Raw genomic sequence first — 71,146 nt, 5'->3', positions numbered from 1 at the left:
AGCCCTCAGGTGACCAACCGTGAACCCCACCCTTTAAATTCCTTGGGAATTTTGAATATCCCACTTCCCACAGAGACTGATTATGTTTACAGACCCCTCCTGAAATTAGAGCAGGATATTATAAAGCTTTATCTCATAGTACAGTAACACAATTCAGACCTGTCGGCACAGAGGAGAAAGCACTCCTTCAGTTCACATTTATTGCTACTGATCTCCCTGACAAACTTCCTTTTCTCGGGGCTGCTCCCAGCACTTTAGGGAGTTTTTCCTCTTCTCCCGTCCAGCTGTGGTTACGGGACTGCAGCAGCTCCCCGGATGGCCAGCTTAGCTCTTTCGCTTACATCAGGCCAGCACAACACGCGGCCCGGGTGGGCTCACTGTGCGGCCCGTGGGAGATGAGTAGGCAAGTGGCAGGTGGAGCGGGGCTGAAGAGGCGGGTGGGCAGTGGCAGGGGCTGAGGAGGCGAGTGGGCGGGCAGTGGTGGGGCAGGTGAGCCGGCGGCGGGGGCTGAGTCGGCGAGGCGGGAGGGTGGGGAGCTGAGGAGGCGAGTGGGGGCAGTGGCGGGGCTGAGGAGGCGAGCTGGGAGGGTGGGGGCTGAGGAGGCGAGTGGGGGCAGTGGCAGGCTGAGGAGGCGAGCTGGGAGTGGGGTGAGGAGGCGAGTGGGGGCAGTGGCAGGGGCTGAGGAGGCGAGCTGGGAGTGGGGGCTGAGGAGGCGAGCCGGGAGGGTGGGGGCTGAGGAGGCGAGTGGGGGCAGTGGCGGGGCTGAGGAGGCGAGCTGGGAGTGGGGGCTGAGGAGGCGAGCCGGGAGGGTGGGGGCTGAGGAGGCGAGTGGGGGCAGTGGCGGGGCTGAGGAGGCGAGCCGGGGGGGGGGGCTGAGGAGGCGAGCGAGGAGTCAGTGCCTGACCTGTTCTGCTGATCTGGTCTGGCTCCCCGCCCCTCTCCAAGGGTTGCAGCTGTCTGGAGGTGCTGCCTTCCTCAGTCCCACCTCATTCACTCCACAGGGCGACTGATTACCAAGGGGGAGGGGAGATCTTATTCTACTTCTAGCAAAAGACAGTTTTCTTTACCTTAATTATACTACCTTAGGGGCCCGCTATAACATATTAGCAAGGTTCAATGTTTTGGTGGGGCAGCGCTGGGGAAGGAGGGTTTGTTTCCGTGGAGCAGGCGGTGCTGGGGAGAATTTTGGGGGCTGGGCGGCGCTGGGGTGATGTGTTTTGGGGGCCTTGGCGGTGCTGGGGTCAGCAGGGCTGGGGGTTCGGCCTCAGCTGTTTTCTTTGGAGTAATATGGCCCTCGCCACTTTATGATTTGTGCAGGCCTGACTTACATCCTTCACTGCTTTGGACGAAGCTGCGTGTGCCACCAGTTTAATCCATAGCTGAGACCTCAGGTACCAGCAGCTAGTTACAAAGGCTCAATTCCCATTGCCAGCAGTGGGAGGTTATCCTGGGCTGTCAGAGCTGCAGGATTTTTTTAAACTTCTCTCCCTGCTCAAGCCTTTAATCATTCCTGTGGCTCTTCTCTGAACCCTCTGCAATTTACCAGGGAAAGCAGCCAACCCATGAACCAACCAAACCAAACCAGGCTGGTCTGATGGATGTAACAATCTATTGCCTTCCAAGGTTGAATACAAATCAGCTCATTCTATTCACCCAAGAGTTCCACTGTAAGGACTTTTTGTTTTCTAGTTCCAGTCAAATCCTGTGCAACAGCATCATTGTTAACTCACGACTTGGTCACTTCACATTCACAGGTTCCCAAAGTTGGCAGGTCCAAGTCTTTCCTCCCACATGCTCTCACTGGGGGAAGCCTCCTTGGCTTCAGCATCTCCTCAGACCAACCTTGGACCTTTCAGCCCCCCTGTTCCACCCCAAGACCTTCCAGTCATGAGTCCATCTGAATAGGACACCTGGGAAAGCCTTACACCCCCGCCCCCGAAGGGGAGTCCTGCACCCCCAACTTCCACAGTCCCCAGTGACTCTCAGCCAGCGCTGTACAACAGAAGGTTTGTTAGGGGTCTGGGATCCAGCCTGGGAAAGTTCTGTGTTCGCACAGGAAGCAGGAAGATTCAGCAACGTCCATCTTGGGGAGACCCCGAACTCAGAGCCTGGGCTCTCCCCTCGACTCCCCAACCCAGCAGACTCCTTGCTCCCAACAGCCCAACTCAGCCAGGCCCTTTGCCCCTCATCTGTCCTTTGTCCTGTTTCCCTGGCAACCTGCTCACCTGGCCTCCAGCTCGTTCTTTGTTCTCCGACTCCTCCCAGCCAGCTGGCCTCTTGCAGCAGGTGCGCCCCGGCCATCGGTTGCTAGGAGACAGAATTTGTGGCCATTGTCTGGGCCCAGGCAGCTCGACAGCAGCCACACCTGCCCTTTGGGGGTCTCTGCCAAGATTTAACCCCCTTGTCCCACCACCGAGATCCGTGGTCCCAAAACACTTCAGGGTCATGTCCACCCTTACCTTTTTCCATGTCCCCCATGGTCCACGGCTGGGAATGGTGCCACTGCTACAGGCAAAGGGACGCAGACAGGGGTGAGAGGACAGGCAGGGGCCAGAGCTGGGGGTGCCAGTGACAGCTTGCGAGGGGGCAGGTGCTGGCTTGAGTGACTGAGATGTAGGAAAACCCAGCCTGCCCCTCCGGGCCAAGTCCACTGCTTGTCTCCTGCGTTGTGACATCCAGGTTTAAATCTTCCCAGCATGTGCTGCGGCTCGTGTATTAAGCCCTCCTGGTTGGCCTGGTCATTGCCAAAGTAGCTCAGTTGGGATTGCATTAGATTGAAGATCTGAAGGTTTCTGGTTTGATACCAGGCTTTAGCACCCCCTTCACCCTGGGCGTGTCGTGCTGGGCTTTCTTCTGGGTGTGCAGCTGTGCCTTGAATTCACCAGTTTTCCTAATTTCAGAGGCAACACTTGCAGAGGGTGTGTGTGGGGTCCTGTGCCCCACCTGGGTTAGCTATGGCCTGCTACATCATGTGGTGCTGGCAGGCTCCCTCCCTACACAGCAGCTGCTGGAGGGGTGAGTGGAGAGGGGCTGCCTTTGCTGCTTCCTCTCCTTATGATCAACAGCTGGGAGGGGCTGTTGATCATAAGGGGGGTGGGGCTGAACCTTGACATTGTGCCCCCTCCCTTCAGGAGACACCAGTCATCTGTACCTGATTTCCAGCTCCTCAGCCAGAGGAAAAAGTGATTTTCTGCACCTGAGCTGCCAGCTCTTACTTTCTTTCTCATGAAGGGGAGGAAAAAAGAATCTCTTTTTCAAACCCCAGTCCTACCGTTGACCAAGGTCTGACTTTCTAAGTTCCTACTACAGTGGAGGATTTAGAGTTAGTGGGGCCCTGTGCGCATAAAGTCCATGCAACAATCCCCCTTCCTCCGAGCCCTGGTATGTCTCCAGTAGCTGCTGTCCCCTGGTTGCAGGGAAGGAAGTTTCCACCCATCCAGGAGACCCCAGCCTGGGACTAAAGTCAGCTTCGGGCTTCTCTCTCCCTTCTTGGAATCAAGTTCATGTTTTTACCAAGAGTTAAAGCAGCCTGAACCCCCAGAGTCTGGATCAATGTCACAAGTTCCCAGTGTCTCCGTGGAAGAGAATTTGTTAAATCCCAGATGAGTGGAGTTAAATCAGTTCTCAGCCTGAGTCCTTAGATCTTAATCCTGAGGATATTGTCCCACCATGAAGCCATTTCCCACCTCTCTTTCATACAGAAGCACAATTTTCTTTGTACAGACACAGGAACAGCAAGATCTTTCTCTGTCCCTTGTGCAAAGCAGGAGACCAAATTCCATGGAAACAATAGACAAGCTGGGGGCTCTGGGCACATCCAGCCCTGGCTGTGAGATGTTCCCTCCTCTTTCTTTATGCTGCTGCTGCTATTTCATGGATTGTCTGGGCTGGGGGAAAAGCTGAGTTCACTCTAGGTGGAGGGGAAAAGAACCCTGAAAATCTCAGGGTCACAGGGAAAACCCAACCCCTGCTACTGGGGTCACTGAGGTGCTGGGGAGTTGAGTAGGAAAGTGACTGTCTGAATTGTCAAGGTGGGGAATGAATAACAAATTACAAGATCCACATCATTAACCACCGACACAGGCTAATCCTGCTGCAGCTAAAAAGGAAATCGGGCGTGATTCTTTGCTGTGCAGCCATGGAAACAGTGACCCAATTGCACTGCAGTGAATGTGCTGGGGAAAGCTGGACTTTACAGGCAGGTGAAAATAGTGGATCCTAGAAATATCTGGACTCCCCCACACTGTGTCTGCCACCAGAGTTGGATGTTGAGCTGCTCACAGAATCCCCCACCACCATTACTTTCTAGCAGGGGATTGCAGCACCCCCCACCCACCCAGAGGTGAAAGTAAGCTGGTCTGGTCTGGTACGGCGTACCGGCAAGAGCCAGTATGCCGTGCTGGACCACACCGGCTTCCACGGCGGGGATTGAAAGGGCTCTGGACTGCCCACGGCCAGGGCTCTGGCAGCCGGGCTGGGGCCAGGATTGAAAGGGCTCAGAGCTCCCCATGATTGCGGGCAGCCCAGAGTCCTTTGAATCCCGGCCACGGCTCTGGCAGCTGGGCCGGGGGCCAGGATTTAAAGGGCTCAGGCTCCCCTCAGCGGCAGCAGACCATTAATGCAGAGAAGCAGCAAAATTCATCAAACACAGAACTGGTTCTCACTTATTTCCTTGGTCTTAAAAGAGACCAACAAGGACCTGAGTCTCCTCCTGTCAATAACCCCTGCTGAGCCAATCAGGGTAGAGACTGAGGATGGGAGGCTGATGGTTCTCACCAGAGAGCCCAAAGGATGGTCCAGGTCACTGATGGAATCACTGCCCGAGCACTATTTCAGCCCCACATTTTTGGGTGGACCTCCCACAGTGGGAGCTGCAGAGCAGTGCTCCACAACAAACACACACACACACCCTCCTGGTGTTGGGAGGAACAGGAGAAAGGACAAAAGAAGCAAGAGAAGAAGAGAAAAGAGGAGGGAGGAAAAAGTGAAACAAAAGGACAAACCCTAATGTCCCCAGTGATTCTAAGGGACAAAATCTCAGGTGTGGAATAAAATTCTGCCTCCTTAAGCTCCTGTTTTCCATGCCTAGAATTCAGCTGTCACCAGATGGATCAGACTGAACAGGTTTCAAACCTCCAGGAGGCTCTTACCTTCTAAACAGGGACGGCTGTTTTCTAGTAAAATCACCGAAAGGGAAGGAGAAAACTCGAAAGAGGTTCCTCCTGGCGCTCACGTCCGTGAACCCGAATACTCTCTCAGTCCTCAGAGAGAGACCTGGAGAAGGAGACTTGCTGCAGCAAAGCTACAGGGGTCTCTGAGGTTTCCCTGGCCCCTCGCCCCTGTCCTGCCTGGCTGATGTCAGCATCTCTCTGTGAGGTCACCACCTCCCCACCACCTTGGACCAATAGGCTGAGGTCCTGCCAAAGGCCTTTGTGATGTCACTGCCACACCCCTCCCTTGCTGGGCTAATGTCCTGCCCCTGGCCAGGCACTTTGGAGGTTTGAGCTACTCCCTGTGGATCACCCCACTCAAGGAGCGTTCGTTCTAGGCAGCAAGCCGGCTAGACAGGGAAACATCACACACTGCTCCCAATGCTACACTCAGTTTTTCAGAAATTAGTCGACTTTATGGCCAGAAGTGACCATTAGAGCATCTAATCTGACCCCCTGCATATCTCAGGCCTCCTGTATGACACTGTGACGATGCGGTTCTGGCGGGACCCAACTGAGAGTGCCAAATCAGGACCAATTGCTCAAACAGGGCAGTCACATCCCTAGGCTGGGGTTTTTCTACCTCTAAGGCAAACCAAACCAGCCAGACAAAAAGGACTTCGGTCTCACCCCACTGGCTAACCACAAGTCACACAAGCAATTTCCTTAGACACTCCAGTCTCCCAGTATCACCACCAGTGCACTCGTCCTGGGGATGAATGGTTATGAAAACCAACACTCCAATAAAAGAAAACGGTTCTCTCGATCCCAAAGGACCAAGCCCCAGACCCAGGTCAATATATACATCAGATCTTACCCACAAATCACGCCGTTGCCAATCCTTTAGAATCTAAAATCTAAAGGTTTATTTACAAAGGGAAAAAGGTAGAGATGAGAGCTAGAATTGGTTACATGGAATCAATTCCATACAGTAATGGCAAAGTTCTTAGTTCAGGCTTGCAGCAGCGATGGAGTAAACTGCAGGTTCAAATCAAGTCTCTGGAGTACATCCCCAGCTGGGATGGGTCTTCAGTCCTTTGTGCAAAGCTTCAGCTTGTAGCAAAGTCCCTCCAGAGGTAAGAAGCAGGGTTGAAGACCAGATGGAGATGATGCATCAGCCTTATATAGGCTTTTCCAGGTGTAAGAACCTCTTTGTAAGAACTGTGGAAAATTACAGCAAACTGGAGTCTGGAGTCACATGGGCCAGTCCCTGCATACCTTGCTGAGTCACAAGGTGTGTCTGCCTTCTCTCCATTGGTCAATTGTGTAGCTGATGGTCCGTAATGGGCCGTCAAGCAGGCTAAGCAGAGCTAACACCAGCTTGTCTGGGAGGCTTCCCCCCGAAGCACAGCACCAACTTGAAATACAGACAGCATAGAGCCAACATTCATAACTTCAACTAAAAATGATACAGACATACAGACAGCATAATTATAACCAGCAACCCATAATCTGGTTTTAGACACCTTAGATGACCCCCTTTATCTAAGATTTGGTGCCACTACAGGACCTTGGTTGCAACCCATGTTCTATATGGTCCCGATTTATATCAATAACATCACAGACACAAGAGCTACTTTTGGGCAAACACATTCCAGAAAGGCATCTAGTCTTCATTAAATTACATGAAGAGATGGCGAATCCACCACTTTCCTTGGAAGCTTGTTCTTGTGGTGAATTATCCTCGGTGTTGAATATTTGTGCCTTAGTTGTAATATGAATTTGTCTCTTTTCACCTTCCAGCCATTGGGTCTTGTTATTCCTTTCTCTGCTATTTTAAAGAGTCCTTTAATACCCAATCTTTTCTCTCCATTAAGGCACTTCAAGACTTCAATGAAGTCACCTTTCAATCTTCTTTTGATAAGCTAAGCAGGTTGAGCTCTTTCAATAGCTCACTAGAAGGCATTTTTCTCCAGCCCTTAGAACATTTGGTCGCTCTTTGCTGTCCCAGCTCCAATTTCACAACATCTTTTTCAAACAAGGACACCAAAACTGAAGGCAGTATTCCAGTATCAGTCTCACTGATGCCGTGTCACCTCCTGTGACGTTATTGACATAATCTGTAACCGTATAGATCACCATTGTGACCGCTGTTCTATTTGTAGCCAATATTGTAGAAAAGTTGTCGCGTAAAGGGTCTATGGAGAGGTTCTGATTGGCTGATTATAATTATACTATTTGTAGATGTGTATCATTTTTATAGTTGAGGTTATGAATTCCTGCCCATTTCCCCACTGGCTGGAGCATGGCTAGAGTGTGTCTGTGGTTAATGATGTTGCTGTAGATTGTTCATTTCCTGCCTTGGCAATTCAGATAGTGCCTTTTCCCAACATATCTCCAGCACATCATTAGTTCCAATAACAGGGGCAGCTTTTCTCTGGGGCACTGAGATTTTTTGGGGAGATGGTGGCTCCTTTCTTTCCTCACCCTGGAGTAAACTCAACTTTTTATTCCATGGTTCATGTTTTATGGAATAACAACATCAGCATGAAGAAAGAGGAGAGGGAATATCTCACTGCCAGGGCTGAAGGTGGCCACGTCTCCTCTGTTTGACTGTTACCGTTGCAGGAGAGAAGGTGTCAATGGAATCGAATGCCCTGGCTCAGTCAAGAGACACAGGGAGGTTTTGCTGTTCATGGATCCATGCAAAGGACATTGTGTCTCTGTGTGAAAATAGGGAGGGAAATGAAACACCCACCTGGTGGTGCCCAAGGCGGAAGGGACCCGTATCGGATTAGAACAGGACACGTTCTCAAGCAGCATGTTTCTCACTCTGCCCATCTGTCAGGTTTGATGATTATCAATGGAAATATTTTGCCATTGGGTCGTGTGTTTACACAGAAATTGACATTTACTAGCAAACACGTAATTCTCCCAGTCCTGCCTAGCCTGCCGGGGGGGGAGTGTAGAAGGACAGAGTCACTCTGCCCAGAGCCCATGCCAGGCCTGGGCTCTCCATGCTGCCCACTTCCCACAACGCTGGGATCCTTCCCTGACCTCCCCCCAGACCTCTGCCCCCCACACCCACTGCTGGGCTCCCCTCCCCACACTGTCCAACTCCCCTGCTTCCAGGATCCCTCCCCACTGCCCTCCTCCCCTCTGAGCAAAAACTCGACATTATTCCAGGGCCGCCCACAGGATTCAGGGGGCCTGGGGCAAAGCAATTTCGGGGGCCCCTTCCAGACAAAAAAGTTGCAATACTGTAGAATACTGGATTCCCGTGGGCAGCGGCGTAGCCAGGGTCTCACATGAGGGGAAGCGAACACATAAAAAAAGGCACCACCCAACATATCAAATTACTAATTACATCCACTCCCTCCCACTTCCTGCCCCCTTCAGAACCCCCAACACCCCCCCACTCCTTGTCCCCTGACTTCCCCCTCCTGGGAGCCCGGTCCCTGACTGCCCCCTAGAACCCTACCTGTCCCCTGACTGCCCCGACCCTTATCCACACCCCTGCCCCCAGACAGACTGCCAGGAGTCCCACACCTATCCAACCCCTCCCCGCCCCCTGACAGGACCCCCAATATACACCAAGACACATCCCGTAATCCAAAGTGGGGGGGGGGGGCGAGGGACCACGCACTGCTCCTGCCATTGAGGGTACCTGGGTAGCTGCTTCTGCCCTAGCACCTGGCTCTAGTGTGTAGCCAGAAGCCCTTGTGAGCAGGCGGAGGGATCCTGCTAGCAAAGGGAGCGTTTGATTTTAGAGTCTGATCCCAACAGACCCAGCAGAGAACACAACAATAGCTCTGCCTCTGCCATCCCAGCACAGGGCCCATGAACAAGAGAGGCAGAGACGTGCTCAATACAGTGCATGGGGTGGGGAGGGAGCACAGACCAGGGACGGGGCATGGAGAAAAACCACAGAGAGGGAGAGAAGGAGAAAGTGAGGAAGGAGGAGAAGCCCGGAGGCTGTGTCTCTGGAGGGAAGGCGCGTTCGGATGCAGCATGTTAATGAGCCCCTTGCAAACACAAGGGAAAGAAGCAGGGAAGGGATTGCAGAGGACAAGCCGGGCTACTCACTCAGTCTCCCCTGTGGGGCCCTGTGGCATTGGGTAGCAGGGCCCAGGAAATGAAAATCTCTTAACCACACAGAATTGTTAACTGCTCCCAAATCCTTTTGTGCCACGGCCGCAAGCTTAGAAGAGCTTAAGCTGTGAGCTGCATGGACGGCCTCAAGAAATCTCTCTTGTGCGGAGCCTCAAGCAGGTTTGCATTGTGTGACCCCGATGAAAAGCCCAGCAGCGAAAGCTTGCAACTGTCCCAGCTCTTTCAGCCGCGTTTAGGGCCTTTAAATCACTCAGGCTGCATCTTCCAAATAAAACGCATTAACAATACAGCTCAGGCAAGTGAGCCGGGGGCCGTGCAGGCTGCCCGGGCCAGCTGATAGCACTTCCCGCTGAAGGCTGCTTTTCTAGTCTTGTGTTTTGCTGTTGGACAGAGGCCCAGACTTCCTCCCATCTAACCGCCCTGCTCCCTGACTGTCCCAGCCCCCAGAAAGTCCCCCCCCGAACCATCCAACCCTCCCCCTGCTCCCTGACTGCCCCCCAGGACTCCTCTTACCACCCGGCAGCTCGAGCCGCTGGCTGCCTCTGGAGCCAAAGTTAAACACGTGCCAGCACACAGCCCTTCCCCCGCAGCATGCTGAGGCAGCATGTGTGTGTGTGTGTGTGTGTGTGCGTGCAAGGGGGGTCTGGCTGCTGGAGGCCCAATGGGAGCAGCTCAATCAGGCCCTGGCGGCCAATCAGCAGTGCCGCACTCTGCGGGGGGCGGGGGGGAAAGAGACGGGGGAGGAAATCCAAATCTTTCCACCTTATTCCATAGAATCATAGACTCATAGAATCTCAGGGTTGGAAGGGACCTCAGGAGGTATCTAGTCCAACCCCCTGCTCAAAGCAGGACCAAACCCAACTAAATCATCCCAGCCAGGGCTTTGTCAAGCCTGACCTTAAAAACCTCTAAGGAAGGAGATTCCACCACCTCCCTAGGTAACCCATTCCAGTTCTTCACCACCCTACTAGTGAAAAAGTTTTTCCTAAGGTCCAACCTAAATCTCCCCCTCTGCAACTTGAGACCATTACTCCTTGTTCTGTCATCTTCTACCACTGAGAACAGTCTAGATCCATCCTCTTTGGAACCCCCTTTCAGGTAGTTGAAAGTAGCTATCAAATCCCCCCTCATTCTTCTCTTCCGCAGGCTAAACAATCTCAGTTCCCTCAGCCTCTCCTCATAAGTCATGTGCTCCAGCCCCCTAATCATTTTTGTTGCCCTCCGCTGGACTCTCTCCAATTTATCCACATCCTTCTTGTAGTGTGGGGCCCAAAACTGGACACAGTACTCCAAATGAGACCTCACCAGTGCTGAGTAGAGGGGAATGATCACATCCCTCGATCTGCTGGAAATGCCCCTACTTATACAATCCAAAATGCCATTAGCCTTCTTGGCAACAAGGGCACACTGTTGACTCATATTCAGCTTTTCGTCCACCGTAACCCCTAGGTCCTTTTCTGCAGAACTGCTGCCCAGCCATTCGGTCCCTAGTCTGTAGCAGTGCATGGGATTCTTCCGTCCTAAGTGCAGGACTCTGCACTTGTCCTTGTTGAACCTCATCATATTTCTTTTGGCCCAATCCTCTAATTTGTCTAGGTCCCTCTGTATCCTATCCCTACCCTCCAGCGTATCTACCACTCCTCCCAGTTTAGTGTCATCTGCAAACTTACTAAGGGTGCAGTCCACACCATCCTCCAGATCGTTAATGAAGATATTGAACAAAACCGGCCCCAGCACCGACCCTTGGGGCACTCCACTTGATACCAGCTGCCAACTAGACATAGAACCATTGATCACTACCCGTTGAGCCCGACCATCTAGCCAGTTTTCTATCCACCTTACCGTCCATTCATCCAGCCCAGACTTCTTTAACTTGCTGGCAAGAATACTGTATCAAAGCTTTGCTAAAGTCCAGAAATAGTACATCCACTGCTTTCCCTCATCCACAGAGCCGGTTATCTCATCATAGAAGGCAATTAGGTTAGTCAGGCATGACTTGCCCTTGGTGAATCCATGCTGACTGTTCCTGATCACTTTCCCCTCCTTTAAGTGGTTCAGAATTCCAAATTCCTACTAAGACGCCACTTTGGGGGAATGTGCTCAGTGGGGGAGTGGCAGCCCCCCCCTGCACCCGCCAGCGATGCTCTTGCTTGTGGGGGCCCCTGCAAGACCCAGAGCCTGGGGCAAATTGCCCCCTTTGCCGCCCCCTCTGGGCAGCCCTGCTAGCAGCTCTTCTGGGAGCGCAGGGGAGGAATGACTCCCCCTTCTCTAGCTTCTCCCCGTGGGGCTCTGGGGAGCAGGGAGGGTTGTGCGACAAATTCCATCCAACTCCCCCTTTGATCCAAGCCGAGGGGCGTCTCAGCCTCCACGATCCCCTTGGCAGGGCCAAACAAGGGATGTTTTCCACTGCCCAGGAGACCCAGCCAGGGACTCAAGGCCGCCCCAGACTTTCCCTTTCTCCCTTCTGGGAAATCAAGTTCAAAAGTTTTACAAGGAGCTAAAGAAGCCTCAACCTTGCAACTGAATTAATGTCAATTTCTCACTGCCTGACACAAACAAATGTCATTTCAATCCCACATGAGTCTACTTCAGTCATTCCTCAGCCCGATTCCTTCACCCTCCTGCCTTAGCTTAGGGCATTGCGCCACCCTGTGGCCACTTCATTTCCCTTCTCAGTTTCACACAGACACACAATTTCCTTTTCATGGATCCCTGAACAGCAAAACCTCCCTGTGTCTCTTGTCTGAGCCAGGGCATTCGATTGTATTGACAACTTCTCTCCTGCAATGGTAATGGTCAAACAGCGGGGACGTGGCCACCTTCAGCCCTGGCAGTGAGATATTCCCTCTCCTCTTTCTTCATGCTGATGTTGTTATTCCATAAAACATGAACCATGGAATAAAAAGCTGAGTTTACTCCAGGGTGAGGAAAGAAAAAAACTCCCCAAAAAATCTCAGTGCCCCAGAGAAAAGCTGCCCCTGTTATTGGAACTAATGATGTGCTGGAGATATGTTGGGAAAAGGGACTGTGTGAATTGCCCAGGCACGAAATGAACAATCTACAGCAACATCATTAACCACAGACACACTCTAGCCATGCTCCAGCCAGTGGGGAAATGGGCAGGAATTCATAATGTCAACTATAAAAATGATACACATCTAGAAATAGCATAATTATAATGAGCCAATCAGAACCTCTCCATAGACCCCTTACGCTACAATCTTTCTACAGTATTGGCTACAAATAGAACAGTGGTCGCAACGGTGATCTATACGGTTACAGATTATGTCAATAACGTCACAGGAGGTGACACGGCATCAGTGAGACTGATACTGGAATAGCCTCCAGTTTTGGTGTCCTCCTTTGAAAAAGATGTGAAATTGGAGCTGGGGCAGCAAAGAGCCACCAAATGTTCTGAGGGCTGGAGAAAACTGCCTTCTAGTGAGCTATTGAAAGAGCTCAACCTGTTTAGCTGATCAAAAGAAGATTGAAAGGTGACTTCATTAAAGTGTTGAAGTGCCTTAATGGAGAGAAAAGATTGGGTATTAAAGGGCTCTTGAATCGAGCAGAGAAAGGCCTATCAACACCCAATGGCTGGAAGGTGAAAAGAGACAAATTCATATTACAACTAAGGCACAAATATTCAACAGCGAGGATGATTCACCACAGGAACAAGCTACCAAGGAAAGTGGTGGATTCTCCATCTCCTGATGTCATTTCATGAAGACTAGATGCCTTTCTGGAATGTGTTTGCCCCCAAAGTAGCTCTTGTGTCATACAGGAAGCCTGTGATATGCAGGGGGTCAGATTAGATGCTCTAATGGTCTCTTCTGGCCATAAAGTTGACTAATTTCTGAAAAACTGAGTGTAGCATTGGGAGCAGTGTCTGATGTTTCCCTGCCTAGCCGGCTTGCTGCCTAGAACGAACGCTCCTTCAGTGGGGTGATCCCCAGGGAGTAGCTCAAACCTCCAAAGTGCCTGGCCAGGGGCAGGACATTAGCACAGCGAGGGAGGGGTGTGGCAGTGACATCACAAAGGCCTTTTGCAGGACCTCAGCCTATTGGTCCAAGGTGGTGGGGAGGTGGTGACCTCACAGAGAGATGCTGACATCAGCCAGGCAGGACAGGGGCGAGGGGCCAGGGAAACCTCAGAGACCCCTGTGGCTTTGCTGCAGCAAGTCTCCTTCTCCAGGTCTCTCTCTGAGGACTGAGGGAGTATTCGGGTTCACGGACGTGAGCGCCAGAAGGAACCTCTTTCGAGTTTTCTCCTTCCCTTTTAGTGATTTTACTAGAAAACAGCCGTCCCTGTTTAGAAGGTAAGAGCCTCCTCGAGGTCTGAAACCTGTTCAGTCTGATCCATCTGGTGACAGGTCACTTCCCTTCTCTATACCTCAGGCTCCTCCCCATCTGTCCAATGGGAACAGGGACAGTTCTCGAACTCTGGGCAGTCCTGAGCCTGAGTGAGATAAGGGGCGATAAAGCCCTCTGTGAAGGAGAAAGGAGAGTTTCACGGTGTTTAGCACCAAGGAATTCTAAAGTTTGCTAAAATGTCTAGTCTGCGGAAACAAGAAATGGTTGGGGCTAAACTTTTTAACCACTGCCTTTCTTAAAGCCGATTCAGGGATGTTTAGGTACCTGGGGTTCTTTGCCAGCAGGAGAGAAGAGGTTCCTGCCTCCATTTTTGTGGCCTTAACAAACCAGGTGTTGTGTCCCAGTTCTCGTCTGAGATCCCTGAAAAAGAACATCTTCCCATCCATGAACAAGACAGGACCTATATTTCAAAGGGGAACAAAGAGACCCCTGGGCCTTACAGACTAGCTAGCCTCACTTCCATAGCTGGAGAGGTAGTGGAATATATTCTTAAACACTCAGTTTGTCAGCAGCACCTACAGGATAATTTGGTTCTTAGGACGAGTGAGCATGGATTTGTCAAGAACAAATCATCCCAAACCGAGCCTCTTTCCTTCTTTGGCAGGGTTACAGGCCTAGTGGAGGTGGGTAAACAGTAGATGGGATCTATCTCAGGGTTACTAAGGCTTTTGACACAGTCCCGCAGGACATTCTCACAAGCAAACGAGGGAAGTGCAGTCTAGATGCAATCAGTGTCATGTGGGTGCAGAGCTGGTTGAAAGCCCAGACTCCAAGGGCCCTTCTCCAGGTTTGGCTGCCCGACGGAGAGGGGGCAGCTATTGGGTCCAGCAGGGATCAGTCCGGGGTCGGGTGCTATTCAATAGTTTCATTAATGATTTGGAAAATGGAGTGGAGATCATGCTTCTGAAATGTGCAAATGACACCAAGCACTTTGGAGCTCAGGACTGGAATTCAAAACGCCCTTAACGAATTGGAGACTTGGTCTTCTTGAGCCAAACCCCATGGCTGGGCCCCTCTCTCTAGACTGGGCTGAAGTGAAACCCCAGAGCCAAACACTCCTCCTCCTGGGCAGTGCGCTCCGACCTTGAATGGTCAGATGCTGCTTAGCTCTGTCAGAGCAGCTTTGGCTGGGGGATTCTCCCAGCACTTTCCAATAGCGGGAAGGTACGAAATCCCCATTTCCCTGCTGGGGACGGAGCCCTAGAGGGGGGAGCAACTTGCCCAAACTCCCACCAGAAAAGGAAAACAACCAGCAGTGGAACCAATAGGGGTGTCAGGATCTTGGAGGCGCTGTCACCCCCACACTAGGGCGGTGTTCTGCACCCCCTGCGGCTGGCCGAGTTTCTCCGTCCCTTGGCAATAAGACAGCCTAGAACCCCAACCAGGGTTATTCTATCTGCTACCCAAGATCCATAAACCTGGAAATCCTGGATGCCCCATCATCTCAGGCATTGGCACCCTGACAGCAGGATTGTCTGGCTATGTAGACGCTCCATCATCATTCCACACAAAGATGGACTACAAGCAGTCAGGAACAGTATCCCCGATAATGTCACAGCTGAACTTTGTGACTTTGTCCTCACCCATAACTATTTCACATTTGGGGACAATGTGTACCTTCAAGTCAGCGGCACTGCTATGGGTACTCACATGGCCCCACTGTATGCCAACATTTTTATGGCTGACTTAGAACAACGCTTCCTCAGCTCTCGTCCCCTAATGCCCCTACTCTACTTGTGCTACACTGATGACATCTTCATCATCTGGTCCCATGGAAAAGAAAACCCTTGAGGAATTCCACCATGATTTCAACAATTTCCATCCCACCTACAACCTCTGCCTGGACCAGTCCACACAAGAGATCCACTTCCTGGACACTACTGTGCTAATCGATGGTCACATAAACACTACCCTATACCGGAAACATACTGAACGCTATACTTACCTACGTCTCCAGCTTTCACCCAGACCACATCACACAATCCATTGTCTACAGCCAAGCTCTAAGATACAACCGCATTTGCTCCAACCCCTCAGACAGAGACAAACACCTACAAGATCTCTATCAAGCATTCTTACAACTACAGTACCCACCTGCTGAAGTGAAGAAGCAGATTGACAGAGCCAGAAGAGTACCCAGAAGTCACCTACTACAGGACAGGCCCAACAAAGAAAGGAACAGAACCCCACTAGCCGTCACCTTCAGCCCCCAACTAAAACCTCTCCAGTGCATCATCAAGGATCTACAACCCATGCTGAAGGACAATCCCTCACTCTCACAGATCTTGGGAGACAGGTCAGTCCTTGCTTACTGACAGCCACCCAACCTGAAGCAAATACTTATCAGCAACCACACAACAAAAACACTAACCCAGGAACCTATCCTTGCAACAAAGCCCATTGCCAACTCTCTCCCCATATCTGTTCAGGGGACACCATCATAGGACCTAATCACATCAGCCATGCCATCAGGGGCTCATTCACCTGCACATCTACCAATGTGATATGTGCCATCATGTGCCAGCAATGCCTCTCTGCCATGTACATTGGCCAAACCAGAGAGTCTCTACATAAAAGAATAAATGGACACAAATCAGACATCAAGAATTATAACATTCAAACACAGCCAGAGAACACTTCAATCTCCCTGGTCACTCGATTACAGACCTAAAAGTCGTAATATTACAACAAAAAACCTTCAACAACAGACTCCCACGAGATGCTGAATTGGAATTAATTTGCAAACTGGACACCATTAAATTAGGCTTGAATAAAGACTGGGAGTGGGTGGGTCATTACACAAAGTAAAACTATTTCCCCATGTTTATTTGTCCCCCTACTGTTACTCACACCTTCTTGTCAACTGTGGGAAATGGGCCATCCTGATTGTCACTACAGGTTTTTTTCTCCTGCTGATAATAGCTCACCTTAACTGCTCACTCTCATTATAGTGCGGATGGCAACACCCATTTTTTCATGTTCTCTGTGTATATATATATCTTCCTGCTGTATTTTCCACTGTATGCATCTGATTAAGTGGATTTTAGCCCATGAAAGCTTATGCTCAAATAAGTTTGTTAGTCTCTAAGGTGCCACAAGTACTCCTCTTATTTTTGCAGATAAATTAATGGAAGTGAAGTCCATTAATGGCTATTAGGCAGCCTGGGTAAGGAATGGTATCCCTAGCCTCTGTTTGTCAGAGGGTGGAGATGGATGGCAGGAGAGAGATCACTTGATCATTACCTGTTAGGTTCAGTCCCTCTGGGGCACCTGGCATTGGCCACTGTTGACTGATAGGATATGAGGTTGGATGGACCTTTGGTCTGACCCAGTCTGGCCATTCTTCTGTTCTTATGAAGGGAAGGGCAGAGCCTTGTAACAGAGTTTCTGTAGTGTAGTGGTTATCATGTTTGCCTAACACGCGAAAGGTCCCTGGTACAAAACCAGGCAGAAACATGATGGCTTAATTTTTCCCAGCTCCTAGTGGCCTGTCCCTGCTGTTGTAGGAGCAGCAGTGATTTCTATGCTCAATAGGTGTGTTATACTTCCCCCATTCCCATTTTTGTCTCCTCTCCCTCTCTGAATGCCTGTGAAGTGGCTTTCCCCCTCCCCCTCCCGCTCCCGCTCCCTCCTGGAATGCTTGTGGGATGAAGGGGCTGGTTGAACAGCTGGAAGATCAGAAGAGCTCCTAGATAGACAAGGTGTCTGGGACTCTAATTAGGCAGCGATCACACACCCAGAGCATGGACACTGCCCAAGGTGGAGTGTGACCCACCAGATGCAGCCAAGTCATCTCTAGTCGCAGGCCATGAGGAGCAGGTCCTTAAAAGGGGAAGGGGCCCTGTGCTCAGGAGTCACTCACAAGCTTGTACCTCCAGTGAATGCCCTTCGCCCGGACCGCCTGGCCAGTGGTTCACTGCATTGCAGTTCATTGTGCCTCAGGAAGACTTACCTTCATCACACCATCCATCGCGGCGCTGGGGGACACTTACCTGGCAGAATCCTGTGCCTGCCTCTTGGCTTCCCAGGGATGGCTACTTGCAGCCCAGGAGAAGAAGGATGGTTCTGGTGAAAGGAAGACAAGCAAAGCTCTGGGAGGAAATTTGGGTGTGGGCGCTGCGCTGGGGGTGGGGTGCAGGAGGGGTGGTGCAGCTCCCAAAGTGACCGGTACACACAACCCTCTGGCAGCAGCTCCTAGATGAGTGGGGCTGGGGAACTCCATGTGCTGCTGTCTGCAGGCGCTGCCCCCAGAGCTCCCATTGGCTACAGTTCCTGGCCAATGGGAGCTGCAGAGTTGGTGCTCGGGGCAGGGGCAGCACGTGGAGACACTCCCCCCACCCCAGGGGATGCTGGGACATGCCAGCCACTTCTGGGAGCGGCACGGAGGGACGGAGGTAGAATGGGCAGGGAGCCACCTTAGTGCTGCTGGCACATCTCTGCACACCCATTGGGGAGGGGAGCAGAGGGCCTCCATGTGCTGCCTGGGGTAGGGGCAGTGCACGGAGCTGCCTCCCCTCCCGGGTCTATTACAGGAGTGGGTGGGTGGAGTCTATTGGCCTGCAAGGTGCAGCAGGTCAGACTAGATGATCACACTGGTCCCTTCTGACCTTAAAGGCTCTGAGTCTAAAAGGGAGAGGGAAGTAAAGGATTTTTTTTTTTAAAAAATAAACCAAGCATTGTAATACCAGGATGACTCCAACTGCTCATTATATAGTCCCACCCCTTTCTTCCTCCACTGGGTGTTTAATGACCTGTTGGGATTTGGGACACTGATTCTCTCATTCCATTGATAAACTGAAACAACGTGACTGAAATTAAACCAATTCCCAGTGGAGGAATCATCACATCGGCTGCGAATCAAACCCAAATCAATTGCTTGGAAGGCAGCTATGCTCACCACTATACCACTGGTGAAAGTCTCTGATTTTTCACACTTAGTGTCGGGTCACCTTACTTCTCAGCATGAGGCGAATGTCTCTGTGGTCTCTGCCGTTCATGGTGGGGAGTTTCCCCACTGATAACAGTTCTTGCTGGGTCGGGGAGGGGAGAGAGAAGAGGCGTTTATTCTGTTTCATTCCTCTCCATTTTCTGTTCCTCCCCTTCCCTTCCAGGGTCCTCCCTTCCATTTCAGACTGTGCAGTGACACCCTCCCCTCACCCAGGACTCTCGAGCCTCTGCAGCAGCACGATCCCATGGGATCCTCAGTGACCAAGGGTCTTTTCCAACTTCCAGGAGACCCAGCTTGAGTCTAAAGGAAGCTCTGTTCCTTCCTGGGGATCCTCTCTCCCTTCCTGGAGATCAGGATCATGAAGCCTCTGCCTTGCCTCCTGGGTCTGAATTAATGTCCCATTTCCCACTATCTGCTCGAAAGAAACAAATGTTTCTAGCCCAGGTGAGCGGAGTTAATTCAGCTGGAATCCTTCACTCACATTCCTTAGGAGATACAGACTCTCTGTGACACAGACTGACTGGGGTTCATCTCTGCATGTCCCCAATGGGGAAGGATAGACACTGAGGGGGAAGGAAGAAGCTGGACAGAAGGAGTCAAATGGGGCTAGACCAGAATAGGACATTTTCTGTCTGTTAAAAGGTACTAGACTCTAATTGCTTAAAACAAAACAAAACCCCACCAGCTTCTGTTTGAACCATCAGCTTTTCACAGAGCAGCCAAAGTGGTGAAGCACAGACACACATAACCACCTACAGCCCAAGTTTGTCTAAGAAGCACCTATAGTGGCTCATGCAGGGGGAAATACAGCTGTGGGTGTGAGTTCAGGCCTCACCCAGAGCATTGGTTTTCATTAGCCACGGAGCTTCCCCCACTTGCTTTGTCTCAGTCACATGGAAAGTGCCATAGGAGGGTGATGAGAGTAAATTCTAAACTCTGAAATGCGGAGGTTGGCCCAGAGATTGGAATAAGGGGTTTGAAGAGAAAAAGCTCTAAGAGTATAAAACCAGACAGTCTCCAGGGGCAGGTCCGGTACACGCCTCAACAGGGAGCCATTCGGGGGAGGGGGGTTTCACTTCCTCTGTTCAATGTCCTGAGAGGTATTTGAAGATGAAGATAACACCATGGCTAACAGGTGACTGGCATGTCCTGGGTTAAAGAAAGGGACCTGGGTTAATAGTCGGAAGATTTGCGTTACCGTCACTGTCTGACCCCCCTTTAGTGCGGAGCAGGTGTGTACGTTGCTGGGTGAAACGCACAGACTCCTGGAGAGCAGGGGCAGCTGTTTCCATGGCAGAGAGCCTGGCACTTAGGAGACTTTCTACACTTGCTGTTTTGAAGCAATTCAGTAAAATAACAGAGGAGCTACAACGTCTGGTCCAAAATTTCAGCCCCCCTGGTGCAAAAACGCTATTTTAGGATCTACATCGGAGGCTCCCGGCACTAGGACACCCGACCAGAGAGCTCAGTGGGGGCGTAACAACTGCTGACTCTGAGGGTCCCGGGCTAAATCCACTTGCAGGGGGAAGTGTTTTGATTTAATTGATGGATAATGAGCACCAGCTACCAGGGGAGAAGCCCTGAGAGTCGCTGCCACTCCAGCTGCTGCTAGGGCAGGGGGGAGCCCCAGGGGGCCAGCTGCTGCTCTGGCCACCCCAGAAGTGCTGCCAGAGGCCACCAAGCTGTGGCTGCTCCTGCTGCCCTCGGGACCACTGGTCAAGTGGTCCCCAGGGCCAGCCGCATTGGCCGCTGCTTGGGCGGTCCCTGGAGCCAGTTGATTGAGTGGCCCTGGAGTCAGCCACTGTGCCCACTGCAGAAGTCACGGAGGTTGCAGGAAGTCACAGAATCCATCACTTCCACCACCTCCGTGACAGACACGGAGACAAACCCCTCCCTGCTGTGACTGCAGTTCCTGGAAGGAAAGAGAAGAACAGAAAGTGAAGAGAGAAGGAAAAAGAGAGATTCCCTGTCAACTCTCTCCCTGCTGCCTCCCCCCTTGTATTCTGTAACCCCATCTCACTGGGTTCCCTGTGCTGGTGCCATGGGGGTGATACTAGAGTTCTGGGGATTTGGGAGGCTCTTCATTTCTCAACATTTCACAAAAATTTGTCTTTTGGCTGAAATTTCTCCTGTGAGGCCTCTCAGTCAGAGCTGTACCCCACCCTGTTTGCGGGCGGGGGGGAGAGGGGAGATGTAAATTGCAGAGCAGGCAGAGAAGTCGCCCATAAAGGGTCATATTGATCTGGTGACTGGTTCTGACCGGGGTCCCACGTCCTCTGACACAGGCTCATGTGCAGAACATGGGAGCTCTGGCTTGTCCTAAATTCTGTAGAGTGTGAGTTCCTGGAAAGGGCAGGGGAGAGGGAGCAAGAGGAGAAAGGCAGAGACATTGGAGACGAGGAATTGGGGGGCGAAGAAGGAGAGAACAGAGAGACAATAAATGATTGAAGCAGAACAGGTGTCCCAACTCCATCTTGCTCATCACAGGTGTTCAGAGAGACAGGTAGTATTAATTTTTATTTTGACGTGTTTGGCTTAACCGTGATCGTCCCTTTCCCCACCTGTATTGCAACTTGGGGGTTATGTTTATTGTGCCTCCCTTTTGTTCATGTCATTATAATTGTAACAGCAAAGGAATCTGCAGGAGCAATAACTGACTCAAAACTTCATGCCGGAACATCCTACAAACAGCTCACACAGCTGGAATCATAACACGCAAGGCCAGGGAATGGGAGATGCAGGTTTCCAAGGGTTCTGTCTTTCTCAGATGACACATTCCAGTCCCTTGTGTGCCTCCATCCTGTATGACCTGCTGGACTTTGACACATTTATTGTCTCATGCTATAGATAATGTGATTGTAACACAATGTGACTAAAATTAAACCACTTCCAGACGAGGAAACAACAGAAGAGAAAAGCCATTACTGCATTGCCTGGGAATCAAACCCAGATGAAGTGCTTAGAAAGCACCTACGCACACCACTATACCACCAATGCATCTGGCAGGAGTAGCTTTCCTGCAGGCTCTGTGTGCTGGCAGAGGGAGTGACACATGACCACAGAGTTAGTGAGCAGGGTGGATGGGCTGGAAGCTGCCTGACAGCTGGGAGCAGAGTTACCATCCCAGAGTGACTGAAAGGGGGCAAAGGTGAAAACAGATCTCACTGGGAGCTGGCCCCACACCCGCCCCAGCCCTAGGAGAGGGGAACTGAAGCTCAACTTCAATCACAGAAAAATCTTCCCTGAGAAGGAAGGGGACAGCTTGTTTTAAAGACCAGGTTTGTGTTTGTTCCTGCTACACACGGAGGGGCTGGGTAGTGCTGATTCCAGCCCCCAGACTCTGGGAGGATAAGGAACAAATTCAGGCTGCCAGTGACCTGCAGGAGGGAGATGATCTTTTGACAGTGACGGACGCCTCGTCCTAAAGGCCTTTGTCTGCCCCCTTCCAGTGACTGTTTGGTACTGGAATGCAGCCCCCACTCCTGGGTCTCTCCTGGGGAAATAATGTTTCTGTGCAAAACACCAAAGCTTTTAACAGAAAGGAAGAAAAGGAAATGGCCACATGATGGGACTAGCACATAAGGAATGAAACACACATGGGCGGCGAGTTATATACCCACGTGGTGCCCGGGCACCAGCAATATTCAGAGCCCTGGGGCCCAGCTCCACCAAAGTTTGGGGCTGGGTCTCCCCTCTGGCCCCACCTGCCACCCCCCGTGCTTCCCCCGAGTGTCCCCCGGGCCCCCTTGCTGGCCCCATGCATGTCCCTGGGCCCCGGATGGAGCAGAGCGTCCCTGCCTCTTCCATGCAGCTCCATGCTGCCTCCCTGCAGCAACTGCTGCCACAGGGTCCTAGTGCCCCCCATTCCCAACTCGCTGCCAGGGCAGACTGACTCTGAGCCTGCCCTTCCACCTCAGACCCTTCCCTTTTCCAGTGGGACCCTCCACCATCACAGCCCCCCCCCCCTGCAGTCACCACTCCTGCCCCATGCTGGGCAAGGAGACAGCCCCATCCCCCACCCCCAGTGAGGCTATAGTCAGGGGCAACAGCAGGGGAGGAGGTGCATGCAGCACCCCCCAGCACCCATAATGGGGGAGGCGAGGGAGATTCCTGGACCTGAGAAGGGCCCTAGGAGCATCTGCAGTGACAGTGGTGGGAGTGAGTGTGCTGCTGGGGGGGGGGGAAATGAGGGGTTCCTCCCCCAGAGCTTGCTGCTGCCAGCAGGGAAAGGGCTGGGGGGAGTCCTCCTTTCTGGCCCTTGTCCCGGAGCAGCCTGCCTGCACCCCAAACTCATCCCCAGCCCTGCCCCACCCCAGAGCCCACGCCCCCAGTCAGAGCTTTCACCCCCCACCACATCCTCAACCCTCTGCCCGAGCCCTGAGCCCCTCCCACACCCCAAACCTCCCTACCTCAGTCCCAGCCAGAGCCTTCTTTCCCCCCCCACCCCAACCCTCTGCCCCAGCCCTGAGCTCCTCCCACACCCCAAACCTCCCATCCCCAGTCCCAGCCAGAGCCTTCATTCCCCCGCCCACACCCCAACCCTCTGCCTGAGCCCTGAGCTCACCCCAAACCTCCCATCCCCAGTCCCAGCCAGAGTCCTCATCCCCGCACACCCCAACCTTCTGCCCCAGCCCTGAGCCCCCTCCAACACCCCAAACCCCACATCTCCAGCCCCAGATAGAGCCCACACACACCCCTGAACCCCAACCCTCTGCCCTAGTCCTGAGCCCTCCCACACCCCAAACACCTTATCCCCATCCCAGACACAGCCCTCAGCCCCCTGCACCCTCACCCGCTGCCCCCGCCCTGAGCCTCTCAACACCCCAAACACCCAGCCTTAGACAGAGCCCTCACCCCCCACACCCCTACCCTCTGCTCTAGCACTGAGCCTCTCCCACACCCATCATTCCCAGCCCCAGCCAGAGCCCTCAACCCCCAGCACCCAAACCGTCTGCCCCAACCCAGAGCCCCCGCCAGCAACATGAACCCCGCAACCCCAGCCCCACCACACAGCCATCACCCTACACCCCAACCCTCTGCTATAGCCCTGAGCCCCCTCCCACACCCCAAACCTCTCATCCCCAGCCACACCCCAAACTCCCTCCCAGAACCTTGGGCAGGTGGGGGGCAGAGTTTGGGCAGGTTCTGGGCACCACCAAAATTTCTACAAACCTACCGCCCATGGAAACACAAGATGCTTCTCCCATGTGCATTGACTTTTCACCTTGTTTGTGGTGGTGCTGTATCCATGTTGGGCCCAGGGGTCCTCTGGGGCGCTGGGCATTAGCCACTTTCGGGAGAGTGGGCTAGATGAACTGGTCTGACTCAGTGTGGCTGTTCTTATGTTCTAACTGCTGGTTATGGAAGAGACGACCTTCCAGGCGACACAGAACTGAAGAAGGGTGCTGGGTTAGCTCCACAGCTTGTCTCTTTCACCAACAGAGGTTGGTCCTCTGCAAGCTCTTACCCTCACCCGCCTTGTCTCTCTTGGACTCTGAAAAGTGCTCTCTCTCCACTCCCCTTGGAGAGACGTTAAGTTTCCCTTTGGGCAACTATCAGGCTGAAGCAATTGTATTGACTGTGGCACTAGAATTGAAGATTTAATATTATAAATAAATGAGTCTAAACCTGAGGTTCTGGTTTTCACGTTGGTTTTTCTAACTCTGTTCCCAATGCTCTTCTAGAAAGGCCTCCAGGCTGCCTGCCCAGCCCAGCAAAAGTGGCCAAGAGAAAGCCCACACTGCTGCTCTTTCAGGTAGTTGAAGGCTGCTATCAAACCCCACTCACTCCGTCAGTCCCCAGTCTGTGGCAGTGCATAGGATTCTTCCATCCTAAGTGCAGGACTCTGCACTTCTCCTTGTTGAACCTCCTCAGATTTCTTTTGGCCCAATCCTCCAATTTGTCTAGGTCACTCTGGACCCAAACCCTGTCCTCCAGCGCTTGGATTCTTTACATGCTTTCACAGAGCAAAGAGCACATGTTCCATGATTTCATAGGGCAGAGTTTTGTGCTATCGGGAGCTTTCTCTGTGTGGATTTGACAGGTGGATCAACACAGAGACACATTGTGACCCTTCTCAGGGTGCTGAGGGCTGTGAGTCTCCTTGTTGCCACCTGCCACAAGGAAGAGGGAGTTTTGCATTTGGCAGCTGGATGTTAGTGACCAAACTCACCAGCCTGCTGGAACTCAAGGACCCTCCTCTGAGCTACAGCAGCCACCTTAACCCTTGAGTTCCTTCAATGTGTCCCCCTCTGGGGTCCAGCCCGGATCACCAGATACCTGGTGAAATCCCAGATCCTCTCTTGCCCAAGTATCCCAGGTTACTAGTTTTACTGTGGACCATTGCTACTGTATCTCACACAGCACTTGAGTACAGTTATCGAAAAAGCAAAAAATTTATTTCACAACGGATAGAGATTTAAACAAACAAACGTGAGTGATGGAAACCAACTGTTACCAACTAAACAAAGGCAGAAAGTGATAGAATAGAAAGGCCAGCACAAAAAACAGAGAGAGGAACAATAAGATACTAAAAGGACAATGGTTGGAACTCTCCATTTCTCTCAGTCTTTGGACTGATGGGTAGTAGAGCTGTAGCAACAGTTGAGGAACCAGGGTAAATTAAATCTAAGGTTTGAGCTGCTAGTGGAGCATTTTCCACACTCACGGCATTCCTAGGGGCTCTCTCCTCCATGGATTGTTTGATGCCTAATAAGGTGCGAACTGCGATTGAAGGTTTTCCCACACTCAGTGCATTCATAGGGCCTGTCCCCTGTGTGGATTCTCTGATGTACAGAAAGGGCTGATCTTTGAGTGAAGCTTTTCCCACACTCACTGCATTCATAGGGCTTTTCCCCTGTGTGGATTCTCTGATGTACAGAAAGGGCTGAGCTGTGAAAGAAGGTTTTTCCACACTCACTGCATGTATTTTTTCTCTTTCGGCTGAGGATATCCTGCTGTGTTGTGGTTTCCATGAGGACCTTCTGAGTTCCCCAACAGGAAATAAATTTATCCACTTTCTTCCCTGGCTGGTTTCCTTGATCTGTTTTTGGTCTGTGCTGAATCTCCCAGGATTTTCCCTGCTCATGACTCCTGGACACATTCCTTTTTGATCTTTGCGATAATGTTCTGTTTTTACCCACTGGCTCAACATTTTCAGGCTGAGAATTCTGCTCCTCTTTCTCACATGCCATTGCATCACCTGCTGTGACAGAGACAGAAACCTCAAACAGGGATGGAAAGGGGAAGACCAAACAAAAACAAGTGCTGAAGACAGGTCAAATAAAAATCAGGAGCTGAACTCCCCCAAACTCTTCCCCCAAATAGGAGAGAGGAGGGGGATGAATTCAGCCTTCACATCCCATCCAAATACGCAGGGGGAAGGGAGGAAGCTACTGCCTGGTGTCTGCTAGGATCTATAGGAAGCCATGAACTATATTTACCCTGAGGATACGACCCCTGATAGGGACAATAATGAACTGAGAGACCTCCCAAGGGCTTTGTTAGGCATTCCAGATGTTTCCTTCAGGCACTTACAGATTCTGAGGTGGTTTAATGTTTCCTCACCTGTGCAGGGAGTTCTCAGGATCTCTCTTTCCTCTGCACCCTGGAGGTCTGGGACCCATGGCTCTTCCCCTTGTTCCAGCTGGGAGATCACATCACGCTGGAAAACTAGAAACCCTGCTCAGATGAAAGAAAACAAAGGAGTTCAGTTGATTTCATAAGACTTGGTCATAAAAAAAACATTCTATTAATTTAACTTCAGTGGTTAGTGTGGCCTGGTGGGCCTGGGGCAGTTCTCACTGAAATTGCCAAAGATTAGGCAGGCTTAAAATGGTTGAGCAGATGCTCCCAGAACTGCTGGTTAACACTGAAGTTAAACTCACCGACCGGTCACAAACACGGGTTATCGAGAAGCTGAAAAAAGAAATCACGCAGCCCCCTTTATTGCATCCCAGTTCTCTGGCTCCTAATCAGCAGCGAGGTCCAGTACAGTGAGAGGTTATTTAAAAACTCTGCTCACATAAACAAAGTGTTCCTCTGACCCCAAAGGGTCACCCACATCACCAGGTCAGTATAGGTTTGGATATTACCCAAAATTCCATCCTTCCAGCCAATCCTTTAGCATCTAAACTAAAGGTTTAAACGAAAGAAAGACAGAAAGAAGTTAAATGGGAAAGCAGTCAGATACATTCCAAAATGGATATATCAGGTTCTTAGCAGTATTGGTGAGTTGCTGGCTTGAAAGTCCGTCTGGAACACATCCATAGCTTGGATGGGTCATTCAGTCCTTTGTTCCAGGGTTCAGTTTGTAGAGGAGTTGCTCCAGAGGTAGGAAGGGGGAATGAAGACAAAATGGAGATGATGCAGCTGCCCTTTACAGTCCTTTTGCCATGTGGCCTGTACTTCCTGTGTCCCAAATACAAGATTCACAGCACGTGGCATGGAAAAGCCTTGAAGTTCTCATTACACAGGCATACCCCGGCATGTCTTGCTGACTCAATAGGTGTATCCCCTTGGTCCTTTCCATGGGCTCATTGTACAGCTGATGACTCTCAATGGGCCATCAAACAGGGGGCAGTTCTGATGCCAATATATCTGGGGGTGTCACCCAGAAACACTGCACAAGTCTGGAAATACAGATATACCCTACATATCTATAACTCACAATACAAAGGTGATACAAACATAGAAACAAAATTATCATACTTGGCAAATCATAACATTTTCACTGACACCTTACATGGCATATCTAGCACGATTCATTGCAATTTTATCAGATTATATTATTATTTTATTATTAATACCAAAATGTCTCATAATTCCATACAGTGTCACACTTGGTAAACCAGTGAATTCCCAGGACCAGTTCCCCAGGTCCTTGAAGATGCCAAACACTATGCTTGTGAGGGATTGAAATACCCACATATCTGCTGGGAACACACACACACACACAGACACTGTATCTGTCTACACCCCTGTGTTCACTCTTCTAAAAAATTATGATCAATTTTGTACACAGTATGGCTTGTGAGGTATCATTTGAAAGAACAGAGGGAACAGGAACCCTTACCCAGCGAGGTCACATTCTCATAGTTCTCCTGCATGACATCCCAGTAGAGGGCTCTCTGAGTGGGGTCCAGCAGAGCCCACTCTTCCCTGGTGAAATGCACAGCCACCTCCTCGAAGGTCATCGGCCCCTGAAAGAGCAAGAGTCCAACACTCAGGACCTCTTTCCCCACTCACAGCCCCACCATTTGTGGCAGAGAGGAGCGAATCAAATGGAAGCTCTGGGTGGATCCCACTCAACAGAGTCCCACCCCCACCCCGCTCAGCGTATCCAGCAAACACCAGGGTGAGGGGACGAAGAGAGAGCCCCTTGTCTCTCCCAGCAGATCCATCACACACCTACTAGCCACCGACTGATACAGGAGATGGAGCCCCTAGCAGGGTTCAGGGAAAACTCCCTGGTAGGAAGCCCAATAACCTCCTCATTGTGAGGAGCGAGATATGAAGGAAGAGGCAGCTCCAATAAGCCTGACTCATGGGTGCCCCTTTCATATCTCACAGCAGCCGCTGGTTAGTGAGGTCAGGCTCCAGCACTGGGAGTCTGGTCAGTTTGACTAGCTCCATGGAGGTGGGCTATTTTCTTTCTTCACAAATTAGGGCATTTCCACCTCCGAACCTCCTGGGTCTGTTCCTAGAATCTAGGCCACTTATTAAATAACTCCCAGCAGGTTTGCCACACCCTGGCCTCCTCCTTTCCCAACGCTGTGAATTTCCTGCCCCGCTCCAACCTCCAAACCAGACTGTGCAAACCTTCCCATCTCCGGTGTATTTGCTGTCCCTCTCCTCCAGCAGGAACCCACCAGCAACCCCCCGATAATCTCTACCTGAGTTGGCTCCACTGCAGCCATTTCTCTTCTCTGTCCCACGCCAGGCTGGGATGAGCTGGAGCAAAACATGGACGTCATTCTGCAGCCTGTCTGGGGGAGAAGGGCAGTTGTGGGCGTTTCAGAACCGGTTTTAGTTAATTTCACATCAGAATTCCCCCAGGCCCTTTCCCTGCAGACAGACACCCTAGATTCTGCCATGCTGGGAAATGCTCAGTCTGTTTATTACAATGTTGACCTGGCCCCTCCTGCCAGGCTAAGCCCAGACACATTTTTAACCACCCTTCTCCCTCCCCTCACCCCCTAACAAAGTCTCTGAACACAAGGCTAGAAAATAGCAGAACCAAAGGAGTCACTGTGGGGGATTCCCTCGGACACTGACCCCACGGCAGCCACACCCCAGCAGGGGGAATATGGAGTCAGGAACTGGCTTTTCCTCTGTCTGATCCTTGTTTTGTTCACTGGAAAGTGGTTCTGCCCAGGGATGCAGCAATACATGTGTCTGGGTGGACTAGAGAGCTGGAAATCTCTCCCCCCTCATTTCTCCCACTGCCCCTTTCAGTCTCTCCTTCCCGTCCTCTCTCCCTGCCCCTCTGGCTGGGACAGTCCCATTCCTGGGGGCTTTGCTCTCCCATGGCTGGATTTTCTCCTGGCAATTGCTACTGGGAGGAGAAACGAGGAGGGGCTGTTTGTGCAGAGTCACTTTCATAACAGTCCCCAGCACTTTCCCTGAGGTCTGTCAGTTACCTGGAGACTCTGGCTCAGAATTTAGTATTAACAGGGCCCAGGGCTGCCCTAGGGGGCTAGGACCAGCTGGAGAAAGTCATCCCCTGGGCCGGGCAGAGAAGCAGCTTTAATTCAGGTCACTTCCCAGCACAGAACCCTGCTGGGGGAGCAGCAGCTGCTAAGCCTGGTCTCCCAGATCACAATGGAGGCTGCAGCCTCTGACCCAGGAAGCTGAACCCCAGTATCCTGAGCAGAGAGGGATAGAGCGTTTGAGCAGCTTCCCTCCTTTAGCTCTCTGGGGAGAGCAGCTAACGAGAGCCCCTCCTCACAGGGAGAATTGCTGATCTCATTTGCCCCACTGTCCATCCAGAGTCACTCCTTGTCTTTCCATACAGTGACTGTGGATTAACAATGGTCTCAATGAAACCAGAGTTCAGAAAGAATGAGTCCAGAACGCTGTGGAAGGGACCATTGTGCGGCAGTGCTGACCCATTTCCCACATCCCTCACCCCCAGATCCAGGACAATGGACTGGACAATCTAGGACCATGGAATTGGAAGTTCCTGCAGTTTTCAAGAGGGGAGAAGAGGAAAAATCTGTGATTTCACCTCACAGTGTCTGATAAGTGGCTAGAAAGTTATCACGGTGATTGGGCCTGGCCGGGGAGTGTCGGGCAGTGCTTGGAGCCAGGATTCTGGCATAAGCTAATCAGGGAGAAGAAGAGGGGTCAGGAGCAGCCCCTAGAGCCCCAGCCAGCCCCCCCCCCAGATACTCCCTGGAACCCAGCCCCCAGAGTCCCTGGCCAGGGACCTCAGATACCCCTCAGAGCCCCACCGGCCAGAGAACCCCCACCAGACCTTCATTGCCAGGTAGGGAATCCCAAAAGGTTCCCCCCACCAAAAGACCCCAACAGCCAGAGACCCCCCAAAAGGGACCCCCACTGGGAACTCAGTCCCTCACTGCCTGCCTAGGACCCCTCCCCCCGCCCTCCAGCAGGATCTGCCCTGCCCTTTGCCTGGCACCCCCTCCTCCCCCCTGCGGGATCCCCTGGTGCTTTACAGGGGCACCCCCTGGCCTAGCACCGGGGATTCTCCCACACACACTCTGTGCACTGGGCAGGGCAGCGATCCCAGGAGTCTGCGGGGGAAGCCCAGACAGAGCCCCTGGCACAGCACCAGGCTCCCTCTAACCCCCTGTCCCGCCTCCCCAAGAGACGCCCACCCCGGCTGTTCTGCAGCCAACAGGCCCCCAGCGATACCCACCTCCAGGACCCACAGCCTCAGGGCTGGGCACATCACAACCACCCCCTGAAACCCCAAATCTCCAGAACCCACCAACCTCACTAGGGTACCCCTGCCCAGCCACCCAGAGCCCCCGCCACAATCCCCTTCAGCTGCTATCTCCCCACAGCCCCACCCCACCCAGCAACACTGTTACCTCACAGTGCCTGAGAAGTGGAGAGAAAGTGACCACCGCCCCCTGCTGGCCAGTCACACAGGCAGAGGGAGCCCTGGGGGATGTCTCTTGAACAGGAGTATGGAAGGCCTGGAGGGACAAAATAGATAAGAAATTTCCATGCCCTGTCACTAGCAAATAATGGCCACCATGGATCCACCCCAGAGGTGGCTGCGGGGGAAGCAACCCCTCACAGAGGCCATTTGCCATGGGGTTTGGGATACTTCTCAACTCACACTGCACTCAGAGTGACCTCCTCATCCCGTGCCAGCTGGAGAAAAGGGTCCAGCCAACTCTTCTGTAACTGGTTGGGAACCACTGACCCCCCAAACAGGGGGAGGCCTCTGGCTTTGATGGGTATTAAATATCTGGCTGGTCTCTTTCTTTGGCAAACATTTTAACAGAGGTAAAGGAGGGACCAAATGATTCACAAAGGAGTCGGGAAAGATGATCTCTGGGCAATTTCACCCCCTGCGACCTCCAGGATGGAGAAGAACTCAGGGCAACAGGTTCCCTCGAAGGAAGAAGTTGCTGGGATTTAGAAACACTGAGAACAGCCCCAAACCCGAGAGGATTTTTAAGTGACATTTGATAATGACATAGAAAGAGGCAAAACCTGAGCTTTGAGAGCAACGTTCAGAAATGAAAGAGAAAGGGTGGAAATCTGAGAGATTTTGGATCCATTTTGCAAATTATAGAGAGGAAAGTGGAAAATCAGAGGGATTTTATATCAGTTGTTGATAGGAGGTAAAATCTGAGTGTTTCACATCAATATTTGATAAATGAATAAAGAGGAAATGGGCAACATTTGCAAACATTTTATATCCAGGTTCAAGAATCTGAGAAAAGGTGTAAATCTGAGATTTTCTTGGTATTTTATAATTAGAGAGACGGGGAAATCTCAGGGCATATTCAATTAGAAATAGACAACTAGAGAGAAGTGGGGCAAATGTTTAGGGTATTTTATATGAACCTTTGAGATTTGCACAGAAAATGTGTCACAAACTGCGTATTTGATAACATGAGAGAAAAACACCAAGATCTGAGGGGATTTTATATTGCTGTTAACGAACTAGTGGAAAAGGGGGACTGTTGGACTGGATTTTATATGACTGTCCAATACATAAACACAAAGTGATGGTTCCCCCACCCCCACCATTCCCATGGGCAGCAGGGAGCCCTTTGAGGAGCTGATTAAAAGGGAGGGGGAGGGGGAGCTGAAAGGTCCCTGGATAAAGGAAGGGGGCAGCAGTGGGGGATGGGCGGGTGACTGGAAACTGATCGTTTGGGGTAACTGGGTAGGTAGTTAGTGGGCAACAACTGGGAATGGGAAACGGGTCTGGGCAGTCCCCATGGGGGACACGTGCGCCTCCCTTCCAGTGATGAGCTGCTAAAATCTTAACAACCGGTTCCCTATAAAAAGTTCTGATTTAAGAGATGTGCCACAGTATGGATTTTTTGTACCAATAGGGTTACCATACGTCCGTATTTTCCCGGGAGGAATTTTTAAAATTTACCACCCAGACAGCGATTTAAGAACCTAAAAGCCTGACATCTCTGAGAAAATAGAGCTGTATGTTAACCCGACCTACAGTTCTTTTTTACAAAGATGGGCCTGAACTAGAACTGAGCTCCATTTCCCATGTGTGGGTCCCCGCCACTCCCTGGGGTGTGCTAGGGTGACCAGATGTCCCAATTTTATTGGGACAGTCCCAATTTTGGGGTCTTTTTCTTATCTAGGATCCTATTACCCCTCACCCCCTGTCCTGATTTTTCACACTCGCTGTCTGGTCACCCTCGGGTGGGCACATGTGGGGTCCCAGCTGCTCCCTGCCCCCCTCATTGAAGCAGGTGTGCCAGGGTTAGTGCCCTGGGAACTGCAGGGCACCAGTGGCCATGGGGCTGGCTGCAGACAGGGGTGTGGGGCAGGGCTCGCTGGAGGCAGGGAGTGTGACACAGGCTGCCTGCAACAGGAGCTGGCTGTGGGCAGGTGGTGCAGACAGGCTGTGGTGGGGAAAGGGGCTGTGGCTGGGGTCGGGGGGTGGCAGGGGCTGCGGGCAGGGACTATGGCAGGAGGCAAGGGGGGTGGCAGGGGCTGTGGCAGGACGGATGGCAGGGGCTGGCTCTGGCCAGGGGGTGCAGATAGGGGCTGGCTGGAGGCGGGGGCGGCAGAGGCTGCGGGTGGGGAGGGTGGCAGGGGCAGCTTTGGGCAGGGAGGAGCGGGGTGCAGACACTGACACAGGGGAGCAGCTGGGAGCAGGAGGTGGCTGTAGACAGGGGCTGCGGGCGGTGGGTGCAATGGGGGTGGCAGGGCAGGGGCACGGGCAGGGGCTGGCTGGGGGCAGGGAGGGTGGCAGGGCAGGGGTGCAGACAGGGGCTGGCTGTGGGCAGGGAGGTGGCAAGGCAGTGGGTGCAGACGGGGCTGGGGAAGGGAGGGTGGCAGGGCAGGGGTGCAGACAGGGGCTGGCTGTGGGCAGGGGTGGCAGGGCAGGGGTGCAGACAGGGGCCTGGGGGCAGGGGAGGGTGGCAGGGCAGAGGTGCAGACAGGGGCTGGGGCAGGGGTGCAATGAGGGCAGGGCACAGGGTGCAATGGGGGTGGCAGGGCAGGGGTGCAGACAGGAGCTGGGGCAGGGCAGGGGTGCAATGGGCGGTGGCAGGGCAGGGGGTGCAATGGGGGGCAGGCAGGGGTTGCAATGGGTGGTGGCAGGGCAGGGGGTGCAGACAGGGGCTGGGGGAGGGTGACAGGGGCTGGCTGCGGCAGGGGTGCAGACAGGGGCTGGGGGCAGGGCAGGGGTGCAATGGGGGCAGGGCAGGGGTGCAATGGGGGCAGGGCAGCGGGTGCAGACAGGGGCTGGGGCAGGGCAGGGGTGCAATGGGGGCAGGGCAGCGGGTGCAGACAGGGGCTGGGGAGGGTGGCAGGGGCTGGGGCAGGGCATGGGGTGCAATGGGGGCAGGGGTGCAGACAGGGGCTGGGGAGGGTGGCAGGGGCTGGCTGCGGCGGGGGGTGCAGGCAGGGGCTCTGGGCGGGGAGGCGCAGACACTCACACGGGGCTGGGAGCAGCAGGAGGCAGCCGGGCACCCACCAGGCAGCAGCAGGAGCCCCAGGGCCAGAGCTCCAAAGAGCAGGAGCAGCAGCAGGGCCAGGGGCAGCTCACGTGGCTCCCGCAGCGCAGCGCCCCCCGGCGGCCGGGAGGAGGAATTGCACCTTCCCAGCCAGAGCCCCTCCAAGCGACCCGGCTCCAGCTCCCCCTGCCCCCTGCCCTGCCCTGGCAGAGACCCGGCACCTCCTAGAATATCAGGGCTGGAAGGGACCTCAGGAGGTGTCTAGTCCAACCCCCTGCTCAAAGCAGGGCCAATCCCCAACTAAATCCCCAAATGGCCCCCGCATGAGTCAGCTCCCAGCCCTGGGTTTAGCAGGCCAGTGCTCCAACCACTGAGCCATCCCACCCCACGCCAGGGGCAGCCATGTGCTGGGGAATGACTCAGGGCAACAATTTCCCACCTACACAAGGACAAATCGCTGCAGATAAATCGGGTGGGAAAATGCCCCTCACTAGGGAAGATTTTAAACTGACTTTTTATACTCATGGGGAGATGGGGGGATATCGGGGGAGACGGGAGAGCTGATCATTGGAGGGGAAAGGGGGGGAATCGCCCCAGATTTTATCGCCCCGTGTGAGACACTGAGAGAAAAGGGGCAGAACTAGAGAGAATTTGTATCGGGGCGAGAGGCAAGTGGCACAAACAGGGACAGGATCCAATTAACCCCCTCCCCTTCCCCACTCCCGGGAATTTCCTGGCTGCACAGAGACAGTTCAACCCCCGCATCCCACTGACCTTCCCCTCCTACAACTCCAGCTTCTCCCCTCCCTGCCTGACACCCCCCATCTCCCCCACACCACCGGGGATCCCCCCGCCAGGCCCCAGTCTCTGCCCCCCAAATCCCACAGGGGCTGAGGCCGCTCTGAGGCTTCTCCCAGGTTCCTGGGGCAGAGTCACTTTCCTGCCCAGCCCCAGTGCCCCCGCCCGGGTCTCTCACTCCCGGGGCTCCGTGGGAGGCTGGACACCAGGGATGCAGGACGGCAGGAATGGGGTGTTGGTGGCACCAGGCATGGCCCAGTGTTGACAGAGGGTGGAAAATGACAGTGCCAATGAAGGCTCCCTGTATTAGGCCTCTGCTTGTCTGAACCGCTTCCATGTTTAGACTTTAATTAACTCCACAGGCTAGATGGAAAGAATGGAATGTGTGGCAACTAGTTATCAGTACCAGGAGGCAATTATACAGCCTGCTTGCACCTGGCTAAAGGGAGTGAAACAGAATGACCGGTCAAGAAAAGTTACTAACGAGATAATATGTTTTTTGCCAAGTATGATCTAACCTGTTTAGAGTAATTGCTGCTTCATAATGTATTTGCTGTATGGGAACTGAAAAGGAGGGAGACGAGGGGGGGGGGAGCTGGGCATTGGGGGTAATAGACATGCTTAGCTAAGATCATGTATAAAGACAGAGAGCTGCTTGTATGAGGTGTGCTTGATCTGAGGTGTGTACCTCCAAGCATCCTGCGCTTTGAGATCTCAAATAAACCTTTTTTTGCTTCTCCACCCTGGTGTGTCTAATTGGAGCGAGGCACTCCGGGCAACGAATCACTGTTTGCTGTAGCCTCAGGCCTTGTGCCGGCAACAGTTTTGGCGTCCCTGGGTGGGCTTGAGGCTAAATTTAGCCTTGCCCGGACCCCTCCTGGAGGTCGATGGATTGCGGCGACCGATGCCCAGCGCGCACCGGTGACTTCATCGGGGGCCTCGGCGGAGACGCGGTGTGGTCGACCCCGGAGGGCACTACGGTGCAACGCGCTCAGATAGTGGAGAAGCAGCTGCGGGCGACGGTGGGGAACCGGTCTCGTGAATAAGGTAGGAACAGTCCAGTGCTGTTAACCTTTGTTTGCCTGTTAAGACCTGGGGACGCCCAGTGTCTTCCCATAGGTATGGGGCAGGGACAGAGTACAGGCAGGTACGGTGTACACCCTTAGAATGCATTCTGATGAATTGGAAAGTGTTTGAAAAGATCCATTGACTAAAAGTAAACTGAAAAGATTCTGTACAGTAAACTGGCCTCAGTATCAGCTAGAGGGCCAGGAAAGGTGGCCACCGGAGGGATCACTTAATTACAACACGATCCTTCAATTAGCTTTGTTTTGTCAGCGAATGAATAAGTGGAATGAATTTATGTATGCACAGTTGTTTATGTTGTTGAGAGATAGGTCAGATCTGTTGCAAGAGTGTAATCTGACTCCGACAGGCTCGGCAGTCACTGTTGTTAGTTCCCCGAACCCCTCCCCGGTTGTAATGGCAGAGTCGGTGTCCCCTTCGGCTCCTACACCCCCACCGTATAAAGACCAGGTGCCTCAGGTTTCAGAGATTGCTCCTTCAGTGGGATTTTATCCGTTGATTACTGAGACTGTGGTGGCTCGCCCGGGAGCAGAGGGGCGCGGGCCACTACTATGCTAGTTTACTCACATGTGCCTTTTAACCCAGTGGACTTAGCAGCCTTTAAGGCACAGGCAGGGGAATTCTCCACGAATCCCAGCAAGTTTATTTCGGTTTTTGAGGGATGTTTTGCCAGTCACAAGCCTGACTGGGATGACTGTAATATCCTTATGAGGACCCTGTTGTCTGAAGTAGAGAAAAGGAGGATTTGATGGGCATGTCTGTGGCACAGATTTTGGAAACTGCAAACAAGGTTTACAGCCTTAGAGAGGGAGAGAAGGAAAAAAGGCAAGTGAAGATGATGGTTGCAGCAGTACAGGCCAGTGACAAGAGGAAGTTTCAGGAAGGTGGTGGAAGGGGCCGGGGAATGAGAGGTCGTGGACGTGGGCGCCCTGGCTCACAGGAAAGGCGTTTGGGTCGCAATCAGTGTGCCATATGCCGGAAGGAGGGACACTGGAAAAATGAGTGCCCCGAGAGGAAAGATACCCCTATGATGGCAGCAGAGAATCAAGACTAGGGGTGTCAGGGGAGACGGACTATCCTGCCCCCGGAACCCCGAGTAAAAATGCGGGTGGGAAATTCTGAAATAGACTTTTTAGTAGACTCTGGAGCAGCTCGAACTGCTGTAAATCAACCCCTCCAGCTGCCCGTGGCAGATTCCCTCACTGTGGTCAGCGCTACAGGAAAAGGAATGAAATGTCCAGTGTATGCCCCAGCAGAATGTGCTTTGGGAGACAGAACTCTCTCCCACAAGCTGGTTTACCTCCCCGACTGCCCAACGCCTCTACTGGGACGGGATCTGCTTTGTCACTTAGGTGCCACCCTGCACTTCACCCAAGATGAAATCACCCTCACCTTGCCCCCAGAGAATGCCTGGATAATGACTCTTGCAGTTGAGCCCTCAGCCATGCAAGCCCCAGAGTGGAGCCAGTGGGAGGACCAGGTTTTTCCTCTAGTATGGGCATCGGGGGTCCCAGGAAAGGCAGTACATCACACCCCCATTAAGGTTCAGCTCCTGCCAGGAAAAGGTCCGGTGCGGATCAAGCAGTATCCGATCAAGAGGGAGGCTAGAGAAGGGCTGCAGGAAACTATAAATCAGTTTCTGAAGTACGGGGTACTGCGAGAATGTCAGTCAGCCTGGAACACCCCCATCCTGCCTGTTCGAAAGCCCAATGGCACCTATCGGCTGGTCCAGGACCTGAGGGCAGTTAATGAACGGGTTAAGACTCTGCACCCCCTTGTTCCAAACCCCTATACACTGTTGGCATCTATAGGAGGGCAGTACACCCACTTTTCAGTCCTAGACCTGAAAGATGCTTTCTTCACAATTCCGGTCGACACACAATCTCAGGAGATTTTCTCCTTCGAGTGGGAAGACGACCGAAGGGTTAAAAAGCAGCTTTGCTGAACTGTGTTAGCACAGGAATTTAAGAACTCCCCCACGCTGTTCGGCCAGGCTCTGGCCAAAGACCTGGAGGAGTGGAATACTCCGGACGGGATTCTCCTCCTGCAGTATGTTGACAACCTGTTAATTGGGGCTGTGGAATTAACCCCTTGCCTCCACGCCACTGTGAGCCTCCTGAACTTTGTTGGACTCAGAGGATACCGGGTAGCTCAGAGCAAGGCTCAAATTGCCCTCTCAGAAGTACAGTACTTAGGATTTCACATAAGACAGGGGGAGAGACAGCTTTCAAATGAAAGGAAGGAAGCAATCTGTCAGATTCCTGTCCCAAGCAATCGTAAACAGCTCAGGGCTTTTCTGGGCATGGCAGGCTTTTGCAGAATATGGATCCCAGAGTTTGGACTGTGGGCTAAGCCCTTGTATGAATGTGTTAAGGGAATGGATCACGACCCCTTTCACTGGTCCTCAGAAGCTGACAAGGCATTTAAAGTATTAAAGAGAAAGCTAATGGAAGCCCCGGCACTCGGCCTGCCTGACCTTTCTAAGCCGTTTCAACTGTATGTGCATGAAAGAAAAGGAGTAGCCCTGGGAGTGCTTACTCAATTATTAGGCACTTGGAAACGTCCTGTGACATATTTCTCTAAACAACTGGATCAAGTTGCCAAGGGGTGGCCAGCTTGCTTGCGAGCTGTCACGGCAACTGCCCTAGTGCTTGGTGAAGCAGAGAAACTGACTTTGGGGGGGACTGTGCAGGTGTATACCCCTCATATGGTTCAAGCCCTGCTGGACACTAAGGGTGGTCTCTGGCTCACGCAGGCTCGGGTAGCTCGGTACCAGGCTAAACTCCTAGAAAATCCTGAAGTTACCCTGCAGACCTGCCCCTCCCTCAACCCAGCCACTATGTTACCAGAAACAGAGGAGCAGGAACATGACTGTTTAGAAATCATAGATGCCCAGTACTCCAGCCGTCCAGATTTAAAAGATCAACCGCTCTCAAATGCAGACTGTGAGTGGTATACTGATGGAAGCAGTGCTGTCATAGATGGGCAAAGGAGGGCGGGCTATGCTGTTGTGACCCTCTACGATACAGTGGAAGCAGAGAGTTTACCTGCTGAAACATCTGCCCAGCTTGCTGAACTAGTAGCATTAACCCGTGCACTTGAACTGGCAAAAGACAAACGGGTTAATATTTTTACTGACTCAAAATATGCTTTTGGGGTATTGCATGCTCACGCTGGTCTGTGGAAACAAAGGGGAATGCTTACAGCTCAGGGGTCCCCGGTCAAGCATGGGACACAGATTCTCCGGCTTCTGGAAGCGGTGCAGCTCCTCAGAGGTAGCAGTGGTGCACTGCAAAGCTCATCAACGAGAAGACCAGGACGTAGCCAAGGGCCACGCCAGGGCCGACAGGGAAGCCAAGCGGGCTGCCACCCTGGAACCATTGGAAGCTGAGGAGGCCCATGTGCATGCCCTCATCCCATCAGTGGGTGAGCTCCCAGCCCCTCAGTACTCTCGTGAAGAAAGGAATCTGGCCGACTCCCTTGGGCTCCAGGAAAAGGAGGGATGGCTCCACTCCACAGAAGGAAAAATCCTCCTACCTAAAAGCCTAATACGGCCAGTACTACAGAAACTACATCAGACCACTCACGCTGGAAGGAGGCTCTCACCCAGCCTATGAATACGTATTTTCTAACCTCTGGATTAAGACCCCTGGCTTCCCAGGTACAGGCTGAGTGTTTAGTCTGTCAAAAGAACAACCCTCGACCAGGAGTGTCAGTGCCACCAGCCACTCTGGAACCTACCCCAGGGCCAGGATTGGTGTGGCAAGTAGACTTCACTGAGTTCCCCGGACCCAAGGGTTCAGGTACCTCCTTGTCATGGTGGATCGATTCAGCGGATGGCCTGAAGCCTTCCCATGCCGAAACAACACTGCCAGAACAGTGGCTCTCAAGTTTGTCAAGGAGATCATTCCTCGCTTTGGACTCCCCCAGTGGATGGAATCTGACAATGGAACACACTTCACATCGCAAGTCATTCAGGGGATTTCGGATGTTCTACAGATCACCTGGAAGCTCCACACTCCATGGCGACCACAGGCCAGTGGAGTAGTGGAACGTACTAATCAGACACTCAAGCGGCATCTCTCAAAGGTCTGCCAAGAGGCTTCTCTTCGGTGGCCTGATGCCTTACCCTTGTTTTGCTCGAGTTCGTGCTCTCCCTAAGGGCAGGTTAGGAGGTTCCCTGAGTCAGTCTCACTCCTGAGGAGATTCTGCACCAAAAAAATTCTGTGCACAATATTTTAAAATTCTGCAAATTGTATTTGTCAATAAATAAATGTGGAGGCTCCAGCATTGCAGGGGGGAGCACAGGCTGCTGGATGCACAGAGGTGGGAGATCACCCTGCAGCCCCCACTCTCCTCCAGTGAAACAGACTTGGTGGTGGGGCTGCACCTCTCTGCTGCCTACTTCAGGAGCCCCAAAAAGACTCCCCAGAACTGCTCATGAGGGGCACATGTGCCTTCCCCTTGCTTCCCCATCAGGAAGTCAGAAAGCCTGAGCAGCTGGCCCCGGGTGATTTGAAAGAGCCCGGGGGCTCCTGCCACAACTACCGACAGCAAAGCGGGACTAAAGTGGATTCCTGCCCACCCTCGCTCCGCACGGCGCACCACTCCCAGAAGCATCTGGCACATCCCTGCAGCGCCCGTGGGGTGTGCCTCTCTCATGCTGCCCCCACCCCAAGTGCCAACTCTGCTATTGGAACTGCGGCAATGGGAGCTGCAGGGGTGGTGCCAGCAGGCAATGGTGCCAGGAGACCCACGCCCCCCGGGCCTCCTCCATGTAGGAGCTGCTGCCAGATGGGGGTGTGGGTCACTTTCGGGAGCTGCCCAAGATAGGTGCCACACCCCAACCCTCTGCCCCAGCCCAGATCCCACACCCTGCCCACACCCAAACTCCCTCCCAGAGCCCACCACTGCCCCCCAACTCCCTGCCCCAGCCCAGAGCCCACATCCAAACTCCCTCCCAGGGTCCACCCCCCGCCTCCCCTGCACCCCAACCCCCTGCCCATCCCAGAGCCTGCACCTCATGTACCCAAACTCCCTCCCACAGCTTTGGGGGGGGCCAGGAAGGACGGGCAGGACTTGGACCTGGTCTGGGCATCACCAAAAGTTATATAAACCTGGTGACACTGAGCTGGAGCCCTAGTCACTGCACATCTCTCTCCTTACAGGGGGGGACTCTGTGGGGCAGGGCGCTGCTGGGTGTTTATTCCGTCCTTTAATGGCTGCGGAAGGGGGAACAGGGAGAGAATTTGCTCCTCTGTTCTCTGCGGAACACGTGCAGGCAGCGGGATTATCTCCAGGGCTGTAACAAAACACAAGCTATCAGAGGGGGGAAGGGATTTCCTGCAGGATCTATTCCCAGTGCATCTCCCAAGCTGTGCCCTGGCGAGCTGTGCCCAGGGGATTTAGATGCTTTATGTAAGGGGACTGTTGCCCCCTTACTAACATTCAGTGGGGGTGTTTGGTTGCTAGCTCCCAGCACTAAAAAGGGAGGAGTCAATGGGAAATCAGGAGCCTGAGACTGACAGTCCCCAGGAACAATGTGGAGAGACCAATGCTGCAGGTCAGCCTGATTGACAGGGCAGGCAGGCTATTCAAGGAGTCAGGAGGCCAGGGGGGTCCCGTCCTCCCTGTGAGCTGGAATTGTCTGAGTCACATGGAGTGGGGCCGAGCTAAGGAGAGAGCAGGGGGCCCAAGCTGAGCTTGTTAGCCAAAAGGGCCCGATTCTCCCTGGAGCTTACCCAATTACGCCAAGGAAGCACGGAAACAGGTAGACGAGTACCATTAGCTTTATTGATCGATCAGCTGAGCGGGTGTTCTCGTCCCAGCTAATGCCCGAGAGAGACACACCTTACATGGCCGGATGGGCTTACCTTTATACCCCGAAACAAACAACTTTGTTGACGTCTTATTTGCGTTACTTGGCTGACCCTATAGGTCCTGTAAATGTATCTATAGGGAATATTGAAGTACATAGAATACATATATCAATCAAAAAGGAACAAAATATGCATAACTGTCACGGATACATCCATCATGATAACAGTGCAGCTGCACGGATACATTTATCATTGTAAGGAAGACATAAGATATCCCCTTTAACCCCTTATATTATCATACTAACTACTCTTGGCTTCATGCATGAGAAGATGACCCATTAGGCTAACTGCTTTTGGCCATAAGCAGAAAAAGACAGCTGCACATATGCTACGCCAAGCGTGGGCCTTGCTGATAAGCATGGACTAGTACAAACCAAGCATTAAGCTGATAATAGCTGACACAGGCTTTTCTCTCTGCTTGCATCTCAAGGCCTTGATTTTACTTATGCTAAGGGCCTTGAGTCTACCCATGCTAAGGGCCTAGTCTTTGCTAACAGGCTTGCATTGGCCTATTTTTCTAACAGCTTTCCCCCCTTAAAGCATTTTAAGAGCTTAAACTTCCCCACTCCTCTGCTTCCTTTGGCCGATCCTCTGGCCGATATAAGGTCATTATTTGCTGATAGGTAACGTGGGTAGCCAGTCGTCGAACTATAGCGACCAAGCAGGGGGTGAAGCAAGCGAAGGTTATAAGGGTAACTATAACAAGCATAAAAGCAAAAAGCCTTTACGAAACCATCCCATTTGTGGCAACCAGGATGTGAACCAGTCTGTGTCCCACCCACCCCAGGTTTGGACTGGGACGTGGGCGAGTTTTCTCATTTCTTTGGTCAACTGTTTCACTGTTTGCCCATTGTCATCTATTTGCAGGCAGCAATTAGACTCATTAAGTTTTGCACAGAGCCCGCCTTCCTCCGCCAGCAAGTAATCAAGAGCTAGATGATGTTGGAGGATGGCATTTCGCATTTGGGTTGACTGATCTGCCAGCAGATCTAACGCTGCAGCTGTCTGGTTGGTTAATATTTCCAAGATAGCTTGCAGCCTGATAATGCGTTCAGATTGTAAATTGGTTCCCGAGCTCCCGTGACAAGCTCGGTGGGATTCCAGGTGGCAGGCCCATAATGTTTGATGATCCGCTCTGGGGGCCACTCCTGAGCTCCCCAGGCCTGGGAACTTCCGGCAGTTAAAGTGGAGTCCACAAACCGCTTTTCCCTAACGAGATCATCATACACTCTAATTCCTAGTGTGTTTCCCCGGTTTTGGGGCAGGAGAAAGAACAATGGCCGAATATACCCCACATAACATATCCCCGACCAATTTGGTGGAAGTCTGCGATAGGCATAAGAGCCACAGATCCAATAATGGCCCTTTAGGGCCCAAGTCCCATTAGCAAAAGGGCCATCCCAGGTATCGGGGTCCAAGGGTCGTTCATAGTATATGTGGTTGCCTGTTCCTAGGGGTCCTCCGAATGGCCCACCCATCACGGAGGACGGTACCCCATCAGCAGCACAGTATTCACATTTCCATGCTCCAGCTCCTGCTTTCCACACACACTTACAACCTGACCTGGGCCTGTCGGTATTAGACCAAAAGTGTCTGAAGTGAGTTACCCGAGTTCCATTAGAGTGCTGCCATGCCCACTGATACCACCGGATCACATGCTTTTTACTAGTGGTGTTATCGCGTTGACAGGCTAGAAAGAGGGAATCAAAGAACCCATCTAGTCCCACTGCCTTACAACCCTCACCGGTATGGTGTTGGAAGGAACATCTTACCCAACTACTATTGGTTAATTTCACATGGGTATGGTTCCATCGCCCTCGATATTTAGAGCAATCATAGGTGTGACAGCCAGGATGATGGTAGCAATCATATCCCCGGGATAGGGTCCAACTACATTTACTTTCCCCACATACCGGCCCCCACGCCGGGTGCGATTAAGGCAAAAGATTCCCATGCCAGCGGAATAGAGCCGCCAAGGGCTACTATCTGTGGACCATTGCTCCGTGCCATTATGCACGATGCTGAGGTTACTCAGCAAGTACTTGGGCTGCACTGGCTGGGCTACCCAGGGCCATTCATCCAATTCCCCTGGGCCACCGCACACCCAGCAGTTAGTGAGGTTAAAGGAACTTGCAATTATCTCTCCTAACTGCAGAAACCTGTTTTCCCAACCATAAGAGCAAGCAAGGAAACAAAACAGAAACAGGAGGAACAACTTCATTGTTTCCTTCTTTTAAAGAGTCCCTTTAAGCCCTCCAGTCCGTGATACTCCCAGTTAGAGTCTTCACCTGTGTCACCCCGGGCGTCCGGAGCCGGGGGGAGCAGAGGGCTGTTGTCCTCTTCGGGTGATCCGTCCTCTGGATCCGAGCCAACAAAGCGTTTAACTCGCGTGCAGTGCGTCCATTTGTCGCTTCCAAGAACCTTGACGGCAGCTTGGCTGATGAGCGAAACAGTATGCGGGCCTTCCCACCGTGCTGTGAGAGGATCACGCTTCCACTTCTTGATAAAGACCCGGTCACCGATCTGGAACGAATGCACGGGTCGATCCAAGGGAAGAGCCTGGAAGGGTGCTGCGTACCGGTGTAGCTGAAACAAGACAGATTGCAGCGCAGAGACCTGTTTCCACAAAGAGTCATTCCCTACCTCCCAGCTTACATTTTCCCGGAACCCGGGGATGAGTACTCGGGGAGGGAACCCGAAAACCAACTCAAAGGGTGAGAGTCTCAGACCCTTACGGGGGGCCCTTCGAATGCGAGTAAGCGCAAGCGGCAAGGCATCAGGCCACTTTAAACCAGACTCTATACAGAGCTTTGTTAAAGTATCTTTGAGAGTCCTATTCATTCTTTCTACCTGGCCTGAGCTTTGTGGCCTCCAAGGAGTATGCAGCTTCCACTGGATACCAAGGGCCTGCGCTACCTGTTGGACCACTTGGGAGATGAAGTGACTTCCCCGATCTGACTCAATTACTTCAGGGAGGTGGTATCTGGGAAGTATTTCATGTAGCAGGGCCTTAGTAACTGCTCGAGCCTGACAGTGTCGGGTAGGGAAACACTCCACCCACCCGGTAAGCTGATCAACAAAAACAAGCAAGTATTTGTAGCCTCGGCAAGGGGGTACTTCAGCGAAATCCACTTGCCACCTTTGAAAGGGGTAGGCAGCCCAGGGTCGGCCTCCCAGTGGAACAGGGGGGCCAGATCCCTTCTGGTTAGTGCGCTGACAAACAGAGCAATTATTGACAATTCTCTGGGCTTCTGTATGCATACCCACTGCTCTAAGGGATCGGGCAGCCAAATCAACCATCGCTCCCGATCCTAAATGTCCCTCTTTATGCAGGGATTGGAGAATCTCCTGGAGCACCGGACGGGGAACGAATATTTCTCCCCCGGGTAGTTTCCACCACCCAGAGGGGGTTTGCCGGGCCCCTGCAGCTTGGGCGCAGGATACCTCCTCTGTCGTGTAACGGGGGACAGGAGTTTCAGCCTCAGTGTCCTGAACTAAAAGAAGCCACACAGTTCCCCTGCGTGCTGCCTCCTTCGCAGCCAGATCAGCCAAACGATTATACTTGCGCTGCTCTGCATCCGGAGCTTTCCCATGTGCACGGACATGGATGACAGCGACCCGCAGGGGAAGCATTAAGGCTTCAAGCAACAATTTGATAAGGGTCCCATGGGCAATTCTTTGGCCTGAGGCTGTAATGAAACCCCTTTCTTTCCACAAGGTCCCATGAGCATGTACTACCATGTACGCATAGCAACTGTCAGTGTATAGATTTATGGTCTTCCCAGCCCCCAAGCGAAGAGCTTCGATGAGAGCAACTAATTCTGCTGCTTGAGCGGATAGAGAGGAGCTGAGTTTAAAGGGATACACCACCTCTGTGCTTCTAATTATCACAGCAGCCCCTGTGTACCGCTTCCCATCTAGTACATAACTAGAACCATCGACATATGCCTCAAGATCAGGGTTGGGCCAGGGCAAATCTGAAAGATCGGGACGGGGTTTAGTCTCTTGCTGCAGGACTTCGACACAGTCATGGGTCGGATCAACAGCACCACTGGGAGCCTGGGGGTCAGGCAGTAAGGTAGCTGGGTTGAGAGAACTGACTGTTTTAAAGGTGAGGTTCGGGGCTAGTAAAAGTCCCACCTCATACTTACTATGCCGACTGGGGTTCAGATGTCTATCCCCCGCCCCTGTTCCTAGTATCTGGGGTACTCCGTGAGGCACCACAACCTCAGTGTCCCCACCAAGGGTTAACTTTTCGGCTTCCTGTACGAGGAGAGCAGTTGCAGCGACAGCCCGCAAGCAGGCTGGCCATCCCCTGGCAACGGGATCTAAGACTCTGGAATAATAGCCGATGGGTCTCCAGGTCGGTCCTGACTTTTGACAGAGGACCCCAGACGCTACCCCGGCTCTTTCGTGGACATACAAAGTAAATGGTTTCCGTGGATCTGGGAGAGCCAGAGCAGGAGGCTGAATTAAAGCTCTTTTAAGCTCTTGAAATGCTTTCTCTTTGTCCTTAGTCCACTTCCAATGCAGCAGACCTTCTTTAGTTAGGGCTTCATATAGGGGTCTGGCTTTTCCCCCATAGTCAGGGATCCAGAGTCGGCAAAAGCCGGTCAGTCCCAGGAAAGCTCTCAATTCTCTGGGGTTCTGGGGCTGAGGGCTGTCGAGTATAGCCTGGATTCTATCGTTACTTAAACTTCGACTCCCCTGACTAAGGCGGTACCCTAGGAAAGTCACCTGCTGTTTAACCAGTTGTGCTTTTTCCTTAGAGGCTTTGTATCCCTGTGCCCCAGGAAGTTAAGGAGTTCTACAGTTTGTTCCTTACAAGTCTGCTCTGTCTCAGTGCTTAAAAGTAAATCATCGCAGTACTGGACTACGTTGCACGCAGGGTGTCGAGCTAGGAAGGGAGCAAGGTCCCTCCGTAGCTGACTCCCAAAAATTTCCGGTGCACAGGTAAGCCCCTGCGGAACAACAGTCCAGAGGTATTGGGCTTTGTAATGGGTGTCGGGATCCTCCCACTCAAAGGCAAACAGCTTTTGAGATTCCTGATCAAGGGGGATGGAAAAGAAGGCGTCTTTTAAATCTATTACTGAGAACCAACCATGGCTTTTGGGTATCTGTCCTAGAATCGTGTGGGGGTTTGGGACAACAGGATAAGGCGCCTCTATTAGCTTATTGACCTGCCTTAGATCCTGCACGAGCCGGTATTGTCCGTTAGGCTTAGGCACTCCCATTATCGGGGTGTTATACGGGGACGTGCCCTCCCTTAGCCACCCACATTGTACAAACTTTTGGATCAGAGGTTTTAACCCGATTTGAGTGGCTAACTTAAGGGGATACTGTCGGATTCGGACGGGGCAACTCCCTTCCTTAAGGGTGATGTGTACCGGCGAGGCATTTTTGGCACGGGCATGACCTCCCTCCTCAGCCCAAACTCTGGCATTGATGCCTGGCAGGGAAGCCTCGTCAACCCCGTGGTGTGCTAGGGCAGGTTTTACAGCAGCGTTAAGTAGGGCCATCTGATAGTTGGAAGCTTGTTGTTTTGGGAGCCTAACCTCCATAGCCCCATTAGTGAACGAGATCTCCGCCTGTAATTTAGTGAGGAGGTCTCGCCCTAGCAGCGCAATGGGGCAGGAAGGGCTGCAAACAAATTGATGGGATACTTGGCGGTCCCCTACTTTCACTAAGAGGGGGAGGGTTTTCTTTAGTGTAATGTGCTGCCCCTCTATTCCTTGGACCGTGACACACCCTTGGGCTCTGGCTCGGGGTGCCGTGTCGAGGGGTAGTAAACTAAGAGTAGCCCCTGTATCAATAAGGGCTGTAATCGGGCGGCCCTCTACCTTAATTTTTACCGTGGGATCCAGACTGGCGGGTTGTGCTGCCAGGAGGGGCCGTTGGGTCCCCCGGCCTCCCTATAGGGTAGCCCCTTCCCCCGTGCCACCATAGAAAACAGGCACGGGTGAAGTCCCATCCTTGTGTCCCTCTCCTCTAACCGGTCGGCGGGGGCATTCATTTCTCCAGTGTCCCTCTTCCTTACAATAGGCACACTGATTCCGACCCAACCGGGAGCCCTTTCCCCTGCCAATTGAGCCGGAGCGTCCTTTTCCCTTGCCCCCCTTTTCCTCTCTTCCTTCTCTCAGAGCCATAGCCAGTACGCGAGCCCCTTTTCTCTGCTCCTTGTCATCCCTGCGATCATAAACCTTCACCGCAATCCCCAGGAGCTCTTCTATATTTTTGCCTGCAGCGCCATCTAGCTTCTGTAATTTCCTTCTGATATCCTCATAGGACTGTCCAATGAAAAGGGGGATTAATACCTGCTTTCCATTGGCAGTCTCTGGATCGAGGTCAGTATACCTTTTACAGGTATCGCATGCGCTCATAAAAAGCGGCTGGATTTTCATTTTTCTCTTGTCTCACATTATACAATTTAGCCCAATTTGTGGTTTTCCGAATACAGCGTTTCATTCCCTGTACCACTGCCGTGGCATAGTCATGGTGTTTTGTTATATCTGGAGCCTCTGTATGTCCCCAGTTGGGTGGTGCAGTAGGGAGCCGTCTAGCTAAATCCTCTTCCCGCACCCCCGAATCTCGAAAACACTTACGGGCTTGGGAGAAAACTAAGCGCCTCTCTTCTGCAGTAAGAAGGGTATCTAGGGCAACCTCATATCCCCAGGTGGGCTTATGGGCTGTAACCAAGGTCTCAAATACGGCAGTCAGCGGGGCAGGGTCTTCCGTAAACGGGGGATTCTGGTGTTTCCAGTTATACAGATCGCTGGTGGTGAAGGGGACATATACCATAGTCAGGACACCAGTACCCCCAGCACCGCCAGGAAGCATAGTCTCCCGTAAGGGGCCCTCAAACACTGGGGTAGCTTCCTCTGGGGCATTCTTGTAAGAGACGACAAGCGTGGAGCTCCCTGCCCCCTGCACCTTGAGGCCTGTCCTAGGATTCTGTTTAACTCGGTCTGCCACTGAGTCACCCTTATCAGAGTGCTCTGAAACAGACGGCTCATCCCCCAGCTCTATGGCCGAGTCTATCCCTTCAGCCTCCTGTGTGTCAGGCAAGGGTTTTGCCACTACGGCCGGGGCTTCCGCCTTCGAGGGAGGGGAAGCGAGAGCTGGAGCCTGTGGAGCTGCTGCAGCTGCCAAGACCGGGAGACCAGGATATACAGGAGGAGGAAGCATTGGGTCAGGGGCAGAAGGAAGCACGGCAGGCGGACGGGGGGTATCATAAGGGGGACAGGGCTTTTTAACAGGGGCGCGGGCTAATAAGGCTCTGATAGCTTGTGCTCTGCATTCCCGTAGCCACGGGGGGGGGATTGGCCACGAGATCCTGCCAGATATCTATATAGGGGTATTGATCCCAATGCCCATCCCGAGTGACAACGTTATGTGTAGCCTGCACTGTTTCCAGTTTGAGTGTTCCCCCTGCGGGCCACCCCACCCCAAACGTTGGCCATTCTAAGGTACAGAATTTTTCCAGATTATCTTTACACAGTACCATTCCATAATCTGCTTGGCGTCTAAACTCTGGCCAATTTTCTAACATACATCCTAGGGGCGTCCGGGTAGACATGCTTTGTCCGGACCCCATTACACCTAGATATCAGCCTGGTCACGGGTTCGGCCAACTCCCCTTGCTTTCAAGATATTCCGGTCCCTGGGGAAATTCCCCTCGCGGAAGTCTTGGGGCGGCTAGAATTGGCTTAAGTCCTAGACCAGGCTAGTGCAACCGCGGTTTCCAAGTTGTCAGTACAATGTAAAACACAAGTAGTACTATCGCAAACAAACACAAGAGGGTAGTATTTACATTCCAATACTCATTCAGCACGGTCCATGAATCAGTGGAGTTAGTAAAGTTATACATTTGCCGTGCCTGAACCTAGGTACCTTATCAGAAAACTTTTACCCACACACCTTCCTATCTGTGGGTTCCTTTACCATTAGGGGCCCAATGTCCCAACCCTCACTCTTCGGGGGCGTTAATCCTCAAACCCAAGAGGTAAACGCACGTACCGCGCCGGAGTGGCCGCGTCCGGCAGGTGGACTCCTCTTCTGGTACTGTCTTGCTTCCGTGTCGGCTGGAGTTCTCTATAGAGGGGCGAGCCGTCCCGGTCGATTGTGGCGACCGGAGCTCGAGCAAACCAATAGCTCGAGGTGGCCACTCTCCTGAGCCGTCCTCGGCCGCGGTCAACGCCCCCAACAGGGAGAGAAGTCCCGGCGTGAGTCGCCAATTTGTTAGCCAAAAGGGCCCGATTCTCCCTGGAGCTTACCCAATTACGCCAAGGAAGCACGGAAACAGGTAGACGAGTACCATTAGCTTTATTGATCGATCAGCTGAGCGGGTGTTCTCGTCCCGGCTAATGCCCGAGAGAGACACACCTTACATGGCCGGATGGGCTTACCTTTATACCCCGAAACAAACAACTTTGTTGACGTCTTATTTGCGTTACTTGGCTGACCCTATAGGTCCTGTAAATGTATCTATAGGGAATATTGAAGTACATAGAATACATATATCAATCAAAAAGGAACAAGATATGCATAACTGTCACGGATACATCCATCATGATAACAGTGCAGCTGCACGGATACATTTATCATTGTAAGGAAGACATAAGATATCCCCTTTAACCCCTTATATTATCATACTAACTACTCTTGGCTTCATGCATGAGAAGATGACCCATTAGGCTAACTGCTTTTGGCCATAAGCAGAAAAAGACAGCTGCACATATGCTACGCCAAGCGTGGGCCTTGCTGATAAGCATGGACTAGTACAAACCAAGCATTAAGCTGATAATAGCTGACACAGGCTTTTCTCTCTGCTTGCATCTCAAGGCCTTGATTTTACTTATGCTAAGGGCCTTGAGTCTACCCATGCTAAGGGTCTAGTCTTTGCTAACAGGCTTGCATTGGCCTATTTTTCTAACAAGCTGATGGTAGCAGAGCTGCAGCCCCAAAGCCAGAGCACAGCCCAGAGAGAGCAGCCCTGCCCTGGGAGCAGAGCTGTAACAACTGGAGCCAGAGAGGCCAGACAAGCAGCCCAGGGAGCTGAAGGCAGAGCAGCAGCAGCAGCCGTGCTGAGGCAGAGCGGAGCTGGAGCAGTCCGGAGCTGGGTGCGGTGAGCAGCTGGGGAGAGCGAGGGGGACCCTGGGCAGTGGGCCCAGCACAGGGAGACGCCTCAGCCAAGAGGCCCTGAAGGCCAGACTTGGAGGGGGATCGTAACCCTGACAGGGCGGGGGTGATGCTGGGGAGAAGGGTCCTGCCACCCAGAGCCTGAGAGTGTGTGGCCACCGCCAGAGCAAGTGTCCAACCTGCAGCGTCCCTGCAGCACAGCCAGGGCCTGAGGAGGTGGCCTGGGACCTACAAGGAACAGACTGTGAAGTGCCCTGATGTCCAGAGACACTTTTTGTGATGGTCCCTGCCACAGAGCGAGGTGATGTGTTTTCCTTTAACCTTTCCCATTTTTCTTATTTTTAAATTTTATTGTTAATTAAATAACTTGTATTTGCTTTAAATTGTTGGATGTGATCAGTGGGTCAGGGAGGTGCGCAGTGCAAAGAGAGGGACACCCGAGCCCATGTCCTGGGTGACCACAGCAGGGTTGGGGGTTGAGCCCTCCCAGGAATCCTGGGCCCAGCCTTGTTGGGGTTACGAGGACTCTGCCAGACAGGAGAGTGGCAGGGGAGTCCTCAAGGGCAGGGAGGCCTCTGGGTAAAGGAAGTGGGAGCGAGGACTCAGATCCTTTGCCAGCCCACTTCACCGGGTAGTGCAGAAGCCAGGAAAGTTCCCCACAATAGCAGGACCATTCCCCACTTACATCTAGATACAGTACCAGGCACATAGGAGGATTTCCTTCTGAGTCATGGAAGCAGAAATTGACTTTTCCTTTCCAAATTTAGCTAATGTTCAGAAAGAGAATCTAGCACCTGCCTTCCAGATCTGAACACCTCAAAATTCAGGAGTGCTCGAGCTCAATTTGGGCAGCTGTTACTTCATTTCTCCCAAATGAAATATACTGATCCACTGTTATTTGCTGTACAAAAAGTAGGATAAAATTGAGCAAGAAATGCTTCCCAGGGGTTATTAGGACTGGAATTGCTATTTTCAACAGCCATTGCCATTTTTTTCTAGTTTTGTTTGTTTGAAAGGAAGACAGTGATATTGCAGTGGCAAATTCCCCATAGAAACAAAGAATAATAAAGGCACCTCAACTTTTCCTCATTTATGGAGGACAATCGTATAATATGCATCCAGGTATCCTCCAATCACACAAGCTGAAAATTGTTCCATTTTACTGCAGTTCTGTAACCATATGGGAACCAGTCCTGTCTGTGTTAAATAAAATAAATAATAAAATAATAATAAATGTTCTGGGCACATCCAAAATTCCTGCTGAATGACCCATCCTGGGAGCGAGATACCAGTGACCCAGGGCTGGGGTGGAAGGAGGGTGCAGGTGGTGGGGGGAACACCCAGGCCTGGGGCGGCAGGGAGTGTGTGGGTTGGGGAGCATTGGTGGGGGAAGGGGAGCCCAGATCTGGGGCAGCACAGGATGTGGGAGCCCAGGGCTGGAATGGCAGGGGTGTGGGTTGGTGGGGGGAAGAGCCCAGGGGTGGGGTGGCCGGGGGGGCCAGGTGTGGGGAGGCCCAGAGCTCGGGCAGCAGGAGGGTGTGAGGGGGAGGTTTCCCTGGCCCCTGTCCTGCCTCCCTGATGTCAGCATCTCTCTGTGAGGTCACCACCTCCCCACCACCTTGGACCAATAGGCTGAGGTCCTGCAAAAGGCCTTTGTGATGTCACTGCCACACCCCTCCCTTGCTGGGCCAATGTCCTGCCCCTGGCCAGGCACTTTGCAGGTTTGAGCTACTCCCTGTGGATCACCCCACTCAAGGAGCGTTCGTTCTAGGCAGCAAGCCGCCTAGACAGGGAAACATCAGACACTGCTCCCAATGCTACACTCAGTTTTTTAGAAATGAGTCAACTTTATGGCCAGAAGAGACCATTAGAGCATCTAATCTGACCCCCTGCGTATCACAGGCCTCCTGTATGACACAATAGTGAGTTTATTACGCAGGGTCCACCCCTCCCTCACTGTGAATAGTACATGAACCAGCCTTGTAATGGAGCTGAGATTTCCCAAGAACTTCAAGCAAAATACACCAGTTTCATAAAACAGATTTATTAACTACAGAAAGATGGAGTTTTAAGGATTATAAGTGGTAAGCAGAAAAGATCAAAGTAAGTTACCATGGAAATTAAAGATAAATTCACAATCTAAACTTTACACCTTATTACACTAGGCCGTAGTTCGGTTATGCACACAGGAAGGCTTAATGCTCGAGCTGCAGCACATGCTGGGCAAGCTTAAGGCCGGGCTCCCCATGGCAGGAGAGAAGAAGAAGACTTGGACCCTGGAGGGGCAGGCTGGGGCTTCCTGGATCCCATTTGCTCACAGCCAGTGCCCTGCCCCCACTCCCAAGTCATTAACGGCGCCCCAGGTCTGCCAGAATGGAGCAGCGGTTTTCACTGCACCAAGTCCACTTATGGCTTACAGGCAACTCCCAACCCCCCCCACAGCCCACCATTTCGGCCAGAAAGGAGCCCACTCCGCCTCGCCATTGCTGCTTTTCCGTCCCCCTAGAACCCCGCTTCTCCTGGGCTGCAAGGAGCCATCCCTGGGAAGCCAAGAGGCAGGCACATGATTCTGCCTCCCAGCAGCCAACCGCACCTCCCCCGGCTTTGCAGAACGAATGGTGACGCTCTACTAACCCCACTTAGCTGCACTGAGGCGCTTAGCTTCTGCCCTGCCTTCCTCAGCTCGACTTTCCTCTTTTGCCCCATTCCTGCCTCACTTCCTCCTTTGGCGAGTCACGCAGAGGAGGCCAGCAGGAAGAGCCGGCCTCCACCGGCCAACCTCCAACAGCAGAGGAGGCCAAGCCACAAGCCTCCAAAAGGTGACACGCCGCACTCCTCTAGGTTCTCCAGCCTGACGCCAAGGTGCTTTCTCCACTGCTGTCAGCACCCTCTGTCATGCGGGGTTGGAGTTATCCCGGGACAGGCCAATAGGAGAAGGAGGAGCATCTTCCTGAACAGCAAGGGGATCTGGGAAAAGGAAGCCAGCATATTTCTGCCTGGTTTTGAACCAGGGACCTTTCATGTGTTAAACAAATGCGATAACCACTACACTACAGAAACTCCATCTGCTTAGCTATTGCTCACCCTGGCACAGACCGATGGACAAACCTGGAGAAAGTGGTGGCAGCCCTTCAATAGGTCAGCTGGCAGAGCAGAGGACTGGAGCCGGGGCTCAGGAAGTCGTCCTTACGTCGCCCTTGTGACTCCAGCTTGAGGGAGAGCTTCTTTTTCTTCCCCTTGCTGACAAAGAGCAAGAGAAGAATGAAAGGGCAGGTGGGCCAACTCGGTGCAGAAGCCCATGCTGCCTTTTCCTGCTGCATGGCCTGAAATGAGGGACTCGTGGCAGTTAAAGGCACTGCTGCACTTTCAGAAAACATCCCACCCGTGCACAAAGGGGGACAGAAGAGCCTGTTAGTCTAGCACGCTCCCAACTGAACTACTTCAGCAGCTGCTCGGTTTCTTTTTGGCCTCCTGCTTTTCTGTCTGGGATGTTGTTGTCAGCTGTGGCACAGAAAAAGGACGTCATTGTGAGCGGCCCATGAAGACAAGATTCACTTTTGCCTTCCTTGCTCGGCTTTACTTGCTTCCTCGCCCTATTCCTGCCTTAGTTCCTGGGTTTCCTGAAGGCAACGGGGAGCCAGCAGTACCAGGAGGAAGTTGGGCAGCTAGACCCTGGTGGCAAAAGTCCTGCCGCCACTTGCCACCCCACTCTCTTCTCCCAGCGTCACATATTGGCCACCAGGGACTTGGGGCCCAGCAGCGCAACGGAAGGCAGTGGACAGAGCCACCCTCGCCTTGAAGCTCCAGCTCATTAAACCACATCTTCAGTCGCTGATGGCCAATGAGAGACCGACATCGCTTGCTATTTTAGCACTTTGAAATGCCATTGGTCAGTCACTGGATCTCTGTAATGCTGTTACAGAACAAAGGAAAATAGAATCTCAGTGTGACATACTATACCTTTGGGGGAGCGGCTGTAACCCCCATAATCCTCATTTTCATATCATCGTGATCTTACATATAGAGCATGACTTGTAAGGTATCAGGGAAAGGATATGATCTGCTGAAAGTCATTTCTCTACCCATAGATGTAGACCATTCATGCATATGAAGTCATGAGAATTGTGCAGTGTGGTTGTCACTGTGCTGTAAGGTGGGGGAGTCAGCCAAATATTAGCTCCCTAGTGGCAACAGCAAGGAAAATAACCAACACCCGGACAGGGTGTCAAACAACCCATCGACAGCCATTGTCCAGCAAGGGAACTACAATGCAATGACTCACCTGCATGAGGACACCCCAGGGGAATTGCTCAGACTTGCTTGGAGAGACGCAGTGATGCTCACCTGACTCTGAAGGGGGGTACGGGGGGGCAAAGCCATGAGGGAAGAAAGGACATGATAAAAGGAGAGACATTTGCCAGGCTTTATCTCTCTCTGCCACCTACATCTACAGACACCCCCACACCAAGCAATTGAAGCGCTGATGAAAGGGGAGAGCCTGGCTGAAAAGCCACCAGCCAGCCTGTGGTGAGAAGCATCTGAGTTTGTAAGGGTACTGAAAGGGTTAAGATCAGCTTAGAATTAAAAGCAATGAGGAGTCCGGTGGCACCTTAAGGACTAACAGATTTATTTGGGCATAAGCGTTCGTGGGTAAAAAGCCCACTTCTTCAGATGCATGGAGTGAAAATTGCAGATAGAGGCATAAATATAGATTGGAACATGAAGTGACGGGAGTTACTGTACAAGGGGAGAACCAGTGTTGAAGGCTAATTCAGTCAGGGTGGATGTGGTCCTCTCCCCATAATTGATGGGGAGGTGTCAATACCAAGAGAAGGAAAATTGCTTTTGTCGTGAGCCAGCTACTCCCAGTCCTTATTGAAGCTGAAATTAATGGTGTTAAGTTTGCAAATCAATTGTAACTCTGCAATTTCTCTTTGAAGTCTGTTTTTGAAGGTTTTTTGAATGGCTACTTTGAATTGTTGGGTGTAAATGTGCTATTAACTATACAAGTCCCATATGGTCTCGTGATCTGGATTCCTGGTTTTCATCCACGTGGCCTGGGTTCAATTCCCAGTGTGGGAACAATGCAGAGCTTTTGCTCAGAGGGGAGGCAGGAAATGAAAGGAATGGGAAGGGATCCTGCCAGCAGGGGAGTTGGACAGTGTTGGAAGGGGACCCCAGAAGTGGGGGTGGGGCAGTGGTCTGGGGGGAGATGAGGGAAGGATCCCAGCTCTGTGGGAAGTTGACATTCTGGAGAGCACAGGCCTGGCACGGGGGGTGGGAAGAGTGAGTGTGTCCCTCTATACTCACCACCAGCAGACTAGGCAGGCTTGGAAGAATTATGTATTTGTTGGTAAATGTCAATTTCTGTGTAAACACACAACCCAATGGCAAAATCTTTCCATCGATAATAATCAAAACTAACAGATGGGCAAAGTAAGAAACGTGTTGCTTGAGAACTTATCCTATTCTAATCCTCTAGGATTCCCTTTTGCCTTAGGCACCACCACGTGGGCATTTCATATCCCTCCTCATTTTCACACAGACACACAATTTCCTTTGCACAGATCCATGAACAGCAAAACCTCCCTGTGTCTCTTGTCTGAGCCAGGGCATTCGATTCCACTGAAACCTTCTCTCCCACAATGGCAATGGTCAGACAGAGGGAATGTGTCCACCTTCCCCCTAGCAGTGAGATATTCACTCTCCTCTTCATGCTGCTGTTGTTATTCCATGAGTCATCAAGGATGGAATAAAAAGCTGAGCTTACTCCAGAGTGAGGAAAGAAAGGAGCCACCAACGCCCTCAAAAATCTCAGTGCCCATAGAAAACCTGCCTCTGTTATTGGACTCCCAGAGGTGCTGGCGATACAACGGGAAAAGGGACTGTCTGAATTGCCAAGGCAGGGAATGAACAATCTACAGCAACATCATTAACCACAAATACACTCTAATCATGCTCCAGCCAGTAGGGAAATGGGCAGGAATTCTTGCTATTCAGCCATGGCCACACGTACAGAGCTGCACAGCAGTGAGTGTGCTGGGAAAGCTGGTCTGAGCAAACAATTGAAATGACCCTTCAGTGAGGACAGAACCAGAGTGTAGAAAGGCCCCTGTGTTAAGTAGTTGTAGCTGAGGCCTTAGGGAGCTGAGCTAGAAAATCATGGGTGTCTTTCTGTGAAGGTTTGATCCTTGCCAGCTAGGCAAGGCTGGTGTGTGGTGTCTCCATGGCTGTACTGTCAGGATCTGATCACAACAGTGCCATAGGGAGCCAAGCCTAGACATATTCAGAGGCTAAGGCCAGGTCAATATTTCAAACAGTGAGTCTATGATGCTGCAGCTCAGTAATGGAGATGCTCTGTGCCAGCGTTTCTCAAACGTCCTTTCACTGCAACCTCCTTCTGCCAAAATAACTTAATACGTAGCCCTGGAAAGAGGGACCAAGCACCAAGCCCCCCCATGGGGGGGGGGGTGCCAAAGACTGAGCCCCAGTGGGAGGAGGGCAAAACCAAAGCCTGAGGGATTCAGCCCTGGGTGGTGGGGCTCAAACTTTTGGCTTCAGCCCCAGGACCCAACAAGTCTAATACCAGCCCTGGTGACCCCATTAAAACAGGGTCATGACCCACTTTGCGGTCCTGACCCACAGCTTGAGAACCACTGCTCCATGCTGAGGGGGGAGAGTTTTCCTGTTGGTGTAGTCAATCCACTTCCCCAGGAGGTGGCAGCTCTGTCATGGGGAGAAGCTATAGCAGTGGGGGTGCAAGCTGTGGTGTTTACCACATTTAAGAAGTTTAATCAAACCCCATTTTTAAAACCACCTGTGGTCTGCGAATGGCAAAGGAGCTCGATGAAGCAGGGTCTGTCCTTCAAAGTCCTGGAGATCATGATTCCATACACCTGTTGTAATGGGGGTGTAGCTCAGGGGTCGAGTGTTTGATTGCAGATCAAGTGGTCCTTTGTTTAAACCCAGGTGCCCTCTTAAAAAAAGAAAAACATTTTCATTTCCGTTCTCCATTATGTTCAGGAGCTCCACCATACGAGGATGCTTGAAATGAATGTGAACACTCAACATTTTGCTGTCCAAATGCATAAAAACCTAGCAAACCTGTCCATCAGCTGAAATCAGTTCAATCCTCTAAGTGTCTAGTTTATGTTTTCATCAATTAAACAAAGGTATCATTCCCTGAAGCAGAGCACAAGTTTGAAATACAGGCAGCATAGAGCTAATATTCATAATGTCAACTACAAAAAAACGATACACATCTAGAAATCGCATCACTATAATCAGCCAATCAGAACCTCTCCATAGACCCCTTACACGACCACTTCTCTGTAATATTGGCTGCAAATATAGAACAGTGGTCGCAACGGTGAGCTATACAGTTACAGATTATGTCAATAACGTCACAGGAGGTGACACGGCATCAGTGAGACTGATACTGGAATACTGCCTCCAGTTTTGGTGTCCTCGTTTGAAAAAGATGTTGTGAAATTGGAGCTGGGGCAGCAAAGAGCCACCTAATGTTCTGAGGACTGGAAAAAATACCTTCTAGTGAGCTATTGAAAGAGCTCAACCTGATTAGCTGATCAAAAGAAGATTGAAAGGTGACTTCACTGAAGTGTTGAAGTGCCTTAATGGAGAGATAAGATTGGGTATTAAAGGGCTCTTGAATCGAGCAGAGAAAGGCCTAACAAGAGCCAATGGCTGGAAGGTGAAAAGAGACAAATTCATATTACAACAAAGGCACAAATATTCAACAGCGAGGATGATTCACCACAGGAACAAGCTACCAAGGAAAGTGGTGGATTCTCCATCTCCTGATGTCATTTCATGAAGACTAGATGCCTTTCTGGAATGTGTTTGCCTCAAAAGTAGCTCTTGTGTCCTACAGGAGGCCTGTGATATGCAGGGGGTCAGATTAGATGCTCTAATGGTCTCGTCTGGCCATAAAGTCAACTAATTTCTGAAAAACTGAGTGTAGCATTGGGAGCAGCATCTGATGTTTCCCTGTCTAGCCGGCTTGCTGCCTAGAACGAACGCTCCTTGAGTGGGGTGATCCCCAGGGAGTAGCTCAAACCTCCAAAGTGCCTGGCCAGGGGCAGGACATTAGCCCAGCAAGGGAGGGGTGCGGCAGTGACATCACAAAGGCCTTTGGCAGGACCTCAGCCTATTGGTCCAAGGTGGTGGGGAGGTGGTGACCTCACAGAGAGATGCTGACATCAGCCAGGCAGAACAGGGGCGAGGGGCCAGGGAAACCTCAGAGACCCCTGTGGCTTTGCTGCAGCAAGTCTCCTTCTCCAGGTCTCTCTTTGAGGACTGAGGGAGTATTGGGGTTCACGGACGTGAGCGCCAGGAGGAACCTCTTTCGAGTTTTCTCCTTCCCTTTTAGTGATTTTACTAGAAAACAGCCGTCCCTGTTTAGAAGGTAAGAGCCTCCTGGAGGTTTGAAACCTGTTCAGTCTGATCCATGTGGTGACAGTTGAATTCTAGGCATGGAAAACATGAGCTTAAGGAGGCAGAATTTTATTCTGCACCTGGGATTTTGTCCCTTAGAATCACTGGGGACATTGGGGTTTGTCCTTTTTGTTTCACCTTTTGTCCTTTCTCCTATTCCCCTCTCAACACTGGGAGAGGGGTGTGTGTGTGTGTGTGTTGCGGGAGAGTGCTCAAAATGTGGGGCTGAAGTAGTGCTCGGGCAGTGATCCCCACCAGTGACCTGGGCCATCCTTTGGGCTCTCTGGTGAGAACCCTCAGCCTCCCGTCCTCAGTCTCTACCCTGATTGGCTCAGCAGGGGGTTATTGACAGGGAGGAGACTCAGGTCCTTGTTGTTCTCTTTTAAGACCAAGTAAATAAGTCAGAACCAGTTCTATGTTTTATGAATTTTGCTGCTTCTGGGCCCAAGCCGCCTACTCCTTGGGCACATTTGTTCCCCATTCACAGTGCCACCCCCTCTCCATTCACAGCAAGCTGCAGCATGAGGTTTCAGCTACCATACTCCCACCCCCTCCCTTTCCTCTTGATAGCAGCCAAGGGAATGCTGGGAAATTTGGTTCTTTCCCTGCTCCAGGGCTGGCTCTAGGCAGGGAGCTAACCAAGGAACTACAGCTCCCAGGGCTCCCTGTTGGTTCTCAGCTCCCAGGCTGGATCCCTGCCGGCTGCCGCCCCTGCAAATGGGCTGCTCCAGGCACCTACTTACTTTACTGGTGCCTAGAGCCACCCCCACCCTGTGCCCCTGCCCGGAGTCTGCATCCAGCACCCAAACTCCATTCTAGAGCCTGCACCTGACTCCATCCCAGAGCGCAACCTCTCAACCATCCTATACCCCAATCCCCTGCCCCAGTCCAGGGCCTGCACCCCAGACCTCCTTCCCCCACTCAAACTCCCTTGCAGAGCCTTAGGCAAGTGTGGGGAAGAGTTCGGGGGGGGGGGCGGGCTCTGAGTGGTCTGGGCACCACCAAAACGTCTACCAAACTGCTGCCAATGAAAAGTGGGGCGGGGTGGGGAGGCGAGCGGCAGTCGGTGGAGGGCTGGGGGGCGCCATTTTCAGTATTTTAATGTTTGGTACTGCAGTGATTGACTGCTGTGTGCAGTAATATAGTGACCCCTGGGGGGTCCATACTCGGGGGGGGGGGTGAGGAGGTCAGCTGCGAGTCGGCGGATGGAGAGGGGCAAATCTCCCAGATTCAAAATCTGGGACAGTGTCTGTTGGTCCTTTTTGCTGCTTTTCTCTGGGCTGGGGGTTGTCCCAGTGCTGCACAGAGGGGGTTCCCACAGGAAGGTGCTTGCTCCTAACCCCCGAGGCCGTCAGTGTGTCGGCTCTTCTCTAGCCAGCCCACTTGCAAAGTCTGATCAGCCTTGGTCGGGCTCCCAGCCCCTCTCCAAGGGTTGCAGCTGTCTGGAGGTGCTGCCTTCCTCAGTCCCACCTCATTCACTCCACAGGGCAACTGATTACCAAGTGGGGGGCAAGATCTTATTCTACTTCTAGCAAAAAGACATTTTTCTATTACCTTAATTACACTACCTTAGGGGCCCCCTATAACATATTACCAAGGTTCAATACAAAGTCATAGACAAGTTATACAAAAATGCATAATGCAGAGATTTACCTACAACTGCATTGAGTGACTGCTGGGTGCAGTAATATGGTGACCCCTGGGTCTTTGAATGAGGCTTTATCCTGGGGGGCAGGCGAGTCGGAGGCGAGCGGGTGGGCAAGTGGCGGGTGGGCACAGAGGTGAGCAGTGAGCCAGCAGGGGCTCTAGGGGCGGGCATGGGGGTTTCTGGCCGGGGAGGGAGGAGGTGAAAGGAGGCAAGTGGTGGGTGGGGGACTGACTAGCAGGAGATGCAGCAGGCCAGCGGGGAGCTAGGGGTTGAAGAGGGGTGTGATGATGGGGTCGAGCGGGGAGGGGGCAGGTCCTATTTTACTGCTGTGATCTGTTCACCCTATGGGTGCCATTTCTTCCCTCTCCCCCAACCTTCCCAATTTTTCCAGAGTCTCCTTCCCATGGGTCCAGATGATGACGATGTCATCAATGTAGCGTAGGTTGATTATAATCAAAGAGGCTGATAAAGGAGGTGCTGTTGTCATCATGAACAGGTCTGACTACCAAAAGGAGGCTGCCAGACAACTCTCCAATACCAAATTTTACAGGCTACTTCCCTCAGATCCCACTGAGGAATACACTAAGAAACTGCACCATCTACTCAGGACACTCCCTACACTAACACCGGAACAAATCAACATACCCTTAGAACCCCGACCAGGGTTATTCTATCTACTACCCAAGATCCACAAACCCGGAAATCTTGGACGCCCCATCATCTCTGGCATTGGCACGCTCACTGAAGGACTGTCTGGATATGTGGACTCTCTACTCAGACCCTATGTTACCAGCACTCCCAGCTATCTCCGTGACACCACTGATTTCCTGAGGAAACTACAATGCATTGGTGACCTTCCAGAAAACACCATCCTAGCCACCATGGATGTAGAGGCTCTCTACACAAACATCCCCCACACTGATGGAATACAAGCTGTCAGGAACAGTATCCCTGATGATGCCACAGCACAACTGGTTGCTGAGCTCTGTGCCTTTATCCTCACACACAACTATTTCAAATTTAATGACAATATATATCTCCAGATCAGTGGCACCGCTATGGGCACCCGCATGGCCCCACAATATGCCAATATTTTTATGGCCGACCTGGAACAACGCTTCCTCAGCTCCCGTCCACTCACGCCCCTTCTCTACCTACGCTACATTGATGACATCTTCATCATCTGGACCCATGGGAAGGAGACTCTGGAAAAATTCCACCATGATTTCAACAGCTTCCACCCTCCATCAACCTCAGCCTGGACCTATCTACACGGGAGGTCCACTTCCTAGACACCACGGTGCAAATAAGTGGTGGTCACATTAACACCACCCTATACCGAAAACCTACCGACCGCTATGCCTACCTTCATGCCTCCAGCTTCCATCCCAGGCACACCACAAGATCCATTGTCTACAGCCAAGCACTGAGGTACAACCGTATCTGCTCTAACCCGCAGACAGAGACCAACACTTAGAAAATCTCCACCAAGCATTCTCAAGACTACAGTACCCACATGAGGAAATAAGGAAACAGATCAACAGAGCCAGATGTGTACCCAGAAGCCTCCTACTGCAAGACAAGCCCAAGAAAGAAACCAACAGGACTCCACTGGCCATCACATACAGTCCCCAGCTCAAACCCCTCCAACGCATCATCAGGGATCTACAACCCATCCTGGACAATGATCCCACACTTTCACAGGCCTTGGGTGGCAGGCCAGTCCTCGCCCACAGACAACCTGTCAACCTGAAGCATATTCTCACCAGCAACTGCACACCGCACCATAGTAACTCTAGCTCAGGAACCAACCCATGCAACAAACCTCGATGCCAACTCTGCCCACATATCTACACCAGCAACACCATCACAGGACCTAACCAGATCAGCCACACCATCACCGGTTCATTCACCTGCACGTCCACCAATGTAATATATGCCATCATATGCCAGCAATGCCCCTCTGCTATGTACATCGGCCAAACTGGACAGTCTCTAAGGAAAAGGATAAATGGACACAAATCAGACATTAGGAATGGCAATATACAAAAACCTGTAGGAGAACACTTCAACCTCCCTGGCCACACAATAGCAGATTTTAAGGTGGCCATCCTCCAGCAAAAAACTTTAGGACCAGACTCCAAAGAGAAACTGCTGAGCTCCAGTTCATCTGCAAATTTAACACCATCAGTTTAGGACTAAACAAAGACTGTGAATGGCTTGCCAGTTACAGAACCAGTTTCTCCTCCCTTGGTTTTCACACCTCAGCTGCTGGAACAGGGCCCCATCCTCCCTGATTGATCTAACCTCGTTATGTCTAGCTTGCTTCTTGCTTGCTTATATATACACACCTGCCCCTGGAAATTTCCACTGCTTGCATCCGAAGAAGTGGGTATTCACCCACAAAAGCTCATGCTGCAAAACATCTGTTAGTCTATAAGGTGCCACAGGATTCTTTGCTGCTTCTACCCTGGATAGAGTCACTTTCCTGTGGAAAAGATGAGAATCAGACAGAGGAAAATCCAGTTCCTGACTCCATATCCCTCCTGCTGGGGTGTGGCTGCCATGGGGTCAGTGTCTGAGGGAATTCCCACAGTGACTCCTTTGGTTCTGCTTTTTTCTAGCCTTGTGTTCAGAGACTTTGTTGGGGGTGAGGGGAGGGAAAAGGGAGGTTAAAAATGTCTCTGTGGGCTTAGCCTGGCAGGAGAGGCCAGGTCTACACTGTACAAAGAGATCAAGCCTTTCTGAGCATGGCAGACTCTAGGGTGCCTGTCTGCAGGGAAAGGGCCTGGGGGAATCATGCTGTGAAATGAATTAAAGCCTGTTCTGAAACCTTCACAACTGCCCTTCTCGCCCTGCCAGGCTGCAGAATAACGTCCATGTTTCGCTCCAGTTCTTCCCGTCCTCTTATTGGACAGGGGAGAGAAATGGCTGCAGAGGAGCCAGTTCAGGTAGGTATTATCAGGAGGTTGCTGGTGGGTTCCTCCATGTGGGAGAGGGACAGCAAATACATGGGAGATGGGAAGGTTTGCACAGGCTGGTTTGGAGGTTGCAGTCTGGTTTGCAGGAAATGCACAGGGTGGAGAAAGGGAGGAGGACAGGGTGTGCTAACCCTGCTGGGAGTTATTTAATATGTGGCCTAGATTCTAGGAACAGACCCAGGAGGTTCGGCGGTGGAAATGCTCTAGTTTGTGGAGCAGAAAATAACCCAGTTACGTGGGGCTGGGAAAACTGACCAGACTCATAGTGCTGGAGCCCGACCTGACTAACCAGCGGCTGCTGTGAGATATGAAGGGGGCACCCACCAGTGAGGCTTAGGGGAGATTCCCCTCCCTTCCCATCCAGCTCTTCAGAATGGGGAGGGTGTTGGGCTTCCTACCAGGGAGCTGTCCCTGGACCCTGCTAGGGGCTCCATCTCCTGAATCAGTCTGTGGCTAGTAGGTGTGTGATGGCTCTGCTGGGAGAGAGGAGGGACTCTCGCTTCGTCCCCTCACCCTGGTTTTTCCTGGATGCTCTGAGCAGGGTGGGGGTGGAACTCTGACTGCAATCCACCCAGAGCTTCTGTTTGGCTCCTGTCCTCCATGTATAGGGGGGCTGTGAGTGGGGCAGCAGTTACTGAGTGTTGGACTCTTGCTCTTTCAGGGGCCGGTGACCTTCGAGGAGGTGGCTGTGTACTTCACCAGGGAAGAGTGGGCTCTGCTGGACCCCACTCAGAGAGCCCTCTACAGGGATGTCATGCAGGAGAACTATGAGAATGTGACCTCGCTGGGTAAGGGTTCCTGTCCCCTCTGTTCTTGGAAGGGGAAAAGAAGGGACATGGTTCACGCCAGCCACGCAATGCCACCTCTACTCTGCCCTGTTTCAGCATCACCCCGATATGCCAGTGACACACACGCTACCAGAGACCCTCCCCTGCTGCAGAATACTTTGGGAACAGAGCACAGGAGCCGTACCGCATAGTGTAAAATATCTCCTGTTTCCTCAAGTAAAACTGAGGGTTAGGTGCAGCATAATCAGCAGAAGCTTCCTACCCCTGATCTCTCAAACCCTGAGCCTTCTCCACCCAGAGCACAATAATGCTTAGGGTGTAACAAGTAGGCTGCTGGAGTCAGAGCTGCTGGCCCAGGGTCACTTATCACACAGACAGTCCGTGCATCCTTGACTGCTGGCTGGGGGTATCCAGAGAAGGAAGCTCAGTGGCGGATTTAGCATTAGTGGGGCCCTGTGCTCAGCTCCATTTTAGGGGTCCCTCCTTGGGACATAGGCAAGAAAAAGAACATTCTCTCATTTCCCTCCCACCCCCATTTTTCATTCTTTTTTTTCCTTCCTCCTCCTATAAGTAATAGGAAGTAAATGAAAATAAAGTGAGGTACCTTGATTGTTTTTGTCGTCTAACCGATTTTTCCACAGACCACTTGAAAATCGCTGAGTCTTGGTGCACCACTTAATGATCTTTCCATATATTGTTTGTGCCGTTAGCTAACTATTTTAAAGCGCTTTGGATAAGAGCCCTTTATTAAAAATTAAAAATGTTGGAGTGCAGGGTCTGGCCAGGAGTTAGGGTGTGGGAGGGGGCTGAGGGTTGGGGCAGGGAATTGGGGTGTGGAGCACTTACCTGGAACAGCTCCTGTTTCATGCGAGCAATGCAGGTGGGGATGTAGGGGGGCAGGAGTTAGGGTGGGCAGGAGGCTGTGTGGGAGGGGTGCAGTAGTCAGGGCTGGGGGTGTGTGATGGGCAGGGGGTGGGGGATAAGTGGTTATGGGTGGTTGCAGGAATCAGGGAGGGCAGGGAACTGGGGTGTGTTTGAGAGGGGTGAAGGAGTAAGGGCTGGGGGTGTGAGGGGGTGCAGGAGTCAGGGAGGGCAGGGTGTTCAGGGGGCAGGAGTCAGGGCTGGGGGTGCAGGGTCTGGGAGGGAGTTGGGGTGCAGGAGCAGCTGGAGATTGGGGTGCAGGGTCTGGCCAGGTTTTAGGATGCAGGAGGGGGCTCAGGGTTGGGGCAGGAAGTTGGGGTGTGAAGTGCTTACCTGGGGCAGCTCCCATGTGGTGTGAGGGGTGCAGGTGGCAATGTAGAGGGGGGGGTGCAGGACTTCCCATTTGGTGCTCAGGGTGCAGTTGAGGATGTGTGTGGGGGGTGCAGGAGTCAGAGCATGGGGTGTGAGGGCTCGTTATGTGGGAGGGGATGCAGGAGTCAGGTCTGGGGGCTGGGAGGGTGGGCTGGGGTACTGGGGGTGCTCTCAGCCCCCTACCCTGAGTGGCTCAAGCAGGGGCTGGGGGCAGAGGGGTATGTGATAGGGGAGTGCTTTGTAAAGCAGTGATCAAGTGACCAGGGAGCTTTTCAAACAGGGCTGCTAATGGGGAGTTTCGTGAGGGAGTTTGGAAGGGGAGTGGGAAGGGGGCGAGGTACTCTTGCCATTCTTTAAAACATTTAAGCTATAATACAAACTTCTTGATTGAAACAAAACCCCTGTTGTTAACCTAGGTAGCTGTGAGAGAGAATGCAGGCAGAAGCCCAGCAGCAGAGTGGGGGCTATCCTGTTTATTGCTCTCAATGTAGCATGTATGATTACCTGCCCTGTGGGCGGGGGGCTTACGTGTGCATTCGGTGCAAGGAGCTCCTGGCCCGCAGAGACCGCGTGGAGGCTTTGGAGGCCAGGGTGGTGGAACTGGAGACGCTAAGCGAGGCAGAGAAGTATGTTGATGAGGCTTTTCCGGGACACTGTAGATTTCTCCCACCTCCGGTCAGACAGCCACTGCGCTATTGAGGAGGTTGAAAGGCCCAGGGAAGGAGAGCTGTCAATGGGAGCAGAGGGAAACCTTCCCATAATTGGGACCCTCCTCCCAGATGGTGTTGGGGTAACCTCTTGCACTGAGGTTACCCCAGGCATTAAGAAAAGGCAGCTGTTAGTAATGGGAGATTTGATCATTAGAAACAAGGATAGCTGGGTTTGTGATGACTGGGAGAACCGTATGGTGACTTGTCTGCCTGGTGCAAAGGTTGCTGATTTCTCGAGGCATCTAGATAGATTTATGTGTAGTGCTGGGGAGGAGCCAGTGGTCGTGGTACATGTAGGCACTAATGACATAAGGAACGGTAGGTGAGACGTCCTGGAGGCCAAATTGAGTCTGCGAGGAAAGAGACTGAAATCTGGGACCTCTATGGTGGCATTCTCAGAAATTCTTCCAGTTCCACGCACAGGGCCAGGTAGGCAGGCAGAGCTTCAGAGTCTCAATGGGTGGATGAGATGATGGTGTATAGAGGAGGCGTTTAGATTGATTAGGAAGTGGGGAAACTTTGGGGATGGGGGAGCCTATACAGGAAGGATGGGCTCCACCTAAACCAAAGTGGAACCAAACTGCTGGCACTTAACATTAAAAAGGTTGCAGAGCAGTTTTTAAACTAAGAGATGGGGGAAAGCCAATGGCTGCAGAGGAGCTCGTGGATCGGACAGAGACTTGTCTTAGAGGAGAGTCTAGTGATAGAGATTTTCTAGTTCTAGTCAGGAAGAGAGGCTGGAAGAGGATAAAGTAGGGGCCAGATCATTCACACACAAGAATCTGACACATCAGAAAAGGGCAGACAAATAAACAGCGGCAAGTTTTTAAAATGCTTGTACACAAATGCCAGAAGTCTAAATAATAAGATGGGTGAATTAGAGTGCCTCGTGTTAAAGGAGGATATTGACATAATAGGCATCACAGAAATCTGGTGGAGTGAGGACAATCGATGGGACACAATCATTCCAGAGTACAAAATATATCGGAAGGACAGAGCAGGTCATATTCGGGGGGTGGGGAGGGGAGTGGCACTGTATGTTAAAGAAAATGTAAACTCAAATGTAGTAAAAATCTTAAATGAAACCATATGTTCCATAGAATCTCTGTGGATAGTAATTCCATGCTCTAATAAGAATATAACAATAGGGATCTGTTATCGACCACCTGTCAAAGACAGTGATAGTGAGGATGAAATGCGAAGGGAGATTAGAGAGGCTATCAAAATAAAGGAATCCATAATAATGGGAGATTTCAATTATCCCCATATTGACTGGGTACATGTCACCTCAGGACAAAATGTAGAGACAAAATTTCTGTATACTTTAAATGACTGTTTCTTGGAGCAGCTGGTACAAGAACCCGCAATGGGAGAAGCAACTCTCGATTTAGTCCTGAGTGGAGGCAGGATCTAGTCCAAGGGCTAACTGTAACAGGACCGCTTGGAAATAGTGACCATAATATAACAACATTTAACATTCCTGTGGTGGGAAGAACAGCTCAACACTGGCATTTAATTTCAGGAAAGGGAACTATGCAAAAATGAGGGGGTTAGTTAAACAGAAATTAAAAGGTACAATGACTAGAGTGAAATCCCTGCAAGCTGCATGGACACTTTTCAAAAACACAATATTAGAAGCCCAACTTAAATATATACCCCAAATTAAAAAAAACAGCAAAAGAACTAAAAAAGAGTCACCGTGGCTTAACGACCATGTAAAAGAAGCAGTGAGAGATAACAAGGCATCTTCTAAAAAGTGGAAGTCAGATCCTAGTGAGGTACATAGAAAGGAGCATAAACACTACCAAATTAAGTGTAAAAATGTAATAAGAAAAGCCAAAGAGGAGTTTGAAGAAGGGGCTAGCCAAAAACTCAAAAGGTAATAACAAAAGCAGGAAGCCTGCTAAACAACCAGTGGGGCCACTGGACGATTGAGATACGAAAGGAGCCCTTAAAGATGATAAAGTCATTGCGGAGAAACTAAATGGATTCTTTGCTTCAGTCTTCATGGCTGAGGATGTTGGTGAGATTCCCAAACCATTTGTGGGTGACAAATCTGAGGAACTGCCACAGATTGAAGTGTCAATAGAGCAGGTTTTGGAACTACTTGATAAACTTAACTGTAACAAGTCACCGGAACCAGATGGTATTTACCAAGAGTTCTGAAGGAACTCAAATGTGAAATTGAGGAACTATTAGCTATGGTTTGTAACCTGTCCTTTAAATCGGCTTCTGTACCCAATGACTGGAAGATTGCTAATGTAACGCCAATATTGAAAAAGGTGTCTAGAGGCGATCCTGGCAGTTGCAGACCGGTAAGTCTAACGTCTGTACCAGGCAAATTAGTTGAAACAATAGTAAAGGAATAAAATTGTCAGGCACATAGAAGAACAAAAATTGTTGAGCAAAAGTCAATATGGTTTCTGTAAAGGGAAATCATGTCTTACTAATCTATTAGAGTTCTTTGAAGGTGTCAACAAACATGTGGACAAGGGGGAATCCAGTGGACATAGTGTACTTAGATTTCCAGAAAGCCTTTGACAAGGTCCTCACCAAAGGCTCTTACATAAATTGTTATCATGGGATAAGAGGGAAGATCTTTTCATGGATTGAGAACTGGTTAAAAGACAGGGAACAAAGGGTAGGAATAAATGGTAAATTTTCAGAATGGAGAGGAGTAACTAGGGGTGTTCCCCAAGGGTCAGTCCTAGGACCAATCCTATTCAACGTATTCATAAATGATCTGGAGAAAGGGGTAAACAGTGAGGTGGCAAAGTTTGCAGATGATACTTGTGACGATGCGGTTCTGATGGGACCCAACTGAGAGTGACAAATCGCTTAAAACAGGGCAGTTACAGCCCAAGGCTGGGATTTTTCCACCTCTAAGGCAAACCAAACCAAACCAGCCAGACAAAGAGGATTTTGGTTTCACCCCACTGGTTAACCATAAGACACACAAGCAATTCCCTTAGACACTCCAGTCTAGATGGACCATTGCTCTGATGCAGTGGGCCCTTCTTATGTTCACAGTCTGTATGAGGAGTATCTACTCATTGGGACTCACTGGGGAGCCACAGAAAGGAACAAGATGTGCTGAGGCAAGAAGGCCCAGTCTCAGAGCCCCCGGGGTCACACTTGTCAAAAGCTAGAACTAGGCCCGGCCCAAGAAGGGGGCACTGCCAGGAGAGACTCTACAAAGGCTAAAGCATCAAACAACTTAGTTAACCTGAGAGAGCTGCCTTGGGGACAGTGACAGGGAGAATCCCCAGAGTGACTCCTTTGATTCTGCTCTTCACTGGCCTTTGGTTCATAGAATCATAGAACTGGAAGGGACTTTGGAAGGTCATCTAGGCCAGTCCCCTGCACTCAAGGCAGGACTCAGTATTATCTAGACCATCCCTGAGGTGTTTGTCCAGCCTCCTCTTAAAAATCCCCAATGATGGAGATTCCACAACCTCCCTACGCTATTTGTTCTGGAGCTTAACCACTCTGACAGTTAGGAAGTTTTTCCTAATCTCCATCCTAAATTGCCCTTGCTGCAGTTTAAGGCCATTACTTCTTGTCCTATCCTCAGAGGTTAAGAACATTTTTTTCTTCCACATCCCTGTAACAACCTTTTATGTACTTGAAAACTATTATCATGTCCTCTCTACTCCAGACTAAACAAACCCAATTTTTTTCAATCTTCCCTCATAGGTGATGTTTTCTAGACCTTTAATCATTTTTGTTGCTCTTCTCTGGACTTTCTCCAATTTGTCCACATCTTTCCTCATATGTGGCAACCACAAATGGACACAGTACTCCAGTTGTGGCCTAATCCGCACAGAGTGGAGTGGAAGAATTACTACTTGTGTCGTGCTTACAGTACTCCCTCAAATACATCCCAGAATGATGTTTGCCCTTTTGACTTATACTTAGCTTGTGATCCACTATGGCCCCCAGCTCCCTTTCCGCAGTGCTCCTTCCTGGGCAGGAATTTCCCACTTTGTACGTGTGCACCTGATTGTTCCTTCCTAAATGAAGCCCTTTGCATTTGTCCTAATTGAATTTCATCCTATTTACTTCAGTCCTTTTCTCCAGATCATTTTGAATTTTAATCATAGAATATCAGGGTTGGAAGGGACCATAGGAGGTATCTAGTCCAATCCCCTGCTCAAAGCAGGACAAATCCCCAGACAGATTTTTGCCCCAAATGGCCCCCTCAAGGATTGAACTCACAGCCTTGGGTTTAGCAGGCCAATGCTCAAACCACTGAGCTCTCCCTCCCTGGCCTAACCTCTAAAGCACTTGCAACCCCTCCCAGCTTGGTATTGTCTGCAAACTTGGTAAGTATAACAGAGGATGTTACTGTGAGGGTTTCACCGTGTCTCAGAGGGTTACACCTTGGTGGGAGGGGGCTAGGCCTGTACTGAAATAAGGTCACTCTGTGCTTCACAGTGTGGCAGAACCTAGAGTGTCCATTAGCAGGGAAAAATCCGGGGGGAATCAGCATGTGGAATGGACAAAAGCCCCCTCTGCATTCTCTCACATTGCCCTTCTCGTCCTGGCAGGCTACAGATTAACGTCCACGTTTTGCTCCAGATCATTTCATCCTCCCAAAGGGAAGGAAATGGCTGCAATGGAGCTGGCTCAGGTAAGGGATTATCAGGAGCT

The 71,146-nt window shown here is 51.7% G+C and overlaps 2 protein-coding genes across 2 annotated transcripts; one reads left to right on the top strand and one right to left on the bottom strand.

Annotated features, from left to right (window-relative positions):
- Nucleotides 1–36,890: 36,890 nt before the first annotated feature.
- LOC120381561 lies at nt 36,891–38,993 on the top strand. Its single transcript, XM_039499731.1, has one exon. It carries the CDS (start codon nt 37,905–37,907, stop codon nt 38,991–38,993), a length of 1,089 nt encoding a protein of 362 aa, XP_039355665.1. The 5' UTR covers nt 36,891–37,904.
- A 4,397-nt stretch (nt 38,994–43,390) lies between these two features.
- Nucleotides 43,391–45,055, bottom strand: LOC120381674. The gene has a single exon (XM_039499804.1). The coding sequence runs from the start codon at nt 44,779–44,781 to the stop codon at nt 43,699–43,701; it is 1,083 nt and encodes a 360-aa protein (XP_039355738.1). The 5' UTR covers nt 44,782–45,055; the 3' UTR covers nt 43,391–43,698.
- Between the last annotated feature and the right edge of the window lie 26,091 nt (nt 45,056–71,146).

The sequence above is a fragment of the Mauremys reevesii genome, linkage group 14 (assembly GCF_016161935.1).
Source record: "Mauremys reevesii isolate NIE-2019 linkage group 14, ASM1616193v1, whole genome shotgun sequence".
Lineage (NCBI taxonomy): Eukaryota > Metazoa > Chordata > Testudines > Geoemydidae > Mauremys > Mauremys reevesii.
The sequence above is the reverse complement of the archived record's forward strand: the minus strand, read 5'-3'. Positions and strand labels throughout refer to the sequence as shown.

Excerpts from the sequence above, each read along its gene's own strand:
- LOC120381561 (XM_039499731.1), top strand. The coding sequence starts at position 37,905 with ATGGCAGGCTTTTGCAGAATATGGATCCCAGAGTTTGGACTGTGGGCT.
- LOC120381674 (XM_039499804.1), bottom strand. The coding sequence starts at position 44,781 with ATGGTTGATTTGGCTGCCCGATCCCTTAGAGCAGTGGGTATGCATACA.